Below are 72,089 nucleotides of genomic sequence, written 5' to 3'. Positions count from 1 at the left end.
ATTAGTTATGATTATATTAGTTATGATTATATTAGTTATTATTATATTAGTTATGATTATATTAGTTATGATTATATTAGTTAGCCAATAAAGGGATCACCTTTATACCACTTTTGTTATTTTTTTATTTCAAAAAGGGTTGCCCTGTAACTAAAATAGATTCAAAGAAAGGAAACCCTATAATAAGATTCCATTGGGGCTGGTCCTGCTCAATACATTTCCCATTCAGAAATAAAATACTCACGGCACCAGGAAGGAAATCTTTCCCCCAATGATCCAGTGGGTGTTTCTGACTTTCTCCCCCAGACCCAATCAGCACCACTGAGATGGAGTTCATGGTCCCAGCATAGAGTTTCTTGCCCGTCTCCACTTCTACTTTATAAGTCAGCATTTCTCTCACTTTCTTCTCTCTCAGCACCAGACAGATGGGTGACAGTGGATGGGTGACAGTGGATGGGTGACAGTGGATGGGTGCTTGCTGTTATATATATAGAGGCATACACCTGTTAAAGTCCAACCTTTTCAAAATTCTCAATAATTTCCTCCAAAATTGGCCCCATTTATGACCTTCATGTCATGATGTCACAATATACAATGAGGCTTCCTGATTTCACAAGCTTTGGAGAAATTAAAGATTCCTCAGTAACCTGCTGAGTGTGAGACAATAACACTCCCCTTACACCAACACACGTGAACAAACTTCCTTGTGTGAATGGAAATGTGAGTGTGTAACTGTCCCTAGTGCAGAGCTTAGTGCTCAGTCTCGAATTTAAGGGTCACAACTACATTTCTTTTACTTTACCCTAAAATGATATCTATGAAATGAAACATTCACTGTGTGAGGCTGCAATTTGGGGTTACTAGGTATATAGCATAGGTATCCCCTGTACTAAGCACAATTCAGCAGGAACAGTCCCCTAAGTTTGCTCATAGTCTGTACAGAGAGATCCCATAAAACTATGGCAGCATAGGTATTCCCTGTACTAAGCACAATTCAGCAGGAACAGTCCCCTAAGTTTGCTCATAGTCTGTACAGAGAGATCCCATAAAACTATGGCAGCATAGGTATTCCCTGTACTAAGCACAATTCAGCAGGAACAATCCCTAAGTTTGCTCATAGTCTGTACAGAGAGATCCCATAAAACTATGGTACATAGGTATTCCCTGTACTAAGCACAATTCAGCAGGAACAGTCCCCTAAGTTTGCTCATAGTCTGTACAGAGAGATCCCATAAAACTATGGTACATAGGTATTCCCTGTACTAAGCACAATTCAGCAGGAACAGTCCCCTAAGTTTGCTCATAGTCTGTACAGAGAGATCCCATAAACTATGGCAGTATAGGTATTCCCCTGTACTAAGCACAATTCAGCAGGAACAGTCCCCTAAGTTTGCTCATAGTCTGTACAGAGAGATCCCATAAAACTATGGTACATAGGTATTCCCTGTACTAAGCACAATTCAGCAGGAACAGTCCCCTAAGTTTGCTCATAGTCTGTACAGAGAGATCCCATAAAACTATGGCAGCATAGGTATCCCCTGTACTAAGCACAATTCAGCAGGAACAGTCCCCTAAGTTTGCTCATAGTCTGTACAGAGAGATCCCATAAAACTATGGCAGCATAGGTATTCCCTGTACTAAACACAATTCAGCAGGAACAGTCCCCTAAGTTTGCTCATAGTCTGTACAGAGAGATCCCATAAAACTATGGCAGCATAGGTATTCCCTGTACTAAGCACAATTCAGCAGGAACAGTCCCCTAAGTTTGCTCATAGTCTGTACAGAGAGATCCCATAAAACTATGGCAGCATAGGTATTCCCTGTACTAAGCACAATTCAGCAGGAACAATCCCTAAGTTTGCTCATAGTCTGTACAGAGAGATCCCATAAAACTATGGTACATAGGTATTCCCTGTACTAAGCACAATTCAGCAGGAACAGTCCCCTAAGTTTGCTCATAGTCTGTACAGAGAGATCCCATAAACTATGGCAGTATAGGTATTCCCCTGTACTAAGCACAATTCAGCAGGAACAGTCCCCTAAGTTTGCTCATAGTCTGTACAGAGAGATCCCATAAAACTATGGCAGCATAGGTATTCCCTGTACTAAGCACAATTCAGCAGGAACAGTCCCTAAGTTTGCTCATAGTCTGTACAGAGAGATCCCATAAAACTATGGTACATAGGTATTCCTCTGTACTAAACACAATTCAGCAGGAACAGTCCCCTAAGTTTGCTCATAGTCTGTACAGAGACATTCCATTAAACAATTCTGCCTTCTTCTGTACAATTGCACAATATAAGGAGAGAAAGGGTCACAGGTAAATTCCTGTCTTTTTGGTATTTGTAGAATGAACTGTTGTGTCCTGGCGTCTCACAGACTGGAGGAAATGGTGCAATAGTGAGGAGGAGGAGGAGGAGGAGGAGGAGGAGGAAGAGGCTATAGATAGTAAACACACTGAATATTCCTACGTATGAGCCCTGTCACAGTGTGATTTATCAATATTATCTACAAATTCCAGCCTTTAATATTCACATGAAACAGAGACAAAGGGAAAGAAAGGAGGGAACATACAATTGCCCCAAGGGGTTTATTGGTGTCTGACTCTAATGTTCTCTTCACTCTGGGGCAGATTTATTCATTAGATTAGATATTTTAGATATATTGGATTTTCGACAAAAATCTTGGCAAATAAACCTTAATTTGAAAATGATTAAATCAGCCCCTAATGTAGTTTCCTATCAGTCATTATATTGTTTTATTGAGATACACAACCTCCTGCCACTCCTTCTCCCCAAAACATTCACCAGCTGCAAATTAGAATCCTCTTGGAAATTTCTCTTTGCCCTCTACCCTGAACTTGGGGGGCTGCTACCACAGAAAGTGAGGGTTGAGGGGAGCCATTAAATGAGCAGATGGGGTTGAATTCTCCTCTATGAGGCCCATAGGAGCACAATGTACATTACAGAATGTATAAAATGAGCAGCAAAGGCCCAGACACAAGTCATTGGAGACCATTTTTTGTACTAGCACCTGAGGAAGGGCCACTAGGCCTGAAACATGTTGTGCCTCTTTGAATAAATGAATCACTGAACAAGCAATTGGTTCTCCAGAGTCATATCTAGGATTTGTGAAAGTTTGAAGGTCTGGCGGTGCCTTACTCTGAAGGTGAACCGCATACTACTAAATAACGAAAGGATCACATCATCTATAAGAATATATCATTGCCCAGTTGTACCCACCAGAACAGGGACAATAAATGAGAAGGTGGAATGGTTCTGAAGGTTCCCCCCATTAAAATTTAGCTTGACTGCCCCTGCCCTCAATGCTATCAGTAATTATAATGACAATAGAATGTAAATGTTCCATTGGGCTTAATTACATTCCCATTCCCAGTGCTTTAAGAAACTCTAGTGCCAACAAATATCTGAGCAGAGCTAAATGCACTATGTCAGTTATTCTACCTCTTCTAAGTAATGTGAGGGCACAGCCCTGCTCTGGGGGATATTAGTGGGACCCCTGTAGATGGATAGGAGCCATAAGGGGACACTGGGAGCAAATATAACAACAGGGATGAATCATGGTGCCCGACACTAGTCATGTAGAGGAGAGTGGCAAAAAAAGGAGCGAGTTGAGGAAAGTCTTGGGGTGGGCAAAGCATGTCATACACTGACCAGGGCCAGAGGAGGGGCACCAGGTATGTACCTCTTCTGTCACCTACCCCTAGTCCAGATCCCTGTCCCCCCACTGCTTACTCATCCTTCACCTTTCCCCCAATCCCCTATGGTTGACACATGAACACACACTTTGGGGTGCCTAGGGCATCGGCCGGCTGACAGTGACAGTGCAGGGAGTAAGTGCTGTAGGTAACTTTATGGACTTTATTGAAGACTTGTTGTCTATAAACACACCCAGGAGCAGTTTCCTTATCTTTATAATCGTTATAATGAAACAGGGAGTTTGTGCTGCCAGAGAAGTAGTGGTGACTGCATGACTGGAGATACATGGGGGTTTGGCACTACAATGTCAGTATATTTGCATATAATACACAAAAGCCATGAATATCCTGTAAATTATATCCTTATAAACGGTGAGTTCTGATGTCATCAGTTATAAACGGTGAGTTCTGATGTCATTTCTGTCACATGACTCACTGAAATTTGTGTATTATAATAAATAAAGTACCCCCAGTTGTAAAATATGAGGATATTAGAAGTTACCTCGGAGTTCCATGACCTGTATAAAAACACTCGGCCTCGTACTTTTATATGGTCATGAAACTCCTCGGTAACTTATAATATCCTTATATTTTACAAGAGGGGGTACTTTATTCACTATATATAACCCAGTCCAGTAAATGCCTGAAGGTTTCCTTCCTTCCAGTATCCGCTGAATGTATTTCATCATTTGTCTTTGTTAGTCCCACAGCATTAAACTGCCCAGCAGGTTTCCTCCATTCTCAGGTATTACAAGGAAATCTGTCCCAATGTTCTGGTGTAACGAGTAAGATTCCCCTCCCCAAAACAGAAATGTGGGGAGTAGTGTAGCCCATGTGTATGTATGTTAGTGGCACTTGGAGAGGATAATGGTGAAAATGGGCAATGCAGAGGGCAGAATTGTAATAGGAACTGTTGCCCCAATGCCCCAGGCAGAGACTAATTTTCGCGGCCGTTTCACGAATTGATTCGCTGGCGGCGAGTCACGAAAATTTGCCGCGAATTTGCGCCTGATGAATAAATTCGCCCATCACTAGTGGGCACCAGTCTGGCACATAGACTTCACAGATGTTTTCCTTCAGTATATGTCACCAGTTTAGCATTCTATTGAAAGGATACCTGTAGTACAGTTCATTTTGCAGAGGTAGTTGAGTGGAAACCTCATTATTTTATAGTCACAGCAGATGTCTCATTATTGAACCTCAGTCCCCTCTAAAGTGGAGCATTTATTCACCTTCCATCAACACCATCCCTATTTGGCACCCAAGCTCCACAACTCCTTGTACATTGAGTCTATCTGGTTCCATAAGTGTTTGAATTTAAAATCTTTATTCACTTTAATACAGTAACTTGGTTTCCAATTAGGACATATTATTGAGTGGGTACAAACTGCCCAGATGCCAGAGGATTGGGTAAAAGATCCAGTCTCCTTTATTTGTCTCCTTGGTGTATCCTGCTCCCCACATTGCTGTGACATAGTTACATAGTTACATAGTTATATTGGGTTGAAAAAAGACAAAGTCCATCAAGTTCAACCCCTCCAAATGAAAACCCAGCATCCATACACACACCCCTCCATGTAGGTGGTGTATTTTCAGATTTAAGCTATTTCCAGGGTTGAATTATAATAAATTTCAAATATTCCAGTTTTTTATTAAAAAACTTGGACAAGGGGGCGTGGCCTGGACATGGTTGTGTGAAGACATGTGTTCCTGAGCTCCGTTACAAAAGCCATCCTAAAGCTACGATTTCAGCTCGACTACCTATCATTTTGACATGGGGAAGCAAAAAAAAAGGCAAAAAAAGCCCAGAAAAGCGTGAACAACAACAGAAAACGCAACTAGCAAAGTTTTTTCAGCGCCGTTCCGTCTTGCAGCCCCCCTTCTTCTACGCAACATGTGAAAAGTCAGTCTCTTGACCGAGGAACGATCATGGAGGTGATACAACAACAAAGACACGCTCTGAAAGTGAATAAGCATTTATTCCTACAACCGGAACCCCTACAACAGGAAACTTCTCCAAGTTGGGATAGTGGCCATGACTGGCAATTGATGCCTACGTCACTCCCGCAGCCAGATCTGTACGGAGATGATGTAGATGAGGAGAACCTCCACCCAACCGTAAGGGCCCCACCTGAAGTACAATACATTCTGTCCTCCGGGCATACTACCCAGACTACCGTTACCGCACCCTTTAATGGACATGGAGTTGAGATCTCACATACTCTCACTACCTTCCAGACAGGACATTGTGGCTCTTATCTCCAATACAGAAATGACTTTAAAATCTGAAATTACGGACGTTCATACTGAGCTTCAACAAAAGGGCGAAAGGTATGGCGTGCTGGAGAAATCGGTCTCTGCAAACACAACCGGCATTAAACATATGCCAAAAAATATTGCTCATTTTGAATCAAGGCTTACTCACTTACAAAACATGCTGGATGATCAAGAAAACTGTTCCAGGAGGAATAATATTAGGATTAAAGGTTTGCCTGAAACGGTCTTGTCCCAATACCTGACCAGAACCGCCACCGTACTGTTTAACTCATTGTTGGGTGATCCTCTTGACAAACCTATTGAAATCAACAGGATACACAGAGAACTGAGACCCAAAGACACAACTTCTGAATCTCTCAGAGATGTGATTTGCAGGATCCATTTGTATAAAATAAAAGAGGCAATTATGATAAAAGCCAGAGATCACAGGGACATGGAGAACGAAGGTTCCACGATCAGATTTTACCAGGATTTTTCCAAGAATACCCTCCGTCAACGACGACTACTGAAACCTATTTTGGATTTACTTAAAGAACACTCTATACGCTATAAATGGGGATATCCTTTTGCTTTGATTGTTGTCAGAAATGGTAAATCATATTCAGTGAGATCCCCGAAAGATGTTCCTAATTTCTTGGACGGACTGGACTTACCTCACATCGATGTTATTGATTGGGAATCGTGGGACTTGATTCCATCACAGGAGCCCCTCAAAAAAACCTGAACACTTTCAAAAAGTCTACAAAAAGCAACACCCCGAGAAGCAGACAGTCCACTCCAACGAAAAAACGATTCCTAAATACCTGAAATGCCCCTGGACATTGGGTTAGAACAGCCAGTTGGTTTGTTAAGACGCTGACATAACGTGTTATTTGTTCTGCTTTTCAGTAGTCGAGTTCCAGTGAAATGATCCTCATAACTATATGGCTTAGTTTAAGGTTACGCAGTGATGGTGACTTTTTTTTCTCTCTTTTTACTTAGTATTTTTTCTATTGCTTTTTGACTTTCACACTATGTAGCCCATTTTGGTCCAGCTACAGCCCCCCCATAGGCCCCAGAGTCAGGAATGCTCAGACCATTATAGTTCTATTGCATATTTCTGCAAAGATCTCTCAATTGCTTGCAGTCGTATTCACAACCAGTTTTACTCTATTTTAGACACATTATTGTTAATGTTATCTGCTCTTTTCTCTTTCTGCTCAGTCGTTCCCATTTGGTTAAGCTTGCGCTAAGAGACAACCATGGCTGAATTGAAGATAAGCTCCTACAACGTCTGAGGTTTCAACAAAAGGTCACAAATCCTTACAGGTTCACATAAACAACATGCAATGGTGGTATTTTTGCAGGAAACACATTTGAAACTTGGTCACAGACCTAACTTTAAACATAGATATTATCACAATTGGTACTTTGGCGATAATCCAGAATCTAAAAGTAAAGGTGTTGCAATAGCTTTTTCATAAAAACTTTCAACACACTTGAATTGATACCTTTATAGATCCCCATGGTAGATATGTCCTGTTAAAAATTAACAAGTGTTTACATTGGGTAACTGCTATGCACCAAATCAAAATCAATGTACCTTTCTTGAAAAAGTTGTGACCAAGCTTGAAAGTTTCTCTCAAATTACACTTATCTTAGGAGGTGATCTAAATCTTACCCTGGAAACTAGATTCATCCTCGGGTAAAACTAACTTATCTTATAAGGTTCTGAAACGTATAAAATTGCTGCTTCATAATAATCAATTAATGGACAGTTGGAGAGTTTGCCACCCTTCTGATACAGACTACACATATTTCTCCCATGTACACCAGACATATAGCCAAATTGACTATTTATTTCTCTCTCATTTTGCTTTGCAATGGATGTCTGACTGTACTATTGGACTACAAATTCTATCAGATCATGCCCCTCTATTCTTAACACCAACCATTCCAACTGCTGAACATAAATCATGGACTTGGAGGCTTAACGAATAACTTTTACGGGATAAAGAGTCCCTGGCAGAAATCATACGGGAAACACAATTTTTTGTCAAAACACACTGTAACAGTACCTGTTGTGCAGCGGGGTCGTCCACCGCGTCGTCGGTGGGGACGGCCGCCGCATGGTCCAAGAGTCGGCGCTGGCGCCATCTTGGATCCTAGGGCGCGTGCGGTGCGCCTGCGCGCCTCTTAAAGGCGTAGGCACGCTGGCACATTTGCGCCAGCACGTTTTTGACACCCGTTTGGCGCGAAATTTGAACCTATATAAGGCCCATTCTGTCTCCCAGCCAGTGCCCGTGATAGAACTTTGTTTCTAAGTGGTTTCTGAGCCTTGTGCATCTGTTCCTGTTATTCTGTATCCTGTTTATCCGTGTTTGACCCTGCCTGTATCCTGACTATTCTGAACTCTGTAGCCTGACCCTCGCCTGCCTACGACAACTCTTCCTGCTTAACCCCTTGATTGACAACCCGGTTTGACCCTTGCCTGCCTGACGATTCTGATATCCGCCTGCCTCAACCCTGCCTGTTTGAACATCCTTCTGCCTAATCCTTTGTACCGTGACCTTCGGCCCAAAAAGACTCTGCTAACAGCCGTGCCCCTTTGCCAGCCAGAACATCTCGCCTTGCACCCCTCGTTAAGCCCAGGTGGCACCCAAGTAAGCTGAGGGCTCCTCCCGAAGCCCAACGGTGGTCACACTACTGGTGAAGCCGAGCCGAGACCAGGGTGCTTGGCATTTGTTCTGGTATTGGGTGCCGACTGTGACACACACCAATTGGATCAATCACACACGGTCATAAATGGGAAGCTTTAAAAACGGTTCTTAGAGGTATTTTTATTAAACATAGGTCTAGAATTAAAAAAGCTTTCTCTCAGCGCCTCACAGACCTTTTCCACAAAGCATCGACCTTGGAGCAAAAAACATAAAAATACACTTGGCGGTGAGACGCTGACGGAACTTACAGCAACACGAGAGTTAATAAAAGGAGAACTAAATAAAAAATCCACATCAGCATTGATGAAATGTAAAAGCCTATATTTCGAACACAGCAACAAAGCATTTACATTTTTGGCTAAATCAATTAAACAAAAACAAGGGCTCTCGTTTATCCCTGCTATAAAGACTCAAAAGGACTTCATAGTCTATAAAAGCCAAGAAATTGCTAAGGCGATGCACAAATATTATACAGGTCTATACAACATTAATTCCCAAACGCCTACCTCAGAGGGGGCTTTTGCAGAAAAGCTCAGAGCTTATATATCTCGGACAGCCCTGCCTAATCTTCCACCAGAAGACATAGATTTCTTGGAGACCCCATTAACCAATGAAGAATTACGTTTTTCGATCAGAACTACTCCATCAGGGAAAGCACCTGGCCCTGAGGGGTTCCCAGTATCCTTTTATATAACTCTACACTCGGAATTATCAGACACACTGCTACAAGCATTTAGCAATTTAGATACAAATCCCAGCTCCCCCTCAGCAATGTTGGAAGCATATATCTCCCTAATCCCTAAGCAGCGTAAAGACCCTCTATCTTGTGCAAGCTACAGACCCATATCTTTACTAAATGTTGATATTAAATTGTATGCAAAAATTCTAGCGGAAAGACTCAAAATACACTTACCATATTTAATTGATTCCGACCAGGTGGGTTTTGTCCCATGTAGGGAAGCAAAAGATAATACCCTTAAAGCTATCTCGATTATTGAATATGCCGGGTGGTCTCATATCCCCATGTTGGCCCTGTCGACAGATGCTGAAAAAGCGTTCAACAGGGTCAACTGGACCTTTCTGAGAGAGTCTCTACATCAAATAGGAATGGGACCAAAAGCTATTCATCATATTATGGCTCTCTACAACAGACCTAAGGCTAGGATCAAAGTTAATGGGCAACTCTCGGATCCTTTTTCTATAAGTAACGGGACTAGGCAGGGCTGCCCCCTATCCCCTCTCTTATATACTATAGTGATGGAACACCTAGCTATTGCCATTGGTAACAACCCGAATATAACAGGCATAAACATCAAGGGAGTCGACCATAAAATTGCACTATACGCAGGCGACCTCCTAGTATTTATCACCTTTCTTCCCTCTCTGATGCAAGAATTTCGGGAATATGGGCAATTCAGTAATTACAAAATCAATTTTGATAAATCTGAAGCACTCAATATCTCCCTCCCTGTTCACTTACAACAAGTTTTGCAAGCAAACTATCCTTTTAAGTGGGATCGCAATTCTTTATGATATTTGGGCATCCATATCCCTGCAGACTTCACTACCCTCTCCTCTATAAACTACTTGCCTTTATTGTCTCAAACTTTGATAGATCTGAAACGTTGGCAATCTCTCCCACTGTCCTGGTTCGGTCGCATTCATTTAGTTAAAATGAATGTTTTACCCAGAATTTTGTATCACTTTCAAACGATACCTGAAGCACCCCCCAAACGTTTTCTAGACACTCTCCAAGCCACATTTGGAACTTTTATTTGGAAAGGTACCAAACCTAGGATTCATAGAACCACACTAATTAAACCCAAATCATTAGGGGGTATAGCCCTCCCACATCTTGACAGTTATCTAAAAGCAGTCACGTTGAGTAGAATATTGGAATGGTTTTATTACCCTATGCATAAAAGATGGATTCAATTTGAGCAACTCATAATTGATAGACCATTGCAATTATGGTGGCTCCACCCTTCTCTCAGACATTCCTTTTCGACTCTACCCAAAGTTTGCAGAGAGACTCTAACTCAAGCCAATAGATATCTTCTTAAGACCACTTCTCTGATTTCCCATGAGGGCCCTCTCACCCCCATTATTGGTAACCCACATTTTGTTCCTGGAATGTTGAGTGCAGGCTTTCTTGGGAGACGGCATAATGAAAGCTTCATCTGTGCACAGGTTTTAGCTAAATATGTATTGTTACCATTGACACACATCTGTCCTGAAGAGCCAGACTCTTTTTTGATCAGGTTTAGATATAATCAGCTTCGTCATTGGCTAATGGCTCCTCAAATGAAGGCACTGCGACAAACATCTCTTTCTCCTTTCGATTCACTCTGTATGCTTAAATCCCCTGTTAGGCATTTGATTTCTCGATTATATCATCTTACAGATCGGAAAAGAAATACAACTCTTGCTAATTATAAGATCCGATCCAGGTGGTATAAGTGTCCTGAAATCTTGCATAAAATATATCCATCTGTAACGAATTTATGTTGGAGTTGTGGTACTGAGATTGGATCTCCATCACATATTTGGTGGTTCTGTCCAGCTCTCCAGCCTTTTTGGATGACTATTTTTCAAACTAATAATAACCTTACTGGTGCAGTCCTGTGCATCGATCCAGCAATAGGCCTTTTATCCACGCTACCCGGATCTCTTCCAAATATAAAAAGTCACTTATTGGTTTCTGTCTCAGTGCAACTAGAACAGTGATTCCCTGGCACTGACGTTCTACTTCTCCTCCCACGGTTGAAGAATGGTGGGCAGAAGTGGGGTCGGTCATGCGCATGGAGGAGTTATTAAGCTTTGCACATGGCTCACAAGATCTTTTTGTTAAGACATGGTCCCCCTGGGTACTGTTCACGGAAACTGAGGCTCATCCTCATTGATAGATGGACGAGGAGCTCTTCACTTATCCTTTGATGTTAAGTCTATAATTGTCTGTCACATGTTGGGAACGACTGAGCACTTTCACCTCTTCTCCTTTTCTTTCTCTACTACACATTTGGCATCTATGCTACTCTACTTTTTGACTTACCCTTTTTTTTCGTGACTTTCCCCTCATTTTTCTCTAGCTTAAATTTCTTTATATAAAGGTAAAGGTATTCGTACACTAGGCTACCTACTCATTGATTTGGTTATTATGCTGCAACTAGATTGTCTATTTCTCTTTTATCAGAAACACTCTTTAATACTTGAATACATACTCGTTGCGACGATCTTCTCATGGATTTGTATCTGCTAACATGTATATTCTGAATATTAACCTGTATCAGATGTAAGCTTTTATGTACCTTCATTGATGACCTTGTCTCAGTACTTAAATATCAAGCTTGACTTATATTGCCTTTCTCTTGCAATGAAAACAGATTAAACAAAAAAATTAGATTTAATATTTTTTTAACTCGAAAATGTGAGTTTTGACCAAAGAATACAACTCAAAAACTCAAATTTTCGTGGAAAAAAACAACATGAACCTTAATAAATCTGCCCCTTAGTCTATGCACTGTCTCCAGCTCATTTATATCCCTCTTAAGGACTGGAGTCCAAAACTGCCCCCATACTCCAGATGAGGCCTCACCAGGGACCTATAAAGAGACACAATTATGTTTCATCCCTTGAGTTAATGCCCTTTTTTATACAAGAACTTTATTTGCTTTAGTAGCCACAGAATGACACTGCCCAGAATTAGACAACTTGTTATCTACAAAGACCCCAAGATCCTTCTCATTTAAGGAAACTCCCAACACACTGCCATTTAGTGTAGAACTTGCATTTATATTATTGTTGCCAAAGTGCATAACCTGCATTTATTTTATAGTGATTTGCAATGAAGCCAAGTATCATACTCGTATTACCCATTTGAAATGCTTTCCTACCACTGACATCAAACCTATAGTTTTGAGGCTGAAAATCAGATCATCCCTTTTTCAAATAGTGGCACCACATCAGTAATGGGCCAGTCTCTCTGCACCATGCCAGACCTCAATAAATCCTTTGAAATGAAATAAAGAGGTTTGGCAATCACAGAGCTAAGCTGGTTTAGTACCTTTGGATGAATCCCATCCAGTCCCAGACTGTTGTTTTTCTTTACACGTTTGTAATTTGTTTTGAATTTCCTCTTTCCTGAATGATGCACCATTAGCTGTATTAGTAGCATTGGTACTATTAAGAAAGAAACCTTCATTAGCTGGTTGTGGTTAGCTCCTCCTTCATTAGTTGTTTATGTAGACAGAAAAAAAATGACAGTTCAGAATCTTTGCTGTTTCTCTGTTCTCATCAACTAACTATCCCGGCTCTGCCAAGTGTTTCCATCTTTAAGCTTCTGCACCACATTGAGAGCTCACCTGTTGTAAAATCTGCCCCTCTTGCTCCTGCAAATGGAGTTGCTTTTGAAAATGAAAAAGGTTTTTTTTTTTGGTGGGGGGGTTACTGTGTCACTGTATTGGTTACCCTGTCCCAGTATTGTGCATCTGTCCATTGCTTAGTGTATCTGTATATTGTGGATATGGCACTGTCAGGTGGCTATTTCATACTTGCCTGGGTCTGTCTGGGTATAGATACCATATTTTGAATGCCATGCACTTAGTTCAACACAGAATCATGGTCTATATCAGTGCTGTCCAACTTCTGTGGTACTGAGGTTCAGCATTTTTCTGTCCTACATGGTAGAGGGCCAATAATGGATCCCAGTATTGACCACTCCCTGTTTTTAACTTCTTTCTTGATGTCCACTTTCAGGGAGTGGACATCAAGAAGTCCACTCCCTGTTTTAAACCATACCCACCACAAACCACACCCATTTACCACAAGAACTTTTAATACCATGTCCACATTAATGGTGGTAGCACCCCAAAACCCAAATGGCTGGTGCTCACTGCAGAGATATCACGTATCACTCATATGTGAAAATTTTAAGTCATGTTACAACATACCCTTAAATCAATATGCCTCATTCTACTCCCCCCAGCACCCCCAGCACATCAACAACAAATTCCAAACGCTAAAATAAAAACAGAAATAAACAAACCAGACTCATGTCACGCAGGTAACGTAGGACAGGCAGAGTTTGGCACACACAGGGAGCATAGGACAGGCAGAGTATGACACACACAGTTAACATAGGACAGGCAGAGTATGGCACAAACAGGGATCATAGAGCAGGCAGAGTGTGACACACACAGGGAGCATAGGGCAGGCAGAGTATGGCACACAAACATGGAGCATAGGGCAGACAGCGTATGGCACACACAGGGAGCAAAGGGACGGCAGAGTATGGCACACACAGGGAGCATAGGGAAGGTACAATACAGTAGGAGACAGGGAAACCTATCAGGACTCTAAGATGAACATTTGATACTGTGCTACATAAAGTGACATAATGCTGTTGAACCTCTAGCAGTTTACATGAGGTGTGAGTAGGTGAACAATATGGGCACTTTCTGTCTGGGTCTGTACAGGGCTTTAGGGGTGTGAAAAATGCAGGGGGGTTACAGTCCAGTTAATATTTTAATTTGACCCAAAGCATCAGAATTTGGAGATTTATGGACGAGATGCAATTGGAGGAGCAATACATTTTTCTCCTAATTGAGTTTCTGTTTTCCCCATAGACATTCTATAGAGTTTTCATGCCATAAACAGTGAGTTTTTCTCATAAGTTTTAAATGTATCTGAGAAAATCTGGAATTGAAATAGGAGATCAGCTTTTCTCATTAATTTTAATTTGAATATGACCCATTACTGTATGAATCCCATTGTATCAAAGCAAATGAATTAATGTTGCACCTTTCCATGGCTTCCCAGATCCTCATCCCGTCTTCTCAGTAGAAATAATTGGGAATAGACTCAACTCCTCTTGCCTCAATATCATCCGGGAGACAGAGGGCGCTGTAGGTCAGACTCTCCGTGGCTCTTGCAAGTAGCACAGGGACTCCCCCATTCCCAGTCACCACAGCCTGGGGCACATTCACACAGGAACAGTTAGGGGCAAATTGTGCATTGATTTGTGTTGTGTTACATTGATATCACATGCTCCCAAAGGAAAACAGAAACTCCCCTAGGTCTCCTATATAATTACATTATAAATCTCTAGAGTTTAATATGAAAAGGGTATTTAGAATTTCACAGCCCGTGAATAAAGTGACATTTGCAATATGTGAGAGGCGCCCCTCTTATTCAATCAAGTTCCACGCCTTAAATCGTTTAAAGATAAAAATGTGCACTGGATTTCATAAGCATGATAAGCAAGATTTAAAGTCAGGGTCATTAATTTGAATTTTATTCTGAAAGGTAACGGAAGCCAGTGCAGGGATTGACAGAATGGTGAGGCAGAGGAGGAGCGGTTGCTGAGGTGTATGAGCCTCGCAGCAGTGTTCATTATGGACTGGAGAGCTGACAGTCTCTGGAGGGGGAGGCCAATTAAAGGACCAGTTAGTTTTGGTAAGTTATTTCTTAATAAAGACTATTATACTTTTAAAGTATAATTTGTCTTGGTGGTTTTTTTTCGTTGTATATTAACGAATTTCTAAAAAAAAATTGTTGATGTTACTGGTCCTTTAATATAGAGTTCCAGTAGTCTAGATGTGATATGATGAGAGAGCACTACATCTAATTTTTGTTGTACAACATTAAATCACATCATTTCACAATAACATGCATTCTGCTTTTCATCAAGCTAACAACATGTATAATACAGCAGTCTCCAGATTCTACACCTATCCCTCAGCTTATTGGCAAATCCACTGTCCATCTATAACCCAGTCTCCAGATTGACAAGCAGGAACATTAACATTAATTAACATTAAGGAACCTGCCATAGTTCTGGCCCTGCTTAAAATTATGATATTTCCCTATTTGTACCCTCTTAAGGCAAAGTTGATTGCATATATCAAGATCTATTTTTGTAGAAAATACTAGGGTCTATTAAAGCTCAGCAAAAAGTTCAGTAGATTACACAAAAAATAATAATTTTGTTTTAATAAATCCAAATCCTGCAAAAAGGCTGAGATTTAGCTAAATTTTAAATCCAAAATCATATGTCAGATTGGGTGCATTTTATATTTGAGGTGCAACATTGGCTCCTTCTTCTCTTACTTTGTACACAGGGTGGCTCATTGTGATAATATATTTTTTATATGAGCACATTTATATGAGAACAGCCTATTCCAATGAGGGACAAATGGTTATGTGTCAGAGTGTAAGAATAATAAAGTCTAATATCAAATGCCCCTATCATTCTGACGCTACAATAACCAAATGCCCAAGGCAGGAAAGGTGAAGGGAGGGGTGATGTTCCCCCATTTATTATTTCTCTTATTAATGACACCCAGTGATGAGAGGCCACTTTGTAAGTTACTGACAGAATTCAGAGTGTCAGCAGATAATAGATGAGGCCCCTTTGTACAGAAGTGTTTTCTTCATTTGCTGATTCCTCCCTGTGTCTGATTTTAACTGATAAAGAACTGCAAGGCTGAGGGACAGTTGTAAGCGGGAAACTATTTTCAGTGCAAGGAGGGTTCAAGTTACATAACGTATGTATGTGACTCCCATTTTAATCTATAAAAGCTTGTGAAAAGGGAGTGTCTTTGGCAAAATGCTCGTGGGACACTTCGGTGTAACATGATTATTTTCCCAAGGCAAAACCAGTAAAAATTCTTTGTTAAACTCAATGAACCTCATTCCATTTGAAATAGCCTTATCTCGATGTTTTGCCTTCCATATAACCAGGTCATAGCAATAAAATTATCAACAATTGGGAGGTGCCGGGTGGTAGCGAAGATCTCAGCAGCAAGGTGAGTGTAGAGTAAATGAGAGACAACCTCATGGATCTGAAACACAGAGCTGCGCACCCAGAACTTGGCCAAAGTCCAGTCCCACTAGGGGTCAGTGGGCAGGAAGATTGGGTTCTCCTCCCCGAGGGTTTGATTTAGCTGTATGGGAAAAAAATGGAACTGAACTTGGAGAAAAGGTTTTTTTTCTCCTCAAATTGAATCTCATTCATGTGATAAACCATGAGAAAACTTTTCGGCCAGATTAAATTCAGTGAGAAAAAGTTATCTCATGGTTTATCACATGAAAACTCATGAATGAGATTCAATTCTAGGAGAAAAAAAAACTTTTCTCCAAGTTCAGTTCCACTTTTTCCCATAGACGTTTTCACGTAATAAACAGTGAGATATGTTTTTCTGAATTGAATTGCATCCCAAATTGAATCTCATCCATAACGTTTCACACATTGGGGCCAGATTCAAATCAGTGAGAAAAAGTTATCTCATGGTTCATCACGTGAAAAGTCATGGACGAGATTCAATTTATGGAGAAAAGTATTTTCTACTAATTCAGTTTCTGTTTCTTTCCCAGAGACTTCAATGGCATTTCCATGTGATAAACTGCTTTTGCTGAATCGAATTGCATCTCAAATTGAATCTCATACATGAATTTTCACGTGATAATTCTTTTTCTCACTGAATTGAATCTAACCCAATGGATGAGATATTGGGTTTCTCCATTAATAACATTTGTAGGGATTTCCTCAAGGATCTTGTAATCTGCCAGGAAGATGCTTCAGTTCTGTTGATGTAAAAAGAGAAGAAATGAAGGTGGTGCCACCCAGTATGGTCTTCTTAAAGGGTCTTTCTAGGAAAAAGATATGACTCCAGGAGCCTCTGATACTTCAAGCTTGAGAAAGGTCCATGGTAGCCTTTTATCAGGATTTCAGATGATTTGTACCTTATGCTTCAGAGCAGATGGAGACAACCCATTTTTTAGCAGGGCTCAGCCTCTGATTTTCAAACATTTTTACATTTTAACTAACAGTAACAACGTAGGCCTTAACTTTACACATTATGAATGTATTAATTTTCTAGATCTTAGTCTGTATCAAAATGGTGGCAGAAATGTCTCCAGCATTTACAGAAAACCAAATTCTGGTAATTCTCTGCTACAAGCCACTTCCGTCCATCCAAAACACGTCATCGAAGCAATACCCATAGGACAGTTGCATAGACTATGCACAGATACAACAAGAATTTATTACCCACAGTTTAAAAAACATCAAGAAATCATGGAGAAGAACCTTAAGCTACTAAGAAGTGACCCCATCATAAGCACATTATATATTAAACCAAATTGTAGTAGAAATGCAGGACAAGTTCCCAGCAGTAATCTTTGAATGCAAATGTGTTTTATTGAGGAAGTCAATATCTCACCTGTGTGGTTAGTCACTTACTCATTAAAATTAATTTGCATTTCTTCTACAATCTGACTCATTTGGGATTTCGACACAGGAGACCTGTCCTGGGACAAGCAACAAAGGAGCATAATTGGTGAGCGACATCATACTTAAATAAAAAATCCTCTGAACTGACCAATGTGTCTACTTGAGATTATTCTGGGGGAGCAACAGAGGGTGCGGCTGACTCGTTTCTTTGGAAAAAATATCCCTATCTGGTGACTCCGGTGATGTCATAATGAGATTTTGCATTGAAAATCTGATGAGATTTCAGATGGGAGGGTTTAAGAGCTGATCTGTGGGCAAAGCAAAGTTAGGGAATATTGTGATTGAATTTTAACCAGGATGTGTGTCTGCTGGAGATCAGGGCCAAGAGACAAAGCAGGAATTGTTCAGTATAAAAATTGAGTAAATAATAAAAATGGATCTAATATAGTTAGATAACCAAAAATGTAACGTATAAAGGCTGGAGTGAATAAATAACTATATTAGATACATTTTTTTATCTTGTGCAAACTGTCTATTTATCCAGTTTTTATTTTTACAGTGAACTATTCCTTTAAGAGGTTAAAGGACAAGGAAAGTCTAAAATAGAATAAGGCTAGAAATGCTGTATTTTGTCTAGTTCTGTACAGGGGAGCCCATCCCCCCCTTTTTTCTATACAATCTTTTTCTTCCTTATCCCTTTTCCTACTTTCAATCTCTATCTAATCTATAATGATTGTAAAAATTCAATAAAGAAAATCTTGCAAAAAAAAAAACCATAAACATGAACTTACTGCACCACAAGCCTAATCAAACAAATGATTTATGCTTTCAAAGTTGGCCACAGGGGGTCACCATCTTGTAACTTTGTTATACATCTTTGTAAGACTAAGACTGTGCACATGCTCAGTGTGATCTGGGCTGCTTAGGGATCATCATAAACAAAGCTGTTAGAGTTCTGCATGGCTCTATAGTAAGGCGAGGGCTCCCCCTGCTGTTCATAACTATGATTATCTCCCTGCAGAGCAGTTAGGGACCGTCTGACAATTCCTATCCACAGCAGTAAATGAAGGGAGAATTTCACTGCATACAGTCAGATTTCTTATAAAAAGGTACACATTTTTTAATTAAAGTATATTGGAGATTCTTTTTTATTAAAGGAAGTAAAAATGGGATTTTATTTTTTTGCATTTACATGCCCTTTAAATGCCTTGTATCCTTAGCTACCTAACAAATAAATATGCCGTTCCTTCTTCATTTGTATCACAGCTTAGACTGCAGTATATATATGTCTTTAATGTATTTCCTGATACCCCTCTGCCCCACTCACTGCTGGAGTCTATACAGGAGATACAACTGATACCCCTCTGTCCCACTCACTGCTGGAGTCTATACAGGAGATACAACTGATACCCCTCTGTCCTACTCACTGCTGGAGTCTATACAGGAGATACAACTGATACCCCTCTGTCCTACTCACTGCTGGAGTCTATACAGGAGATACAACTGATACCCCTCTGTCCTACTCACTGCTGGAGTCTATACAGGAGATACAACTGATACCCCTCTGTCCTACTCACTGCTGGAGTCTATACAGGAGATACAACTGATACCCCTCTGTCCTACTCACTGCTGGAGTCTATACAGGAGATACAACTGATACCCCTCTGTCCTACTCACTGCTGGAGTCTATACAGGAGATACAACTGATACCCCTCTGTCCTACTCACTGCTGGAGTCTATACAGGAGATACAACTGATACCCCTCTGTCCTACTCACTGCTGGAGTCTATACAGGAGATACAACTGATACCCCTCTGTCCTACTCACTGCTGGAGTCTATACAGGAGATACAACTGATACCCCTCTTTCCTACTCACTGCTGGAGTCTATACAGGAGATACAACTGATACCCCTCTGTCCTACTCACTGCTATACAGAATAAATCCATGAATAAGACTCAATTCAAGCCTGGTTGTCATACCTAATAAATGAAATGTTTCACTTTTTCAACTAAGAGGTGCAGCAGGTGGTTCCTCAATTCAATGAGAATTACTTAGTGGGGATAATTTATTAAGTTTGTGCAGCGCATATTTATTTGCAAATAGTTGTATTGCCCATGTTTTTTCCTAAACGCTAATATATTACACTGGCTCTTCCCGTCTTTCCGGTTTTTGCGAATTTGCATTGTGAATAAATTCGCAAATTGCTAAACTGTTTTGCAAATATTTTCTCATAGCCAAAACTGACTGTTTTCAAGAAAAAGAATCGATCATTTGGGGGCAGTTCTTCAACTTCGTTGGTGATGATACAGTGAGGGGCCTTTCCAGCGGATGTTTTCCACCTAAATCAAAACAAAAATACTCTTCCTATAAAATGAATATAATTATTTTTTCAAACTTCACTTTCTTGCTCTCAACTAACTGTCAGCTCTTTTTCTGCCCTAAGATTGCCCTAAGATTGCATGTGATCTCTCCCTAGAATGGAGAATTCAAACACCTCATCTCTTTCTAAGATAGATTTGCACATTAATAGACATTAAATTCAATTAGAAAATGTTATTTTATCACTTATCACATGAAAACTGAAGGGCTGGAAGGGCTGGATCATTACTGCTTTATGGCTGCTGAACCTCTGGGCTGGTAAAGTAAGTTCAGTTCAGGATTTCTATCCATATTGGTATTTAGGGTTTAGGCTCATAAATTTGCACATTGGATTCTGGGTATTTTATTTTGTTCTTTTTAGCCCTTTGAAGCCAGTGTTTGCTCCAAGACTCTTTAATATCTTTGTTTAAGGTGGAACTTACCTTTTCCCTGCTGAATTTCAAAAGTTCCGTAGCCTGAAATCTGCAAATAAAATGGGAATTCAGATGTTTCTCCATTGGGGCAGGTCACTTTAATGGAGTTACAGAACCAGGCGTCTTCCGGGAAACAACTAAAAGGTTCTTTGTAGAGTCGCACCACCAGGATCTCCCCAAGATCTTTATCACATCTCACCTCATATAAATCTCTCTGTAACGTGAACACAAACCCCCCAAATTAAACACAGTGATTATTGTTCCACCCCTGGATCCCTATCAGTAACTGTATTTGGCAAACTCTATGTAAAAAGATAATAATGCAATGTTTTCCCTCCTTAGTGACACTGCTGGGGCTGTTAAACCCAATAGTCTTCTGCGGTCATAATAAAACAATCAATAGAAATGAGCAGAGAAGCCTCTGGAGCTGCTTTTTGCATCAATAAATTATATTTAGTCTGTTTGTCCAGCTCCCACCACATAGCACAGCGGGGGTGATTCTTTTACATATTCAATATATAAGCAATAGAAATTCTGCTAATATCATGCCATCCTAAAAAAAATAAAGTTGTTATGCTGTATTGCTGAGCATTTTTACATTAAAATAAACAGGTGGGTATAAGCCCCCTTTAAAGCAGAACTAAGTTCCCCACCCTATCATTTTAACTCTTGGCACCCCTATAATGCCCCATTCTGTACATGCAGATTTTAAGGGGTCTGTGGCTGTCACCTTTGGCCATCACATGCAGGTTTAGGTTCTCTGGTGGTGATTGGGGGATTATTGCCAGAGACCCTAAAAGATTTGTGTTGGGTTAAAGACGGTGCCAGAGAACGACCAAAGACTGGACTGCTTATATTCCTAGCTGGAAGATAGTTTAAGAAATAGATTCAGCATAGGGCTGATTTCTAAGAACTCATGTACAGCAGCCATGTGACACCAAACCTGGAGCCCAGAAACAAAGCTGCACTGTAGGTTCCGGCTGCTGCCATTAGTAGCACATGTACAGTACAGAGCAATTCCTTGCACCTCAGCACTATTTTATTATATAAACCCAGCAATAATGGTTACTCTAAGGCAGATAATAGTGATGGACGAATTTGTTCCGTTTCGCTTCGCCGAAAAATTTGCGAATTTCGCGCGAAATTCGCGATTGACGCTGGCGCCCGTTTTTGACGCCAGCGTCCGTTTTTTAGGAAAAAAAATTTGACGCCGGCGAATTTTTGCGAATTTATTCCCTGGCGGCGAATTGCGCAAATTTGCCGCGAATTCGCGCCTGGCGAATTAATTCGCCCATCACTAGCAGATAACAAGAAAATCAGCAATGGGGTTTCTAACTGATGCATAAACATCTTCCCCAAAATTTGGGGTACCCTGGAATGTGTTCTATATAGGAGCCAGTAAGTTCTAGTTACATTACATGCGACTATTTGCTATTTAAGGAAACACTGCATTTCCCATTCATCAGTTGAAGGAAATCTTTCCCCCAGTGATCCATTGTGTGCGTCTGGCTTTATCCCCCAGACCCAATCAGCACCACTGAGATGGAGTTCATGGTCCCAGCACAGATTTTCTTGCCCGTCTCCACTTCTAATTTATTCAGCATTTCTCCAACTTTCTTCTCTCTCAGGCAAATAAATCAGGGTGACGGCGGGTGGGTGTTTGCCATTAAATACTGTATATATATAGTCCAGGGAATGCCTCAACAATCAGAGAGTCTGCTGCTCTCTTTCCTTCCAATGACACATTTCCTTCCCTTTTATCATCGTCTACTCTCCACCCACTAGGGACTTTCCCTAGCAACAGCTCCCCCTAGTGGTTCACCTGGAAATACCTGTATTAACTATTATATACACATTTGTACTGAAACAATGATCAATTTTACACTACTACTAAGTGAGCTCTCTAGAGCCGTCTGCAATTACACAAATGTTGTCTCTGAAATGATTGCTGCCAAAATTAGTCTTCTAAGCTGTTGTTTACAGCCCAAACTATTACCAAAAGTCCTGCTAATTGCTGCCTCTAAGTCCTCTCTCTAGAGATGTCTGCAAGTACACTAATGAGGTCTCTGAAACAAGTGTTGCCAAAAGTCCTGCTGCCTAATCATCATACAAATAATCTCTTCAAAGTCTTCAACTAATGCTAGCGTTGTGTTGGCTTATACTTGTATTGAAGGCATAAAAGCAGAAATTATTTGAGGACCACTCAATTCAATGGCAGATTCATCAAATTAGGTGTGAAATATGCACATCAAAATTGGGCATCACCAGTATAAATCCCCAATGCCCTGCCCTTACACCAGTAGTAGTGGAAACATTTTCCAGCAACAAGATGGCAGGTCCTGACTTGTTTAATGAGAAGCAGTGAAGCTATTACATTGTGGATCACTTGGTTAGCACCGTCATGCTATTACTTTATTAAAAAAGTTGTTCTAGGTTCTATCTTCTATATTTTGATGGTTTTTTTTAACTACTACTCAGATGGTACTTGAAGTTGTTTAGATAAAAATGACACAACTATGACTATTCTCAATCTCATTCATGTCTCATTAAATGACATAGTATTTCAGATTCTTTACATTTACACATAAATATATGGTTTGTTCAGTTCAATGTGGGATACCAAGCACCCAGATATTATGTGATCAGATTTATTATTCATTGTGTTAGTGATTAGTAAACTATTAGTAATATATAAACTATATTGTTGTGATTGAGATTCACCTGCAGTACCTACTATAATTGATTAACATAGAGGTCTGACTATCGTCAGCATCAATAGAGTTTTCAGAGTTTGCGAAGAGAAAGAATCCCTTGTTAATCAATTTATGTGAGGTTCTCTAATCAATTGATCCAATTAATTCCTGTGATAGTGTGATTTTCTATTAATAAATAAATTTACCAACTCAAATTCATAGACCCATTAATAAACGTAATTCGTTTAATTACCAAAACATTTTGTATATATTTAATCAGATGTTCAATCAATTTTTACTTTTTTAAGGGTGTTAAGCTGAAAAAGATCATACATTTTTGGGGGGTACCCTCCTACCCCCCTACATTTCCTAACATATGGCACCTAAACTATACAGTGGGCACATGTATAGGGCAATATAACAACTCTATTTTATGAAGCTTTCCCAGCTTGTGTAGTGTAATGTATTTGCTGCTACATATACATCCATTGTACTTAAACTTGGCGCTCTATGCAAATTAGGCTTCGCTAGCATAAATTCAAACTGCTGATCATAACATCGCTAGCGCAACTTGCAAATGATCGGTAACTTGTGTGCAACTTCGGATCTTCGTGAATTTGCACAGCCCTGGCGAATCTACGCCTGGTGTAGTGCGGTGAAGTGCACCTTTCAGCTCCTTGACTTGTCGGCGATACTGTGGCAAAATAAAGTTGAAAACTTTGAAATATTGGCAAAGGTAGAAAAAGCCTATGACACCTGGTATTCCCAGGCAGTCTCCCATCCAGGTACAAGCCTGTATCACTTCTGAGATCAGACGACTTCAGGCACTTTTAGGGTGGGGCAGCCGTAGGCGAGGAATGGCCGCACCTTTCACCTTCTTGACTTTTCGGCGGCGCTGTGGAAAAATAAATTTGAAAAATTTGAAAAATTAAACTTTGAAAAGTCTGAAAAAATGGTACTTTGCAGGACTTCTTGACTCGTACGCGCTGTCGAAAAATAAAGTTGAAAACTGTGAAAAATTGAAACTGTGAAAACTGAAAAAAATTATTTTGGAAGACTTTGAAAAAATGAAACTTTGAAAACTTGAAAAAAATTTAATTTTAAAAACTTTGTAAAAATGAAACTTTGAAAACTGAAAAAATGTAACTTTGAAAACGCTGAAAAAATGAAACTTTGAAAACTTTGAAAAAATGAAACTTTGAAAACTTTGAAACTTTGAAAACTTTGAAATAAGTAAAATTTTAAAAACTTTGAAAAAATGTAACTTTGGAAACGTTATAAAAATGTCACTTTGAGTCTTCTTGATTCCTCCGCTCTGTGGAAAAAAGAGACTTAAAACTTGGAAAACTTTTAAAAAATGGCAAAAGTTGAAAAGCCTACGACACCTGGAATTCCCATGAGGTCTCTCATCCAGTTACTAACCAGGCCCGACCCTGTATCGCTTCTGAGATCAGACATTTTCAGGGTGGTGTGGCTATAGGCGATGAATGTTGGCACCTTTCGGCTCCTTGACTTGTCGGTGATGCTGTGGCAAAATAAAGTTGAAAACTTTGAAATACTTTTGATGCCGGCGGCCGTTTTTTTCAACGCCGTCGGCCGTTTTTGAATTTTTCCTGGCGAATTCGCGCGTGGCGAATAAATTCGCCCATCACTACTTCTGAGATCAGACAAGATCAGCCACTTTTAGGGTGCTGTGGCCATAGGCAATGAATATGGCGATGCTGTGGCAAAATAAAGTTGAAATAGTTGGGGGAAAATACAAATTATTATTTATTACTATTTAGTAATTATAACAGCAGCAGCCTATACTGTGTCCATAATCAGAGTCAGGGTTCCAGACAGTGTGGCACACTGTAGGCTGCTGTAATGATTAGTAAATAGTAATAATTTATATTTACCTTTGTCCGTTATATCATTATAGGTGTGCCAGGGTATTGCTGCTGCTGTAAAGCTTTGTGGCACATATAATGGTTTCTTGTGGGAGATATTTCCATTCCATATGTGACTTAGACAACCCACGAGTGAAATGAAGAATTCAGCCGCTCATTGACCAAACACCTTACACAAAACATGTGCCCTCAGCTACTGTAGATTTAACATTAATACAACCAGGCTGATTGCTGTATTCCAATAGGTGTGTGGTTTATGGGCCACCCCTATAGACAAATCCACCGACCTGTTAGGGAACATGTTTCTTATAATTAGTATAATTTATATGTAAGACAAAAAGCATTGGCACATGCAGAATATACACACAGTTCAGAGGTCGATGTTAATAAATATCACTAGATGTGTAATGTGATCCAGTAACCAATCCAGTTCCATCCAGGGTGGCTGATTACGTATTCATTATATGTACTTGAATAAAGAATTCACGCTCTTATTAATTCCATTAAACATTATATTATACACTTCACTCATTTAAAACAATAAATATTTGTATTTTATGTATTAAAAATGATTACAATTGATCAAGGAGGAATTGATGAGTAAAAAAATCTCAATTAAAAGTATTGCGCACACTCCGCAAAGTACAGAAATGGAGGATTGGATTGTTTAACCACAATCTTTTAGTTGTAATTAGGGATGCACGGAATCCAGGATTCGGTTCGGGATTCGGCCAGGATTCGGCCTTTTTCAGCAGGATTCGGATTCGAATCCGAACCCTAATTTGCATATGCATATGCGGGAGGGAAATCACGTGACTATTTGTCAGAAAACGAGGAAGTAAAAAATGTTTTCCCCTTCCCACCCCTAATTTGCATATGCAAATATGGGTTCGGATTCGGTTTGTTATTCGGCCGAATCTTTCACAAAGGATACGGGGGTTCGGCCGAATCCAAAATAGTGGATTCGGTGCATCCCTAGTTGTAATTAGTGGGATAAAATCACTTCTATGTCCAACAGCACCAGCGACCCACATGGGGCATCCCCCTGTCGCTATATTATACCTCCCAACATTTTGGAAATAAAAAGAGGGGGAAAAAATTTGGCGCTTAACGGGGCAATTTTTTTTGACCACATCCATTTTTGTGGCAGATTATGAAAGTTTGAACAGGTTTCTGTGGGTTTTTTTCCAGATATTACAGTTTTGCAAATGAAGGTGAATTTTCCCTTAATCTGTGAGTCTAACTTTTCCCAAGGGACCTGTTATCTTATATTGTTACAATTAATAATTTGCTTATCTTGATATTGTTACAAAAGTATCTTATCTGCAGCTGTGGCTGTTCTGGGCTCTCGGCCAAAAGCCAATTAAGTCAGAAATGTTGTTTCTTTTTCTGGCTGTTCAGTGCAGAGAAAAACTGGACTTTCCGGTACAAATGAGGGACTGCGGGTTGAGCTGTCAAAAGAGGGACTGTCCCTCTAAAAACAGGACAGTTGAGAGGTATGTTATATCTATGCAGAATCAATCTCTTGGCTATTCTGATGGAGAATTTCTCTAATTTTCAGCCACTCCCCACTTAGTTCCACCTTCCACTTTGAAGTGCATATGAGCTTACACTCTATAATTAATAAATGTGTGCTTTGTGTTTCCCTCAGTTATGAGCTCCCTCTGGTACTTTTATTCAAGCAATAACTTGCAAAGACATGTACCTTGCAGCTTACCAAACATTTAAAATAAAGAATATCCCTTCATTGGTTGAACAATCAGGGGACATGGTTCTAAAACTGGTCCCGACTCTATTAACCCTAATAACACATCACCCCGTTTTTAAGAAGGGGGCTAATTCAAATCTTTCATTTAAGATGGTCTGCCATTCAAATACAAATATATACTCACCTTCTCATAAAAAGAAATGAAGTGAGTCTGGCAAGATCTATTTACGCATAAAACCATCCTGGCACACACTCATAGGGGCTGATTCATTAAGGGTCGAATATCGAGGGTTAATTAACCCTCGATATTCGACTAGGAATTGAAATCCTTCGACTTCGGATATCGAAGTCGAAGGATTTAGCGCAAATACTGCGATCGTACGATCGAAGGATTATTCCTTCGATCGAATGATTAAATCCTTCGAATCGAACAATTCGAAGGATTTAACCATTCGATCGAAGGAATATCCTTCAAAAAAGTTAGCCAAGCCTATGGGGACCTTCCCCATAGACTAACATTGACTTCGGTAGGTTTTTAGATGCCGAACTAGGGGGTCGAAGTTTTTTTTAAAGAGACAGCACTATCGAATGGTCGAATAGTCGAACGATTTGTACTTCGAATCCTACGATTCGAAGTCGTAGTCGAAGGATGAAGTAGCCCATTTGATGGTCGAAGTAGCCCAAAAAATACTTCGAAATTCAATGTTTTTTTACTTCGAATCCTTCTCTCGAATTTAGTGAATGAGTATTGTCAGAGGCCAGTAGTACTATAAGTTAGTTTTACTAGAGGTTAGTGTATTAGTGTATTAGTGGCTAGAGCATAATAATGTTACTAGAGGTGAGTATTGTTAGAGTTAAGTAATGTTTAGAATATTAATGTTACTATAGGTTAGTAGTGTTGTCTGTTAGAGATAAGTAGTTCTTCTAGAGGCTAGTAGTGCTAGAGATTAGTCGTTTTTGTGGTAAGTCATTTTTCTTTTCATCTGAATCTGAAACCTCCCCAATTTTGTCATTCCTGTGCCCAGGGCTCACAGTGACATTTGGGAACATGTCAATAAGGATTTGGCTAGATGGGAATGCAGTGGAAGTGTTGGGATTGAGATGATTCCCAAACCAGATCCTGGATCCTTACTACACAGAGTTGGAGGTAGGGCTGGAGTCAACACTCTGATGTTCCCCTGGAGCAGTAGTTCAGGTTGTGCAAGGATTGTGTGAATGTGTGAATGTGTAGTGTGTACATAAGGACAGTGCCACAAGCGTGACCGGCTGCTGTTTGTTACTCGTGTTTGTACAGCGACACCTGAACATCCTATTGGAGAAGGAACAACATCTCCGGCAACTACTGGTCACACTGACATGTCTGGCCAATGGCACGACTTACTCCTTGGCTCTAAGGGCAGGGGACGGCTCAGCCTATAACTCAGCACCGGCAACTCCACGTACTCTCATACAGGCCACCTGCTGCTGTTTACTAGCCACAGCTACTGGGCAAGGCTGGCACTAGAATCAATCCACTGGCACACATTCCTGGCAAGGCACTGGAAGATACTGGGCAAATCAAGCATTGCCATTTATTGGTCTGGCTGGATACCAGGGAAAAGGCATTGGCACAGAATGCACTGAAGGCTGATGGGCAGAGACTGGTGCATATTGACATTGGCACTAAGGATCTTCGACCCCCTATTGCATCTGGGACACAAAATGCACAGCAATTAATAGGGGCACCTACTTCACTTCATCACCCTGGATGGGCACCACGATGCCTGGCACATCTGCAGCTGCACTCTTCTTGCTTTGCCAGGTAGGACTGAGAATGGAGGGGTTAGATTTGCAAGGGTGGGTTTAGGGAAGGTTCTACATGTAGGAGACAATCCCCCGATAAGGAGTGAGGAGACCACATGGCACTGTTAACCAGCAGATGACTCCACTATTTGCTACACTTAATAGGTCAGTTTTTGTGTAGAATGTTCCATGGTGTGTTCTATGTAAATCAGATTAATGTGACCCCCGTACCTTTCTGGGGAGCTGATACTGTCACTACTTCTGCTTTCAGAGGAGACAGGGGCTGGTCATGTAAGTACCAACTGTGTGTGTATCTTCTCTTTGTGTTTCATCCATGTGTTTTGTTTCAGTGTATTTCATCTCTCCTCTCTATATCTGCTCTGTGTGTATTTTCTGTGTATTCTCTCTCTTTATATTTATAACTCAAATACCGGATTAGTATGGTAGATGGAAAAGGCTTCTCAAACCTCATCCTGGTGACCCCAGGCTTGGGCAGCCTCCATAAAGCTAATGGCTAGCCTCCTATATTCCTACCATAAATCTCCCCATAAAGTTGCACACTTGTGTAGTTTGTGTCTCACTCTTTATAATAAACAGGAGATGTTGAATACAATGTATCACCAATCTGACTGGCCAAATCGATGAGGGAGAGTGTATTATTGAGAAGGAAATGAAGAAGGTTTTAATGAGTAATTACTTTGTTGCCCTGCAGCTTGTGGCGGCCCAACCTGGAATTCCCCTCGGATCTTCTCTTCAGTTTCTCAACCCACCAGACAAGGTTTCTGAGGGACATGTTGTGCAGGTTCGGTATCACTGTCAGGAGAGGCAGCTGGTACATGTAGATATAATTGCCTCATCCCTCACTGCTTCATCTGTGTCTGTGTTTAAGAAAAGATGGTCATGTGGTCCCGAAGAAGAACAGACTGTTAAAAAAATCCGCTTGGACTTCCCAGACCAGATGGTCTACAGAGAAGACTACTTTCTAAGGAATTCCATATTTGTCCATGATGTGTTTCTGAGAGCTTGGATATCTGATTATTCTCGTGATTATACCAGTACATCGGATTGGCTCTCCTACAACAGGGGGCTGGTACAGAAAATCCACTATGTTCAAGCTGTGCCCCCCTATAGCCGCCCCTACAAACCGCCCAGCAGATCGCTACGTTGGGACCAGCAGCTCATTTGGGACCTGAGAAAAGACAAATTGCCCCAGTGTCAGGCTGAGCCAGGTGGGTATTAGTGCCAGATGCAAAGTGAACAAAGCTCTGCTGTGGGGTATATTATAAAGTCTATTGCCCCATGTTATTTTCAGTTTATTAGGGTGGGGGGAGATTATATTAACAAACCCTGTTTTGTCTCCATAGTAAGTTCAGCAAAGAGCGGATCCTCAGATACTGGTGAACGTTCTGTTAAGTACCACCGAGGTTCTTTAGCTCTGTGATGTAAAACATGTGGCCACTGACTACTCAGGAAGACGTCACATTACATTTTCATGTTTACAATTTACAATTCATTAAAAATAAAATACAGGAAACCACAAACTTTATGTTGTGTAATAGTTTGTAACGAGTGTCAGTAAATAAGACATTGTTGGGTCTGGGTTTCATAGCATGGGGTCCACACCTGAGCATAGCGGGACCACATGGGACCATACTGGGTATCACTGCTAGTCCTTCTCTTATTTCCAGACTCAGGGAGGGAGGAAAACATTGGCTATTGTTCTCCAACTAATACTGATACCCACCTAAGATGACCAGATCATGTGAAATATTGGGGACCCTGATTCCAAATCAGCCAATCACAAATAGCTACTATCTGCATTCTACTCCATTCTCCTGAGCCTTGATTTATGTCTCTGCAGAGGTTGCTCATCTCCTGGAGTTTGTTTATGCATCAACTGGGGAGGACTTTGGGGTGCTGAGGACCCTGGAGCCATACAAGAATCTGGTTCTAGAGAGACAGAGGAAAGCCTCCATCAGCTCTCCACGGTAAGGGGCTTTTCTGCTGAGTACAGCCTCTTCTGGGTCACTTTATTTCCCTTCCAAGTGGGACAATCTGATTTACTTGGTTGGTTCAGTCTTTTTACAAAAATGTTTATAATTATGTATAAAAATAAGACAACTATCAAAAGTAATGGGGGTTGGGCTGTTCCTGTCAATGCTCTGATCACGAGCGAATATGTTTCTTGGGTTTTACGTACATGGAAAGATAAATGTGATACAACGTAATGTGTTTGTTCCACTGGAAAGTCTCAGTCGCAGAACCAAAAAGCAAACTCATCAAAAGACTATTACAATAAGGATTTTGAAATTCCAACAGACTATAAAATGTGTTAATATGGACTGTTCTTGGCTAGGGGATCTATCACCCCAATCTGACACCCTGTTTGCAGTGCAGGAGTAGTGATGGGCGAATTTATTCGCCAGGCGAAAATTTGCGGCAAAAATTCGCCGGCGTCAAAATTTTTTTTTCGAAAAAACGGACGCCGGCGCCAAAAACGGGCGCCGGTGTCGAAAAAACGGGCGCCGGCGTCAAAAACGAGACGCCGACGCCGTTTCGCGAATTTTTCGCCATTTCGCGAATTTTTCGCCATTTCGCGAATTTCGCGCGAAATTCGCGAATTTTCCAGCGAAGCTAAACGGCGCAAATTCGCCCATCACTATGCAGGAGTTTTCCCATGCAATGTTCATTGTGGAACCCAATCTCTTTTCTTTTCTATCAAGATGCACCTTCTCCACTTGGCTGTACCTACTGGAGGGCTGTTCTAGAGGGACCTGTGGCTTGTTGTACCATGTTGGTGATGATGGTGACTATTCTTCTCCATCTGTGCTTCTAAACAGTGAAGGTAACATGCGTTCTCCTGCCTTCTGTATCAGCCAATCACTTGTGTTTCTGTCCGGTGTCTCGGTTTTTTCTCATTTAAAGTCATTTGATTTTACAGAGGGATAGTAATGTTTTCATTCTAACCTCCTCAGAACCTTCACCCTTAGAAGCCTACTGGAAAAGTTCTAAAATGCTGTCTTACCGTCTTGCTGGTCGTGCTGTACTGACCTGCTTGCTGACCCTCTCTCTCTGCTCTGCTTTCTGGTTCTGCATTAGGAACCTACCCCCATCTCAGTCTCCCTACCCTGCTTCCTGGTCCTGCATAAGTCACTTACCTTCATCTCTGCTTCCTGGCCCATATCATGTCCATGACATCCATACTTCTTGTCTATGTCTCCCTTGTCCATGACATACTTCTTTTCCATGTCTCCCTTGTCCATGACATACATACTTCTTGTCCATGTCTCCCTTGTCTATGACATCCATACTTCTTGTCCATGTCTCCCTGTTCTTCATTAGTTAATGATACCAGTACAGATTTGTGGCTGAACTAATAAAGAATTTGATACAATAAATGTTTTCCCATGGATATATATATGTTTATGTCTATTTCCCATTAACCCCTTTTTCCTCTGCTCAGGTCAGTTGCATGTTCAGGTTAATCTGATGTATGGGCAAAACTATGCCTTTCAAAGTTTTGTGTCCCTACCCCTGAACCAGTGGTGCCAGATCCACCTCACTTTGGACAACTTTGTGGTAAGAAGATCAAGCTTGAGTCAACTGTCCTCTTCTCCACCTGCCCTTATCATTTTGCTACATGTATATACTTGGTATGATATATTTAGGAGGTGTTATCAGATAGGGAGTCTGATTATAGCGAAGCAGTGCCCTCCTCTGGGGTTGTACAGTCAGGTATTAGCCCTAGAGGTTCCCACTAGGTATCAAGCCAAGCAAGTTTAAGAAGATCATCACAAGCAGTTGGGTGAGTATCTAGAGATAAGTTCAGAGATATAGGGTGGGGCAGAGTAATGAACTGCTCTGAATATCATTTGTTAATTCTATTCTGAATGGTAGCAGAAGCCAGTTCAGGCATTGGCATGGCATAGAGATTGGCAGGGTGGCAGAAAGACTGGCAGGGTGGCATGGCAGAGTAAGAGCGGTTGCTGAGGTATATGAACCTAGAGCCAGTATTCATTATGGACTGGAGAGTTGCCACTGTGCCATTCTCTGGAGGGGAAGGTATATTCACCTCACACTAATTATGGAGCAATTAGAGAAAGATTTAATCACTCTAACGAGTACATTCCTTCCCTAGGCCAACCTCACAGTGATATGTGGTGACGACCCCCCCAGCATGATGTCCTACAGGTACCGTTATGGATTCTCTCCATCTCTCCAACACCCTTATCCAATGGTGACACTGGACTGGGGGCAGTCCCACCTACCAATAAGCTGCACTTCTGTTTGTATTTGTACTCCAGCCTGTTGGTCTCCATTAGATGCAGTTTTTTATATAGGAAACATCATTTTAAATTAAAAGTCAGTTGGATTTCTTCCATAGGATTTATGGCAACATTGTTTCCCTTTATTCTAAGAGACAGAACTAAATGAACCATTATCAATATTTCTTTTGACCGACTGCCTCAGGGGGCACTTGATACATTTGCAGTTTTATTTTTTTGAGTTGAAATGTCCCTCTCACCCTCCCACCACACCCCTATAGAATAGTCGGACTGTACCATTGTGTCACTATTTGCCTTTGGCAGCAAAAAGTTGTGATCCTGCAGAGCCACAGAGCAGAGCCACAGAGCAGGGCCACAGAGCAGAGCCACAGAGCAGGCAGTAGAGATTCTGGAGCTTCTCTGCAGTTTCAGGGGTCTAGTACCTCCCGGCTCCCTGGTGACATTACCCAGACTGGACACGTGTGCCATCAGCCTGCAGTCCTGGGCAATGTTAGATGAGGATGTGGAGAGATGTGTGTGGTATTAGAGTAATGTATATGAGAGAGGTGCCTGTCCCAAAGAGCTTACACTCTGATGATGAGAATTCATCTTATTGGGATACATAACAGTTTGTTTCTTCTTGTCCATCTGTAGATTCCCGAACAGCGTGTATCTGGATGAAACCGCGGGATACTTTAGTCTGACTGGATCCCAGTTTGTTTCTGGGATAATTGGGTTCCTGGGGCCCACTGTGTATTATAGGAACAAGATAACTTTCATTAGAAAGGTGAGTCCTGGACACCTCCAGCTACCACTGAGCTAAAAATCCCAGAAGTTCTGTTTTTAAGGACACAATGGGAGTTTTAGTAGTAGGACAGGTGGACCTGAAGAACCATAGACCTTATATTTTTGCCCTTAAAGCAGTCCATAGTCATTCATCCTGCTGTTTGATGGGGGATCTATTAAGCTTTGTCTCTTTTTATTTCTCAAGGCAAGTCTCCCCAAGCTTCTTCAAAGCCTCCATCTGTCCCACTGGCACAACATGTGCCGAGACTTCCGGCAACATTGTGAAGGCCGATACCTGTCCTTTCTGTCTGCATCAAGATTGCAGCCACCTCCAGGTATGGCAGGGTTATGGTAACTATGGGTGAGAGTACCAGGATCTCAAGGATTGGGCACCTTGTAGTGTTGAACTGACCACCTATAAGTCTCCCAGTTAAGCCCAGGCTTCAGTGGCACCTCTAAACTTTGCAGTCAGACAGCCTATATCCCCTCTCAGCACATGGGAGCTCCTCCCTACAGAAATTTCACATACAGCATCATTGTCCAATCAGAGAATGTGTGCTTCTGTGTTCTTGGGTGGAGCCCCCATCAGAAATCCAATTAGAACTATGGGACCCTGTACAAGTTATGTGATGATGAACTGGACAGGTCTAGATGTAAGAATGGCTGTTCTGTTTTCCTGGGGCAAATAACAGATGCAGAAGGGAGAGATAAAGTGGGAAAAAGAAGAATAAAGTGGTTTCAAGACAAACACACAAATCCCATGAGGATCATCTCCCTGGTAAAGCGGAACATCAAACCCAAATGCTGTGTGGTACCTAAAGCTGAACTGTGTTGTGCTGTTCTTGTACCCCCTGATCTTTGTCTCTCCAGGGACCTGCAGGGATGTGTTCCAGGAGCTTGTTTCCCACTCTAGCACAATATCTTCTGGACCAACGTGCACAGCCATGGAGGCACCCGCAATGCCAAAAAGAGCCACTGTCACAAGGCTTCTGAGACGAAGAGCAGAACTGGAGGGTGAGTGCACTCATGGTGTGTCTACTTGTGGGTGGCCTTTCCCTGATGGATGACCAGTAGGTTGTGTTTATTTTGGCAGGAGGGGCACAACTGAACATGGAGCGGATTGGAAGAGCCCTGTATCATATCTACATGAGGAAAGTTCTCTCCACCAATGGTCTGTCTCGTATGAAGGGTCTCATAAGCTTCTTGTTACAGGCCGGCTGTCTGGGATATCATCCTGCCCTGTATCTTGCCTCGGTTCTCTTCCAGACTGGTTTTGGGATTAAAATGGACCCATCCAAGGTAAATGTATTGTTATGGCCCGACTCTGTATCACTTGCCTTTATTTCTGTCATTGTAATGTCCACATGGAGGTTAAAGGGAAAGTTCACCTTCTGGGAACATCTCCCTGTGCTGTGAGCAAGAATCCAGTATAAGAGTTAAACTAGAAGGCATAGAAGTCAATAGCACGAGACAGAATGGACTTGTAGTTAGTGATAAGAAAGTCGGGATCAGGGGTTTAAATGGAGAGAATTGCCCAGGACAGATAAGCCCATTCCTAAATGGTTTCTCCCACCCATATTCCTAATACACACATACAGAGAAGGAATGTTCTATGCACACTATGGGGCAAATTCACTAACCTGCGCAAATTCGCCAGCGACGGCTTCGCTCACATCGCAACAGTTTGCCAGGCATTGATTCGCCAGGAAAACGCTAATTGACTGGAATCCAAAGTTGCGTCCTTGGTGCCGAACTCTGGCGATGTTGCGCTAGTGTTGGCTAATTTGCATACGGTGGGAAGTTAAAGCACAATGGACGTATATGTTGCAGTAAATACATTACATTACACAAGTCCAGGGAATCTTAATAAAACAAAATAGAGTTTTTATATTGCCCTACACATGAGCCCACTGTATAATTTAGGAAATGTATGGGGGATCCCGGGGTACCCAAAATAAAATTTATGGACTTTTGCAGCCTATCACCCTGAAAAAGTAAAAGACGCCAGCGTCTAAAAATTGAAGAAGCCCTATACATTCCATTGCACTTCGCCTGGTCTGAGCTGGCGAATGCAAGTTTGGCGGAACAGGTAACGTTCAGTAAAATCCCCATCTTATTGAATTTGCGAAGTAATGCTCTTTCGCCAGAGTGAAACTTCGCCTGGCGTAAGAGTGCGAAGTAGCATTAGAGTCTATCTCCTTCGCTAGCGAAGTTATGCCTGTGCCCGTTAGTAAATCGGCGAAGTGCCGAAATGACGTCAGGCTGGCAAATTTTGGCTAATGTTAGTCACTTTGCCCTTTATTGAATTTCCCCCTATGAGACAGGTGCACTATAGTATATGACTCAGGGATGGGCAAATTTTTGCATTGTTTCGCCGAAAAAATGACGCCCATAGACTTATATGGCGTTGTTCATCGAAATAAAAAGACACCCATAGACTTTAATGGGCGTCGGCGTCATTTCGCTGGTGGCGAATTTTTGGGGAAACGAAACGGGTCAAATTCGCCCATCCCTGCTCAGTACATAGAGTACCAGCAGGGGTTCATGTGAAATCATTACTATTCCCCTTGGATGTGGTTGTTTATTATGTGGATTTGCCCCCCGCAGGCTCTAATGCTCAAGCTCATTGCCGCACAGAAGGACGATCGTCTCTCGCTCATGTCTCTTGGCCACAAGCACCACATGGGTGGAGATGGTTACCCAGTAGACTACGAACTCTCTTACGCCTATTATGCCAATATCGCCTTCCAGTCAACAGAAGATCGGCTGCAGCCAAACAGAGACCAGGTACAGTAATTCCCATGTGGTCAGGGACTTAGGCAGCAGAAATTCTACTCAGAACATGGGCCCAATACTGACCCTATATCTGCACAGTCCTATGTAGAGAACATCCGCCTGATTGATGATGAAGTTCTAAAACTGCAGACAAAGGAGGATGATGATCTCTTCATGTGGCTACGATACCAGGCCAAGAAAGGTGTTATCTCTGCACAGGTATCGTTAGACTGGGGTACGGACTGTGACACTGACTGGTGTGGGCACTGAGATTGGCACAGGGACTGTGAGACTAAATAACATGAATACGGTGAGACTGGCACTCCCTGGAGCTCATCCCATTTCCCTGATACTTTCCCTGGTGTTTGCCTTTCCAGCAAAGTGTGAGCCGAATGTTGTACTGGGGACAACAGGGGATCTCCTCCAACCTCCAGGCTGCTGCTAAGTTCTATGAGAAGGGGGCCATGCAGCAGAAGGACCCAGTAATGATGTATGATTATGGGGTGGTGCTGCTCAGGGTAAGTATCTCTATCTCCCTGTCTGTTCTCCATTCAGTGATCAGGGTGGATTATGGGGACTGGGAACATGTTTCCATGAAGTGAGAAGTTTGAAAGATGATATTATACCCTGTCCTGCAAACACTTGTAGCTCCTCTTCCTCCCACTCCCACTATCACACTCACTACAGCCAATCAGAACTGACATATATTATATATAGATATTTATGTATATATATATATATCACCTATGAATTACAGGTCCTCTTGTTCAGTGACAGTTACTCTTTCTGTCAGTTCTTAAGAATAAACATCTCAGGCATTGGGCACATGTTTGAGAGGAAATAGCTAAAAAGTACCATAAGTATCTTGTACCCCAAACTTTCCTGCTTTCCTATTAGATTCAGGGGGACAGTGTCAATGTAAGATTTTCTCATGCAGGGCCAAGGGGTGAAGCAGGATATACCAAAGGCTTTAGAATATCTGAAGAAAGCGGCCGATATGGTGAGATCTCTGCTCTCTTACATATAAAGAATAATACCATCTGCAGTACTTACCTGCTTTCTATCCCTGACTACGAGCTCTACTTCATACTTCTGTGCGGAACTAGACTCGAAGTGAGGACACACAACCACTTGGCTAGATTATCATTACAGAACCCCACTGTATCTGAACTTTATTTGACCTATGACCTTACTGTATCTCAACTTTAATTGACCTTACTGTATCTGAATTCTGCCTGACCCATAGTCTTACTGTATCTGAACTCTGTCTGACCTGTGACCTTCCTGTATCTGAGCTCTGTCTGACCTTTGGCCTTACTGTATCTGAACTCTGCCTGACCCATAGTCTTACTGTATCTGAACTCTGCCTGACCGATGGCCTTACTGTATCTGAACTCTGTCTGACCCATGGTCTTACTGTATCTGAACTCTGCCTGACCCATGGTCTTACTGTATCTGAACTCTGCCTGACCCATGGTCTTACTGTATCTGAACTCTGCCTGACTTGTGTCCTTACTGTATCTGAACTCTGCCTGACCCATGGTCTTACTGTATCTGAATCTGGCTGAGCTGTGTCCTTACTGTGTCTGAACTCTGTCTGACCTGTGTCCTTACTGTATCTGAACTCTGTCTGACCTATGTCCTTACTGTATCTGAACTCTGTCTGACCTGTGTCCTTACTGTATCTGAACTCTGTCTGACCTGTGTCCTTACTGTATCTGAACTCCGTCTGACCTTTGACCTTACTATATCTGAGCTCTGTCTGACCTTTGACCTTACTATATCTAAGCTCTGTCTGACCTTTGATCTTACTGTATCTGAACTCTGCCTGACCTGTGTCCTTACTGTTTTTTATGACCTTTGATCATATTCTAGAGCTTTGTTCCAGCCATTAACAGCCTGGGCTGGTATTATGAGAGGTATGAGGGAGATTATGGGAAAGCCATAGAATACTGGGAAAGAGCAGACGAACTCTGGAATGCGGAAGCTGCCTTCAACCTCGGCATTATGTACTTTAATGGGTTTTATCCTGGCCAAGGCAGAAATTATGTAAGTCTCTATGTTTCCTTTGAGAATTCTGTAAAAAAGCATCTGTTGCTGAGCCAAGAGAAGTGACCCATAGCAAAAAATAACACATCTTCCCCATGGTCCCTGTGATAGATTTGGGAATTTTCCCCTAGGTCTCTGGGGCAAACCTGGGTTGCATCCCCTGTTTCTCTGGGATAGAGTTGGTTATTGCCCCTGAGTCTCTGGGACTAACCTGGGTATCATGTCCTAGGTCTCTGGGATAGAGCTGGTTATTGTCCTTGGGCCTCTGAGACAGACCAGGGTATCATCCCATGGATCTCTGGGACAAACCTGGGTATCATGCCCTGGGTCTCTGGTATAGAGCTGGTTATAGTCCCCTGGGTCTCTGGGGTACAGCTGGCTATGGTCCCCTAGGTCTCTGGTATAGAGCTGGTTATAGTCCCCTGGGTCTGTGGGACAATACAGGGAGAGCTTGACACAATGCTTCTGTTCAGACTGCAGCGTATCACTACTACCTGAAATCCGCAACCCGTGGTCACATCGATGCAGCTGTTCATGTCTCATTTTTCTGGATCAAAGGGATCCCTGGGCTGGTACCACGAAATCCTCGTGATGCAGTTGTGTAAGTGTCCTGCCATTTATTACTTGTTAAAGCTGTCATCCCATGGGCTGCGGCTGCTCATTTTGGAGAGTATGACCTCTGGCTCTATTTGCAGCTGATGGAGCTACATGGCTGGTATCATTCCCCCCAACCTTTGTTCTTCATTTCCCAGGTGGACAAAATGGGCTGCAGAGCAGAACGGGTATTTGGGGATGCAGTTACGGAAGGGTCTAGATGGGTATCTCAAGCTTTCCTGGTAAGTGGCAGTACTAATCACAGTGAAGGATCATGGGAAATAACACAGTTACATATCAAACCTGTCTGAAGGAGTTGTCCTTAAATGAACACAATAAATAGGACTTGTGTTATAATTACATTCTGTCTATTGTTTTATTTCTAAAAAATCCACGTGTTCCTATTTTTTTTGCCATTATAAAGCACTAATTGAAAATCTGGGCTATTTTCACTGAACTTATCACACCCCTTCCTTTATAAACAGGTACATTTGTTGCCGAGCTCCCTATCTGCTTTTAAACAAAAAAACCCTCACTTATCTAAGTAGCAGCCTTTGAGCAACTCATTATCAGGGGCATCTCGGCGGACTGGTCATTACTTTTAGCAAGTTCTGTGGGACAAGAAGTGGCAGACGTGAAACTGACTTCATATTCTTGTTTAGTGACAGAATGAACAGAAACAATAGACATTTCTTAATTAAAACAATTGCCACCAATTATGTTCAGCAGAAGCCCTATTTGTTCAGCTCCTGTTGAGAAGCAGTGTGTACTGTCCCTTTAAAGCTAAAGCCCCAGGAGACTATGTGAGACAGTTGCACCCAGCACTAACAATGACCAGTCAGTCACATAGAACTACAGCATTGAAGTAACAGTACTAAGGTACTTGTGCATTAATATGTGCCCAGCTTCATGCCCTAAATGCTGCCCTTTCCTGCCAGGCTGGAGTCCCTTCTCCATTACATACAAGCAGCAGAGGCCGGCTTTGAGATTGCCCAGTTCAATGCAGCGTATATCTGTCAGCATGACCCGGTGAGTCCCTCATTGTCTGTCACTTCACCCAGTGCCACCATCGATGGTGGAGAATATGGTGGAAGGGATATTGCAGCCGTGGCCATTAGAGGGCGCTAATTGTATGTTGTTTATTAACAGGACGGCCTCGTGAGTCGCTATATCCATACAGACTGTATGTGGAAATATTACAACCTGTCAGTGTCAAGTGCCTCCCCATCGTCCTATGGTAAGTCTGTCTGTCCTGTCATTGGCTCCTCCCACTGCTCTGATGGGTCACTTGTAGGGCATTGGTTGACGCTCTTCCCTTTTGTCTCAGCCCAGATCAAGATGGGGGACCTGTTGTACACGTCTCACATCAGGAGAAAGCGCAATGTTCAGGCTGCAGTGCAGATGTATAAAGCTGCCGCTCTACTGAAAGACCCCCAGGTACCAGACCCTCTTGCTCAGGATTCTTCTCTCTGTGATCCATGTGGCATAAATGTGGCAAACTTTAAAGCCACGTCACCTTGATAACAGTTATTCATAGTAACAGGAGAACATGCACAGGCACAGTAATGGTCCCTCATGCAAGGGCACAAAGCCAAGGGGGTTCCAAGGGGCTGTATGAGGGTCATAAATCCACATGGGCACCCACTGTTTTATTTAATTGTTCTGCAACAGAAATGTGGGTCCCCCTGACAGGAGCTAATGGGAATTTTGTGTGTGACATGGGGCCTATATATCATGAAGACTCACCTCAGCTCAATCTGATCTTATGGGTCCTGTTTTGCTGTTGCAGGGTCTCTATAACCTGGGTATCCTGGTAGAAGATGGGGTCCCAGTGCCATGGTCCACCCTTCATGAGCTGGGCTTCAATAGATCCACGTGCACCAATAACTACACCATCGCTATGGAGCTGTACAGAAGGTACGAGATGGAGCCCAAGCATACATCAATTATCATACAAGGATTATTTATATAAAATGGGAATAGTGATGGGCGAATTTATTCGCCAGGCGCGAATTCGCGGCGAATTTGCGCGATTCGCGAAACGCCCGCGAAAATTCGCGGTAAAAATTCGCCGGCGTCCAAAAAAAAATTTTTTCCGAAAAAAGTCGCCGGCGTCAAAAACGGGCGCCGGCGCCAAAAACGGGCGCCGGCGTCGGAAAAACGGGCGCCGGCGTCGGAAAAACGGGCGCCGTTTCGCGGATTTTTCGGCGAAGCGAAACGGCGCAAATTCGCCCATCACTAAATGGGAACCAACCACAGACAAGATCATGAGCTGTTTCTCTGGGGAACCATCCACCAACTCATTATCATTTCATCTGTGCGTCATTATATAAGATGGGTCTGGTCCTACACCAACCCAAATGTGGTTCCTGTTGGTATTATTACGTAGACAGGGAACCAAAACTTTCATCAGCTCATTAGTAGTTCCTCTTGGGTTTATTCTGTATATTGGGACCCCATTTTACAGCAACTTCTTAGGGGTTCCTCTGGTGATTATTATAGCAGTCAGGGCCCAAACCATTATTACATTTCTGAGGTTTTTCTGAGGATTATTCTACATAATTGGTCTACACCAAGTCAAATGTGACTCCTCTGGGTATACAACGTAGACAGGGAACCAAAACATTCATCAGCTCATTAGTGGTTCCTCTTGGGTTTATTCTGTAAATTGGACCAAAACCTACAGCAAATTTATAGGGTTCATCTGTTGATTATTACATTGTTCAGGGCCAAACCATTTGTCAATTTCTTAGGGGTTTCTCTGAGGATTATTCTATAAAATGGGTCTCCACCATCAAGTTCACCGCAATCCATTCGCAGTTCATCTGGGGATTATTATAAAGGAGAAAGATATTATTGCACTCGAAAGTGGTTTCTCTGGGCATTACTGTGTAGACATGGACCTAAAACTTTTATCAGCTCAAAAGTTGTTGCTCTTGGGTTGATTCTGTAGATTGGGGCCCAAACCAACAGCAAATTCTTAAGGGTTCCTCTGGTGATTATTACATTGTTCAGGGCCCAACCCATTTGTAAATTTCTTAGGGGTTTCTCTGAGGATAATTCTATAATATGGGTTTACACCAAGTCATTGGTGGTTGCTCTGGGTATTTTTCCATAGAATTGACCCTGATCCTTCATCATTTACATCTCCATTCAGGATGGGACTAGCAGTTCCTCTGGGGATTATTATAAAAGATATGGTGTGTAAGGGGGGAGGAAGATATTCTTGGGTAGTTTGAGTTACAGGAAGCCTTATAGAATATAAGTGTGATGTCAATAAAAATAATAACATGGCTGTTGTGCTGTTCAGATGCCGAGACCACGAGAGTGACGAATCGTACGTTCCCTGCAGCCTGGCTCTCATCAATGCTCAGATACAATATATATGGGCTTTCCACGGCATCCTGCTCAAGGTAATGGGGTTCTTCTCCAACCCCCATGTTCTCCCCTTCTAGTTGCACAGTTTTACATTTCTCACATTTGGCTTGTGATATAGATATTGGGTGTTAACTTGCCCATTAGTTAGAGACTATTTTTTAATTCACAAGGCCCTGGGGTTGAGCACCCACTAAATTTAGGAACATTTTGGGGGTCCCTTCCCAGGAGAAACACAGCTGAAGTCCAGTGCTGATTGGGGGTCTTTTTGTGTTTCAGTGTTCGAGTGCAGCGGCCATTGCCATTGTTACGGTGCTCAGTCTTGTGACTATTTTGGGGAGATTACGTCAGGGAGCCCTAATCCAGCAGCAATCTGTATGAGACTCCACCGCCTGGGAATGATGTGGAGGAAGTACCACGATCTGCAGTTCCAGAATGTTCTATAATATTGAAGCCCCTCATTGTTCTGCCGCTCTACACTGTTCCCTAATGGGGAGGGCCCCTAATAAAAGGCTGTTCCACATGTTCCCATAATACGAATTATTGGCATTATAGGTTCTGTGCAGGGAAACCAATAAAAACAATACAGGGATGGGATCTGTTATCTGGGGGTACCAAAAAAGACAATATAGGGATAGGATCTTTTATCCAGAATGCCTGGGATTAGGGGGTAAAAATAAAAACAGTACAGGTATGAGATCTCGTATCGGTAATACTTGGGCCTGGGGGGAGATTACTAATAAATACAGTATAGGTATAGGATCTGTTATCTGGAATACTTGGGACCTAGAGGGGTGCCAATAAATAATGGTGTGTAAGGGTTTTCCATCATTTGGATCACGTCACCATACTTTAGGTTTAATAAAAAAAAAAACACATAACATGAAATAAACCCAAGGTACTGCCTTATTATTACAAAGAAACTGGAAACTATTTTTAAAAACGAGGACTATGTGCTATGGGAGATGTAATTCAGAGCATTCTGGATATTTTATGCCTGTATGTATGGCCTGGGGTCACTCAGTCGGACACAGTATGGGAACTTAACCCCCAGAAGGGCCCCCATAGTTGGACAGATGCTCAGTAAATATACAAATCCCATATAACTGGGTAAGTGACACCAGTGGAATGCTGGGAGTCTGTAATCCAACACTGGCTGGAGGATCGCAGGTGGGAACCCCCCCCCCCGTCTTCCTTTTACTTCCAGTTCCTCTGTTTGGCAAAGCAAATCAGCAGTGACTGGGCCACAGAGCTCACACTTGTCCCTTTGGGTTTCCCTGGGGTCTGGATTGGCAATTGGGGCCAAAAAGTGTAAGATGCAACATATAAAAATGCCAGTGATGGCTCATTAATGAAGCTGTTTAATTGACATAATGTCATGAACCTTATAGAGCTCAGCCGTGGATACAGCACAAGAGATGGAGACAGAGTTAGACCCATCCCAAACTTGTGAGACCTGAAACCCGAAGCTTCAGATGTGGAGACAGTTACCTCACAGTTGTGTTTCAGGGAATGTCCTGTAGGTGTGAGAGCAGCCCAGAGGCTTTCCTAGGGGCAATAAGGGCGATAACCCCAATTCCTTGTGCCGTTTCAGTGGCTGCACCTGCAGTTACACCAACCGCTCCCCTATTATTTGCCCAATAGACACAACTGCTTTAAGGGAGTTTATTGATGACACTTAACTGGTGGCTCTGGCAAAGACCAGTAGGGCAGTTCCCACTCATTGGGTCCTACTTGTAAATATTGTCATCACTGCAGGCCTGTAGGACCGGGCCATGTATATTGCCCTCTAATTTGTATTTATATGTAACACTGTAAACAACAAATGCAATAATTTTGTAAAAATGGTCTTATGTGACCAAGCTCAGCTCCCACACAGCAAACCATACTGAATATAAATGGAAATTCACAAATGTTCTGAGCTCACTGTACCCCCCAATTCTGTTCCCCTGAGAGCCAGAATCACCTTCCACCCATGTCGTCACTGATCAGTTTGAGCCCCTGTGTATGATTTATCCTCTTCATCCGTGTGGTGCAATAATTACAGATGTATATTGGGGTGCCCCCACCTCTGTATATCATTTCTCATGGGATGGGTATTGAGTTTCCCTTTTTTTGAGACATTCACCAGAATTCAGGGCTTGTAGGTTGTGGAGCAGATATTGATTCCAACTGAGATGTTGCAGGAGACACTGATGGGGCAAAGTCACTAGGCCACTTGGGGGAATGGCTCCAGCCAATAGGAATCAGGGGATCAGGGTAAGAGCAGAGCCCCCAGAGGGTCCCATAGGAATATCAGCCAACAGATCGGAATAATCTTCAGAATTTCCACCCTGGGGCCTGTGGCTGGAAGAAACAAAATACAAATATTATAGTTAGACTATATGAGGAATAAAGGGAAAGTGCATTTTATTTACAGACCAACTGCAACATCACCAAAGGGTATGAGCTGCCGGTACAACAGACATGAGGTCTGCAGAGAGAGAAGATAATTTAGCAGTCATTATTTCCTGGGGTTCAGGTGCTAGAGCCCAAGAGTGCACCCCTTATATTTAATCTAAGGAGAGTTTGTGCCACGGAGCACCAAGTGCCAACCAATAGGACCCCCCACGTCTGGATGATGCACAAGTTAGGTGATGGGTGGGGGGGGGGTTGAGAGGAGTAAGTTCTTCCTCCCCTCTGACACTTATTTCAAGTTGGGAAAAGCATTAAAAACTGTATTTTTTTTTTTTTGCTCTATTGGGAACACTGTGTTGCCATTACCTGAACTGAAAGGGCACCACGAGGCTTTGCATCTTCTCTCTGAAAAAACAAGCACAAATATTAACCACTTCCATTCCAGCCGGGCAGTTACTGGCCTCACCAATACCCAAGTATTTTAATAGTTAAACAGTACCATTTTATTATGAATAAAGATGTATTGTCACCCTATAGAACCCCCCCCCCCGCACTGTTTTCAATGAGATTGGGTTGGTTCAATGGGTTGCCTGGAATCCCAGCTCAACCACAATATATCTGCATATATCTGCATATATCTGCATATATCTGCATGCTCACTGGTATCCAGCTTGGGGAGTGGATGCTTTCATAGGGAACATTAACTTGGTGGAATCCAGCACAAGTTAAATGAAGAGATGGGGAAAAGGTCTACTTCTTGCATCTTCTCTATCTGGTTCAGTGACCACAATGCACAAGGAATTTGCCCCACACCAATGTTCTTAATAACAATATAAACCCTGGCACTACCCAACAGCCAATGTGAGGTCAATAAAGTAATTCCTTGTCATGTCTTCCAAGTGACAATGTGTAAGCATTAAACCTAACATCTAACTCACCATGGGAACCAGCATTGGTGCCCATGGAATTCAGTAGGTTGATGAACGGGTTTCTCTAAAGGTGGAGCAAAGGTCCAGACAGACATGTGCAACACTGACTCATTGACTTTGAATAGAAAGTTAAACCTCACCTTTCACAAACTCACAATTGTACACACTGGACTTTTCCACAGACTGGAGAGTGATGATGTTTTTTCTGCTCACTGTATTGAAATCGGTGACTTTGAATTTCTCAAAGGGTGGGATAAGGACTTCTTCCTCACCGGGGAAGAAAGAGAAGTTCCTGATGTTGACCCCGTAGCAGGTATGGATGCTAAAGAAGGTGTCTTCTCCAAAGGACAAAGCGCTCTGATCATCCTTTGATGAAGATGTGAATTGGCCAAAACGGACTGGTTTCCTGGGCTCTGACTTTGATCCGGACCCCCTTATTACCTACTAGAGAGCTTTAGAGAGTTTTTTGATTTTTTTTTTTTTAATTTCTATTTTTTATTCTTTTTAGCTGTTTAATTTTTTTTTTATTTTTTCTGGCAAGTGGTTGATATTCCACGAACAATTTCCAACATCTGAAGCTGCCGCTCGGTCACGATAAGTAATGTCAGGACCTTTAAATTGCAAGTGTTTCTTAAATAATACTCTCTGGAGCTGCCCGTCTCGGCCGCACAGCTCTCACTTCTGGAAAGATTCTTGGAAGGGCCCACTTGCTGCGTCGTAGGCAAATAGATTTCGCCAGCTATAGCATACCTGGTCCTTAAATCCCACGAAGAGACCAACCATCAATTTCCCTTGTCTCTCTTCCCATTGGTGAAGGTGGCCAGAATCCCAGGCTTCAGGCAAAGTCCTAATGTTTGAGGAATACTCGTTAATGTAGATAAGGTAGATTAGTAGAAGTTCGGCCTCGCGATGGCCTCAGTGCACTTTTGTACTGATCACATAAAAGAGGGTGCCATGTATCCAACAGCAGACGGTCGCATACGTTTATGATAGTGAAAGGCGGTCTCTCCGCTGTACATGTCCGAGCTCCTCGACTCACTGCGTGATACAGTACGAGAAACTATGACAAAGCATCTGGTCTGTTGTCCTGTTACCCAGGTAACAGACTACCAAATTAAAGAAATTTCTAGTACTTCACTCGGCATGCACTGTAGGTGATCTCCATATTAGCACGCTTAGGATGCTAAACACCGTAAACTGGAATGCGTGTGTATGCTCTGTTCTTCACTTATAGTGTCCCATCCCTTACCATTCTAGGTTCTGCTGTGTCCAACTTCTCATATTACCCTCGCTTGTCGATTAGGCCACCCTACATATCGCTAGTCCTGTGTGCGCCATCCTACGTTCCTCAATTGCCCGTACTGCTCAAGTTAGTATCGATATGTGTATCCACGTTCTTCTTCTCGACTCGGTCTAGTTCTCCACCCTTAATATCAATTTCATGTCTTGGTATGTACTCACTCGTCTTCCCTCATCGCCATATCCCACTCTTTAATTGTGATGTCCTGTGTGTGCTCTCAGCTTTAGCGTTTACCTCATCCTCTCTATCATCCATTTACTGTGTGAATATTCACTGTTTCGTTGTCTTACCACTTGCTCATATCCTTATACATGATTCCCAGTAGATTAGTAGTTCAGTTCTGTGGATTGCTTCCTACTCTATTCTCCACTCTCATTCCCATCTCCTGACATTTTAGTGCTGTGGCTTGACTTCCTCACTCTCATACCCTCATTCTCAATCGTAGTTTGTATATTTAATGGTCTGCACTATATAGTTGACTACTCGTCGTTCCGATATTCTATTCCGCAGACTCTACATCATGCTCTGTGTTGCTCCAGCTCTCGTTAACCTTTCATCTGCCCACCTATTCTATCTGTGAGCTTGTGCCACTCTATTCACATCGACTTAGTATGTAGAGAGCACTGAATGCATCGGAATCACATCTATAGCTGATTATTACTTAGTTCTGCTAATGTGTTGTCACAACGTATCTACTGGCTCCCTCCATTCCCACATCATTTAGTCATTTCAAATGTTCTCGTCTGTAGGCTCCAGCTCTCTGCTATCCCTGCATCTCCCATCGCCTACTATTCTATGTCTCGATGATCGCTCATCATGTGCGCTCGTTCTTAACCTCATCCTCTACGCATCCCAGACATTATGATGGTTATGTGTGCTCGACTACTACTCTTCTCCTCCATTCACCTACACCTACTATCATGTCTGTGTGCTCCATTCTCTTCCCTACATTTCTCACTCTATTATTCGATGTTCGGTTGCTTGTCCATTCTCTCGACTTCCCTCATGTCCCACCCACATTTCTTAGGTGTATGATTTTTCAGTATACGTGCTTGTGTGCTCGCACTCATGTCTTCGTGGAGGTTGTTCCCACTGTATTACTTTGATATTTATGCTTGCATGTTGCCACACTTCATTCACCTCATATTTTCCTCACTTCTCATTTAAGTTCTGTATACTGTGCTCCCACTCTATACTGACCCTATACATCCTTCTCCAATTACGTATTATATGATAATTTAGTTCTGTAGTGCTCCACTCTTCTTCCCTTCCATCCCACTCTCTCATTTAGTTCTGTTTGTGCTCCACTCTCTTCCCTCATTCCCACTCTCCATTTAGTCTGTGTGCTCCACTCTCTTCCCTCATTCCCACTCTCCATTTAGTCTGTGTGCTCCACTCTCTTCCCTCATTCCCACTATATATTTAGTCTGTGTGCTCCACTCTCTTCCCTCATTCCCACCCTACATTCATATTTCTGAACTAAACTCTCATCTCTCAATTCCACCCTGCATTGTAGTCTTTGTGCTCCATTTTCTTACCTCATTCCCACCCTTCATTCTAGTCTGTGTAATCCACTCTCTTCCCTCATTCCCACCCTTCATTCTAGTCTGTGTAATCCACTCTCTTCCCTCATTCTCACCCTACATTCTAGTCTGTTTACTCCAATCTCTTCCCTCATTCCCATTCTACATTCTAGTCTGTGTGATCCATTCTGCTCCCTCATTGCTTTCCAGTACCCTCTGACCCAATATCATATGGTTTCGGGATGCACCAAAACCTGGATTAGTTTGGGATTCAGCTGAATCCAAGTCTTTTTCAGCAGGAATCAGATTTTGCTTAATCCAAGTGCCTGGTTGAACCCAAATCTAAACCTTCATTATCAAATGGCTTTTGTTCACCTGAACAAAGGGATTACAATTTTTTCTTTTCCTTTTAACATTTCCTTGTCTTAATTTGTATTTGTAAATTAGGGGTTGGATTTAATTCTGGATTTGGTGGAATCCAAACATAATGGATTTTGTGCATCTCTAGTATGTTTTGTTCTCAACTGTCTTCTCTATCACTTGTTTTGTTATCCACTCCTTTCTCTTCCAACGTAATGGGCCTTCTATGCTTTGTCCATCATACTGTATGTCCCATGCCATGCGTTCTACTCGAGCTGTCTCCTATACTCTACTCACTCCCACATTGCTTCTCACATAATGTGCCCTTTATACCCTACAATCCCATTCTATTTGCCCACTTGTCTTCCCTTGGAAGGAATTATTTTAATAACTGCATTAACATTTTGCCAAAAACCAATAATCAGTAAGTGACTGTACCTCGCTGGGGTGGATGAGTGACAGGGTGGAGATCAGAGCGAGTGCCCAGAAGATGTTGGTACCAGGGCTTCCAGCCCCCATCCTGGTGGTACAATTCTATAATCACAAGACAGTCGCCAGTCAGATTTCCAGTTGTTTGATTACAGATATAGCCCCAAACCAAACACAAACCCAACAAACACACACAGACTGATACAAGGCAAACCCTATAGAAACCACAGGAGACTTTCCTTCTAATAGATCTGGTACCTCTTCTGCTCTTTGCACATCCCCTATGTACTGACCCAGCCTCTCCCATACTCACACTGTACTACTATATGTGTAATCATCACAATCACGTGGCTACTGGTCATGTCCCCTCAGCTAAATATTAGTATTGGACACAGTGAGGTCACACTTGTGATATTATTCAAGTCATGAAATGGAATGATAAAGTGGCAGTTGTGGGATCATGTAATATACAGTATATACTCTTTGCTATTTCATATAATGTTATAAACATTTTAAACACAAGATAAACTTCCAGTCACAGTGAATAAATGAATTATCCCAAGACAAGTTGTATGTCATATAGTAAGAGGTCGATGCAGTTACAGATGATTATATGGGGTGCACATTGCATATTTATTGAGGGGCATCATGGTCTCCAGTCCTGGGATACACACTTACTGGGATACACACTCACTGGGACACACACTCACTGGGATATACACACTCACTGGGATACACACTCACTGGGATATCCACACTCACTGGGATACACACTCACTGGGATATACACACTCACTGGGATACACACTCACTGGGATATACAATCACTGGGATACACACTCACTGGGATACACACACTCACTGGAATATACACACTCACTGGGATACACACACTCACTGGGATACACACACTCACTGGAATATACACACTCACTGGGATATACACACTCACTGGGATACACACTCACTGGGATACACACTCACTGGAATATACACACTCACTGGGATACACACTCACTGGGATACACACTCACTGGAATATACACACTCACTGGGATACACACTCACTGGGATATACACACTCACTGGGATATACACTCACTGGGATACACACTCACTGGGATATACACACTCACTGGGATATACACACTCACTGGAATATACACACTCACTGGGATATACACTCACTGGGATACACACTCACTGGAATATACACACTCACTGGGATACACACTCACTGGGATACACACTCACTGGGATATACACACTCACTGGGATATACACTCACTGGGATATACACACTCACTGGGATACACACTCAGTGGGATACACACTCACTGAGATATACACACTCACTGGGATACACACACTCACTGGGATACACACACTCACTGGGATACACACACTCACTGGGATATACACACTGACTGGGATACACACACTCACTGGGATATACACACTCACTGGGATATACACTCACTGGGATACACACTCACTGGGATACACACACTCACTGGAATATACACACTCACTGGGATACACACTTACTGGGATACTCACTCACTGGGATACACACACTCACTGGAATATACACACTCACTGGGATATACACTCACTGGGATATACACACTCACTGGGATACACAATCACTGGGATATACACACTCCGTGGGATACACACTCACTGGGATACACACACTCACTGGAATATACACTCACTGGGATACACACACTCACTGGGATACACACACTCACTGGGATATACACACTCACTGGGATACACACACTCACTGGGATATACACACTGACTGGGATACACACACTCACTGGGATATACACACTCACTGGGATATACACTCACTGGAATATACACACTCGCTGGGATATACACTCACTGGGATACACACACTCACTGGAATATACACACTCACTGGGATACACACTCACTGGGATATACACACTCACTGGGATACACACTCACTGGGATATACACACTCCGTGGGATACACACACTCACTGGGATACACACACTCACTGGGATATACACACTCACTGGGATACACACACTCACTGGGATACACACACTCACTGGGATATACACACTCACTGGGATACACACTCACTGGAATATACACACTCACTGGGATATACACCTCACATGGATACACTGGAAGATACACACCTCATGTCACTGGGATACACACTCACTGGGATATCACACTCACCTGGGATATACAACACTCCGTGGGATACACACACTCACTGGGATACACACACTCACTTGGAATATACACTACTGGGATAACACACACTCACTGGGGATACCACACACTCACTGGATATACACACTCACTGGACTATACCACACTCACTGGGATACACACACTCACTGGGATACACACACTCACTGGGATACACACACTCACTGGACTATACAACACTCACTGGGATATACTACACTCCACTGGGATATACACACTCACTGCGGATTACACACACTCACTGGGATACACACACTCAGCCTGGAATACACACACTTCACTGGGATACACACACTCACCTGGGATATACACACTCACTGGGATAATTACACACTCACTGGGTACACACACTCACTGGATATACACACTCACTGGATTACACACACTCACTGGGATTCTACACACACTCACTGGCAGAATACACCTCACGGGGATACCACACTCACTGGGGATACCACACACTCAACTGGAATAACACACTCACTGGGAGACACACTTAACTGGGGATACTACTCACTGGGATACACACACCTCACTGGAAATATACCACACTCACTGGGATAACACTCACTGGGATATTACACATCTCACTGGGATACCACACTCACTGGGATATACACACTCCTGATACACACACTCACTGGGATACACACACTCACTGGAAACTATACACTCACTGGGATACACACACTCAACTGGGATACACACCACTCACTGGGGATATACACACTGCACTGGGATTTACACACACTCACGGAATATACACACTGACTGGGATACAACACTACTCACTGGGAATACACACTACACTGGACTATACACTCACGGCAATATACACACTCACTGGATAATACACTCACTTGGATACACACACTCACTGGAACTATACACACCTCACTGGGATACACACCTCACTGGACCCACACTGCACTGGGAATACACACTCACTGGATATACACCACTCCGTGGCGATACACACACTCACTGGGATACACACGAGACTCGACTAGGTAGAGGTACACTACACTGGATGGGATACACACACTCACTGGGATACACACACTCACTGGGATATACACACTCACTGGGATATACACTCACTGGAATATACACACTCACTGGGATATACACTCACTGGGATACACACACTCACTGGAATATACACACTCACTGGGATACACACTCACTGGGATATACACACTCACTGGGATACACACTCACTGGGATATACACACTCCGTGGGATACACACACTCACTGGGATACACACACTCACTGGAATATACACTCACTGGGATACACACACTCACTGGGATACACACACTCACTGGGATATACACACTCACTGGGATATACACACTCACTGGGATACACACACTCACTGGGATACACACACTCACTGGGATACACACACTCACTGGGATATACACACTCACTGGGATACACACACTCACTGGGATACACACACTCACTGGGATACACACACTCACTGGGATACACACACTCACTGGGATACACACACTCACTGGGATATACACACTCACTGGGATATACACACTCACTGGGATACACACACTCACTGGGATATACACACTCACTGGGATACACACACTCACTGGGATACACACACTCACTGGGATATATTTAGGTTGTGTCCTTGGAGGATTCCCCAATCCTGTGCTGTTTTATATCAGAGCAGCCTCTCCCTATATATAAACTGCAGGATTTGTAGAAAATAAAGTGAATAACTCGGCCATTACCTCTTCTCCTGTCTGTGTGTCCTTCTCCTTCTCCTCCTCCTCCTCCTCCTGTGCCAGGGACAGACCAGGGATTGCTCGGCCGGGGGGATATTTTAGGAGACATGAGGTTTGTTCTTTTTATAGACAGACACATGATCATATTATGGGATATAGTGACAGGGACATACAAGACCCTACTCAGCTACAAAAAGCTGCCGGGGGGCTGAAGGGACAAAACGATGAACCCTGGGCCCTTCTTTCTCAGACCGGGGCCCTTGTGTTCCTGTATGGGGCCCCCTCCTCTCTGTCAATCCCAGTGGATCATTACACAGAAATAATAAGGGTGAAGGGGGTTATAGACAACTGACTGGGGGAACTGGCAGGGGGGTAGTGTTGTTACTCCGACGTTTTGAGATCAGAATGTAGAATATTATAACTGATCCCCCAGTTCAGTGCAGTTTATATGTGTGACATCACAGCAGGGAATAGTCAGGACCAAGGAGGAACCTTAAGGTGGCCATAGACTAAGCAATAGCTACGCAATATGTTGGCACGATATAAATACATGTTAATTATAATAGACGCACAGATAATATCGTACAAAACAAATTTTCGTCCGATATTCGTTGCGATCGGGCTGGACGGAAAATTTTGATCGGTTGCCTTTGAAGGGACCCAAACATCAGCCATTGTTAGTGCTGAATTGTCAGATACAGGTAGAATTCTATTGTTTCTTCCCGTATATCTACCTGTATATCTACCTGTATATCTACCTGTGTATCGGACGATTCAGCGCTACACGTGTGTATTGAAACGAACGATCTTTCTTGGAAACATCTTTTCCAAGAAAGATCGTAATTGTTACGTCTATGGCCACCTTTACGGTTAAAGTCCAAGTCTGCGGCACCAATAGGGATCAGGAGTAAACGTCGTCAATTTCCAGGCAGAGGTTCAAAGAACACCCAGAAATGTAGAAACAAAATCCTATTATCGGCCATTGAACCCATGACCTCGGCGTCTCTTTATTTCAAATGTTCTCTCAGGATGGGTGATGTCATTGTCGATGCCGGCGCCACTACCCTTACGCACAGGGCCGCCATCAGAAATCACAGGGCCCCATACGACAAAATTTCCTGGGCCCGCTGGTCTGCGCCCACCGCAAGCCCCACCTACAGGTCCGCCCACCTCACAGGTCCGCCCCCGACCACACAGTAAACAAACAAAAAAAAAATATTGGTGGCTAGGGTTCCCACATGTTAATAAAAAATAAAAAAAGATATTGGTGGTCAGGGCCCCCCATAAAAAAACATTTGTGGCCAGGGCCCCCCATTAAAAAATATTGGTGGCTAGGCCCCCACATGAGAAAAAAAAATTGGTGGCCAAAATTGGTGGCCAGGGCCCCCACCCCCACATTATAAGAAAATTGGTGACCAGGGCCACTTAAACGTCCATGCCTTCCCGAAGTCAGCAGCTCTCAGAAAGATGGGGGCCCAGCTAATCAAGTAAGTGTGGCGTGGCAGGGCCCCCTTTACCCTCGGGCCCCCTACAACTCTCCCCTCTGTCCCCCCCTGATGCCTGCCCTGCTTACGCATTTCAGGCACTTTGGCTTTAATTGTAGGCTCACAAAGGTCACATTCCCTTAATTAACCCATATAAAAGTTTAGGCTCAGGTTGTCCTTTTTAGAGTTGTACCTGGGCCTGTGTGGCTTTAATGTGGCCTCCTGCCTGATTCTTATGTTGCCAATATCATTAGTCAGTAGTGATGGGTGAATCTGTGGCATGTGACTATAGATAAGTGCCAAAGTGACCCCTCTGCTCCCCCCCTTGGTGGAGGAAAGAACTACATGGAGCACATTGTCTCAACTAATGGAATTTAAATGAGATCCCCATTCACTAGGCAGGTCCATTCATTAGACCAGGGAGGGAATTAAAATAACGACTAACCTGTGTTGGTGGTCATGGGAGTCACTAGAGGTAGATAAGAGTTTACTGTATATAAAGTTGAGACACTGACCTTTCTCATACTCACAGTTGTAGATACTCTGTTCTCCTGTAGAATTAAGGGTAATGTCATTTTTATTATTCTCTGTACTGAAATCGGGGCCAATGAATGTCTTCAAGGGCAGGATGAGCACTTCTTCCTCACCAGGGAAATAATACATGATAATGTGTCGACTATAATAGCTAGACCCCTGAGGCAGAAGAGTGATAAAGAGCCCACCAAAGAGGGAGAAGTCAAGTGAGGGCGTTCCTGCGGACTTGCTCCTCGAATCATACAAAACATATTAACCTATCCTAGTCGTAGCCTGCTCTGGCTATTTAGATAGTGCCAAGTATATGATAAAACCTATTCTTCGTAGGGCCTCAAACACCACGGAACACTCCTCCCAGAGCACTCTGGATGAGTGAGAGAGGACGACCGTCCTGATAACAGAGCTAACAGATTCAACGAATCTAGGTCTCTTTAGTGCAGAGACCTAAAGAGGAGAAGCACCCCTAGGAGCAACAATTTCGCCTTTCCAAAAAAGTGGTCTGTATCTCAAAACTGAAAGACACCATCATAAAGGTTAGGGCGACTACATCTGAGAGAGCCTATGTTACATATGAATACACATATGGTGTATAAAGCACATAAAAAATAAAGAGCCAGAGATTCAGATAGAAAATCGCTCCTGGACAGTCTTTCCCGAGCCCTCTGAAAGTGGCGCTATCTCAAAGACTGCGCTTGAACATTCGGAATATAGAGTAGGAGAGTAAAAGTACTCTTGTGAGTATCCTCCCATAGCAATGCCTATAGGCAACTAGTACTATTTGACAAAGTCTACAGCCACTTAACTAATTCCTCTGCGGGATACTCTTCTTAATCGACTCTACTCCATTGTTCCCTCCTCTCAATTCTCCCTCTCTCACACACTATTTGCACTGGAGTGGCTCTGAATCTCCCTTCACAGAATGATCAGGCCATAAGAAGTATCACTCAAGCTATTGTAACTTCTTCTTCTCCTTACATCAAAATGTAGCCTATGAGAGATGAGTTTGCGATCCATGCCCCACACTCGAGATGCGACCCCATACTGTTCTCCCACCGTCACACAAGATTCATGAAGGAGAGAGTAAAATGCCTAGGACGCAACTGTGCTCGTAAGCTCCTATATCTTGCCCTCTGTATGATCCATTTGCGATACATACCGTTGCCCCCTTGATGTATAACATTACTAACCTAAATAATATTAGCCACTACTACCCAGTAGTTTCTGCGCGCGCCTCAAAGAGCACAGACTGGGAGACTACTATTTTTTGAGTGCAAATACAGGGCTATAATTGGGCCCCTCCATGAGGGAGCCGGCCGACCAATTATAGATATTTCGAACCCCAGGGATTGAGAAGCTAATCCAAAGAGCATGATGCTTCTGTCATATTGAGCAGAACCTAGTGCTGTCTAATGAAGCTACTTTATGAGTCGAGAGTGGGAGCGTGCGCTATTATTAGAAATGACACCCAACTTAAGGCATTTAAAGTATGCCGGCGATAGTTATTAGTGTACGCTCAAGTGTAATAGTACTCCAACGAGCTGTCAGGTGAAGAATGCTTCCTCACCTACTAATATACGGGGCTAATACGAAAGTGCTAAATCCCCAATTATATTACCACAAAACCTCATCTAGACAAGTTTTATCCTAGATGTCTCCAGTGAAACCCATTAATACCAAACACAATTTAGATAAATCAGTCCATCCCTGTCTCTCCCACCACTCTATGCTCTTATATAGCCATCACCCTACGTAAATATTAGTCTGGCTCATGCCTACTCGTACGATCAAGGTGGCTAAGTCGCGGTTATAGTACCTGCTGCCAGCTCATACACTACATGTAAATTAGCCCTTAGTAGTATTTACCATAACTATATACCCTCCTAAAGCAGTATACTGGAACTTAAGTAGATTCGAAATACAAGGCGCGACTGTAACTATCCAGATACACAAGAGTGAGACGCAATACTGAGTAACCATCTATTCCACGGTAATAAGATCAACAGTTATGCCTAATAGTAATACATGAAGTGTCTGATATATGAGCAGCAGCGTGTTACAGACGAGTGGACATACGCACATTGATACGTCACTACTACACTATTCACTTAAGTTCGCGAAGCTCCTACCCTAGGACTTACAATGCTTCCTCTGAGAGATTGGAAGAATCCTGTTATATTAACAATGTCAATATACAAGGTGTTATACTCCCAAGTTCTACATACATCCACAAACGCTAGCCTGTAGTGTGACCCTATGTGCTAAGTGTGCAAATCTCCTCACGAGTCTCTATTCCCGAACACTCAACAGCCCTAAAACAACCCAACTTATATACTTAATATCCGCGAAAGTATCTCTCTTAGTGATACTGATCTATATAAATGTATAAGCCGGTGCTACACCGATACTAATAAGGTGTATCATATTGAGTGGAAGCATACATCGTGACATTATCATGAATAACATCTTAAAGAGTACACTACTGGATGAACATCACTCAATATTCTGACGTCAATCTCTCTGCAACATTGTTTACTGTCAAAGTGAGCAATAAATAAGCCAATTATCTCTTGAAGTTCAGAATACAAGTCATCGTTATACCTCACGCTTGTGACGATAGCTAAGAGCCTGCCTGTTAGGCAGAAATAAGTGAACCCGCAGACAATCCTATCACTAATGTTCCGCTCACTGTGTCCAAATTACACACACACTGCACAGAGGATACACAAGTTCTACACTAGTTGTGTCATTAGTAGGAGGGGTTTAGGTTGTGTCCTTGGAGGATTCCCCAATCCTGGGCTGTTTTATATCAGAGCAGCCTCTCCCTATATATAAACTGCAGGGTGTGGAGAATATAAAGTAAATACAAGTGCCAGTGAGCAGGGATAGTTTAATTGGGGGGACATTCTAAAGGCCTGAGGGTTGTTGCTTTTATTGACATCTGATCATATTATGGGATACAGTATTAGGGATATGGTGTAAGGAAAGAGCAGCAATTTCCACTCAAGTACTAAAAGCTGCCGGGGGCTGAGGGGCCAAAACTATAAGACCTGGGGCATCCAGTCTCATCCAGGGGCCCTTGTGTTCCTTATGGGGCCCCCTCCTGTCTGTTCATCCCAGTGGCACAGATCTGTATGATGCCCAGATTTCCCTTCACATTACAGTATGTGTATAGAAAACGGATCCGCACACACACTGGTTAAAGGAGAAGGAAAGGTTAAAAGTAAGTGAGGTTTATCAGAAAGGTCTATATAAATACACCAGTAACCCCTCAAAGTAATGCTGCTCTGAGTCCTCTGTCAAACAGCACATTTCTTTCCTTCTATTGTGGCTCTGGCTTCTGTATCAGACTAACTGTTTTCAGCTTAAACCTCCAGGGCTAGGGCTTGAGCATGCTCAGTTTGTTCCTCTCCCCTCCCTGCTGTAATCTGAGCCCAGAGCTATGAGTCAGCAGGGAGAGACTCAGGCAGGAAGTGATGTCACACCAAGCTAATATGGCAGCTGCTATCCTAAACAAACAGAGAGCTTCTAGAGCTTATTACTCAGGTATGGTAAAACATTCTACAGAATAAATATAGCATTCTAGCTTGTACTATTGCAGCTAATCTATTGGCAATAAAATGCCTCCGTAGCTTTCCTTCTCCTTTAATACAGTCGGGGAGTATCCCCTTTTATTTAGCCACCAAACATTCAACGTTTCGGGGGGGAACACCCACCCTTCACATTACAGTGGCACCAACTCTCACAGAACTTTCCTTATTTTATTATTATTATTATTATTTGTATTATTGTTGTTGTTGTTATAATTATATTATTATATTTATATATGCACTGTACAGTGCATAAATGGGGGAGACAAATCACATAATAAATATATACAGAATCATAGAACAAAGAGCTCAGGTGCTTTGTGTAAGAGACATAGTGGGAAGGAGGTCCCTGTCCTGTAGAGCTTACAGTCTAAGTGGATGGGAGGATAACATACAGGCACAAATTGGAGATGAAAAAGTGCACAAGGTAAGTCATAGTCAGTAGGGACAGGACTGGGTTAATGTTCTAGTGATCCAAAAGGAAGGCTCTGAGTTTTTTTTTGACGAGATTAAGAGAGGATTCCTTACAGAGGAATTCAGGGATGGGATATCAGAGGGAAGGAGCAGCAAGATAGAAGGGTTTGAGACGAGAGGTGGCAGTTAGTGATGGGCCAATTTGCGCCATTTCGCTTCGCGGGAAAATTCGCAAATTTCGTGCGAAATTCGCGAAACTGGGAAAAATTTGCGAAACGGCGCCCGTTTTTTTGATGCCGGCGCCTGTTTGTGACGCCGGCGCCCGTTTTTGACGCGAATTTTAGCGGGCGTTTTGCGAATTTATTTGCTGGCGGCAAATCACGCAAATTCGCCGCAAATTTGCGCCTGGCGAATAAATTCGCCCATCACTAGTGGCAGTGGATGTGGATAGTGTGAAGACAAGGGACTCCGAGAAGAGCGGAGAAGACAACTAGGAACGTATAGTGAGACAAGAGAAGAAATGTAGTGAGGAGCAGAGCAGTGAGGGACATGAATGTCAGTAGAAGGAGTTTATATGTTATCCTTTGCTTAACAGGCAGCTACACTAAGGATTTTAGTTGGGGTTGAGCAGGTTCCCTTTTAGGAGAGAGCAGAAGGGTCCTGGTAGCAGAGTTTAAGATTGATTGGAGGGGAGAGAGATGGGAGTCAGGAAGACCAGTTAGGAGGAGATTGCAATAGTCTAAACAGGAAAAGATAAGGGCATGGATTAGTGTTTTGGTTGTTGTTTGTGAAAGAAACGGGCGCATCTTGGCTATATTGCGGGGGAACTACAGTTTTTTGCAGTATTATTAATATGATTAGCAATATGAATAAGTAGCGTGCTGAATTAACCGGGTTAATAGTTAACACAAAAACAAAACTGTTTGTCCATAATGATCATTGCTTTGCAAGGAGGAAGAAGGAGGAAGAAGAGTAAAAACAGTGAGCCATGGGGTTGGCAGCAACGAGCTGTGGGGGTGTTTCGCTGGAAAAGGAATGGGGGCACTTCAGGAAATAGATGATATCATGAGGAATGAGGGTTATGTAGAAATTCTGAAGCAACACCTCAAAACATCAGCCCAAAACATACAATGTTTGGCAATGACCCAAAGCAAAGCTCCAAAGTTATAAGATGACTGAACGACAACAAAGTGACTGGAGTACTGGAGGGTTCATCACAAAGGCCACATCTGAATCCCATTGTCATAGCAAAGAAGCCCCCAACCAACCCCAGTTCTGTCAGGAGGAACAGGCAACAATGGCAGCAGAATATTGTGAGAAGATGCTTTGCTCTCAGTGTTGGTCAAGTTACAGGACAAGGAAAGGCAAAAAAATAAAATCCCATTTTTACTTTCTTTAATGAAAAATATACCTATCTCCAATATACTTTAATTAAAAAATGTGTACCGTTTTTATAAGAAACCTGAAATTCTCCCTTCATTTACTGCTGTGGATAGGAATTGTCAGACGGTCCCTAACTGCTCTGCAGGGAAACAATCAGACTTATGTACAGCAGGGGGAGCCCCCGCCTTACTTCCCAGCCATGCAGAACTCAAGCAGCTTTGTTTATGACGATCCCTAAGCAGCCCAGATCACACTGAGCATGTGCACAGTCTTAGTCTTGCAAAGATGTATAACAAAGTTACAAGATGGGGACCCCCTGTGGCCAACTTTGAAAGCATAAATCATTTGTTTGATTAGGCTTGTGGTGCAGTAAGTTCATGTTTATGTTTAGTATACAAAATACAGCATTTCTAGCCTTATTCTAGTTTACACTTTACTTGTCCTTTAAACCTTCAAAGACAATGACAAGCTTTGGAATGTGTGACTTGGGACAGGACATCAGATACTGGAAATAAAAGCTGAAATAAATGGCTCTCGTGTTGTTACTTTGCCATGACCTGATATCAAATTAAAGTAGATCCCCTATTGGACATAACTCAGGTCACATGATCAGAGTGAGGTTGTACAACATTGGGATATAATTAGCATTGGTGTAAGGGGAACTCTTATTTCTGAGAAATGATGTTGTTTTGTACAACACTGGAGACTTTCCATGGAACAGTTCTGCAGCTTTTTTAGCCATTTCTGCTTATCGTCACAAAAAGGATCAACAAAATGTTGTAGGCAGTTATGATTAATATGTGGAGCGGTGTCACATTGTGTTAAAAATGAATGTTATCTTTAAAAATAGCCCCTTTTTTGGAGCTCCATGTTAAGATGGTCCCTGTTCGGGTTACAAATGAGGAGTGGGTGTGTCCTAATGTTCCCTGCCAGAAGCACAGCCAATCACAGCCTTGCAGTCACACAAGCACAGACAGGCTTCAGTTCCCTATCAGGTCCTGCAAGCTGCTGATTGGTTCCTGTCCTACAGTGCATTAAGCTGAGTGCTGACAGCTCCCCTGCACAGCCTGGGAAAGGAGGCGGCTACAAGTGGAACAGATGGGCGGGACTAGTGAGGGTTTTGCAGAAATTTACAATAAATTAACCAAAAAACACTACTTTTTCAAGCACATTCCTTCTAAATCTAAATGAGTAAAATGCACTGGTACATTCTTATTTTTTACATAATACGTCTCCTTTAAGATTAAAGAGCTAGTTCATCTGTAAATCCCATTTTAGAATGTTGAAGATGTTCTGATACAGTTATTCTAAGACAGTTTCCAATTAGTCTTCATATTTTATGCTTTAAAATTATTTTGTTTTCGGCAGTTTTCCAGTCTGGAATTTCAAAAGCTGTTTATTCAAAAATAATCAGCCATTTTATGACTGAAAAAAGATAAAGGTGAGCTTCCCCTTTAAATTTTAGTGTTATGGCCCTATATGTGTGTCCCACGTAGGCTCTTACCTAATGCTCATTTTTATTTAACATATATATATATATATTTGTTTGTTTTTTTTTTATTACTGAAATGCAAAGTATTACACAATAATCAGAACACGTTTTGCAATAGAAACTGCACGTTTGTTAAAATTCCCGATAGAGGAAATGAGTTGTTTTGAAGAAATTTTTGTTTTTTCGGAATAGTCACCATTGATGATGTAGTATTATTATTATTATCCTGTTTATGGCAACAAACATTTGATGCTGAGTCTGATGAAATCCACGAGGAACTTAAAATACGTTGGTTTCTCAGCTTCAATCAGTCGGAAGCAAAGGAGAAGCTCTCCAGTGTCAGGATCAACATTATCTTTTATTTGGGAAATATCTTTCTTTTAAGAAGGAATGACATTTTTTGTTCATTTTGGATTTCAAAAATCAAATGAAATGAAGTGATGACAAAATGTAATTAAAACCATTTAGATTTTAAGAAATTCCATGTAGCATTTGCTTTATAGAACAATTTATTGAATTCTCCATTTCTATGGAAGGAAAAACTCTCTACAGTCTCCTGAATCTGGAATCATTTCTATCTCTAACTTAGTATATTTTTCCCTTTCAGAAAAAAACTCCAAACTGAGGCAGAATTCTGTTTCCTGAATTTGGGACAGGGAAGGCCACACAATAGCTTTTGATTTCTTAATCTCAATAAGGACAGTTTTGTTTTGTAGTACAAATTTTGTTAAATTTTGTTCCAATTTTTTTTAACATATTGATGTTTTAAGACAGGACATTTAAAACAGGATATGAATTTTTTGGAAATATCAGCATTTTAAAAAAAAAATTGTCAATTTCTTACAAAAGGATTCTGGTAAAATGTAAAGAATATAATGTAGATGAATCAGAAGGGATTATAATGCCCAAATATTTTAAAGTTCTTAAAGAAGTATTTATCTTAAAGTATAATAAGATATTTTTGGGAATGGAATCATAAATGTCTAACGCTTATGTTTTGTTTAAATTGACAATACAGCCTTTGGGGCCTTTTGCCTAGAATATGTATTAGAGCATACTCTTTTAAAATCCCCAGAAATCCTGTCTCTCTACATGCAGTCTGGAAAAATCATCAGAAATCCTGTCTCTCTACATGCAGTCTGGTAAAATCATCAAAAATCCTGTCTCTCTACATGCAGTCTAGTAAAATCATCAGAAATCATGTCTCTCTACATGCAATCTAGTAAAATCATCAGAAATCATGTCTCTCTACATGCAGTCTGGAAAAATCATCAGAAATCCTGTATCTCTACATGCAGTCTAGTAAAATCATCAGAAATCATGTCTCTCTACATGCAGTCTGGTAAAATCATCAGAAATCCTGTCTCTCTACATGCAATCTAGTAAAATCATCAGAAATCATGTCTCTCTACATGCAGAATATGTGCCAAAGTCAGTTATAGATTTTGTTGTGTTGGAATCAGTTATTTGAGTGAACTCTGATACATCTGCTAGGAAAGGGAGCCCCCTAAAAGATATACTCGATCTGTCAATCAAAATCAGGCTCCGAATGAAGAGAGACAGATACTAAGAGGGAAAAAGTGAAGAGCAACTTGATTATTTCAGAAATGAATGAGAATTTTTTATTGATTATATTTAGGAAGCTTATTATTTCAGTTTGATGAAGCTTATGTTGAATGTTCATGTCTGTAATATTTCACCAACAGAACTGCATCATTTTTCCTCACAGTTCCTGAGTTCAGTTCCTCTTATGGCTTTTACTTTAAGGTTTGTGGAATCAGAAGTGGGAGCAATGTCTCCTCTCTCCAGACGACACTGTCCTGAATGTCTCAGGAATAAATCCGCTGACAGTAAAAAAAGTTTCCTGAGTAAAATGAGGTGATTAATGGAGCTTCACTCTTGCTTCTTCTTCTCATTCTGCAGCATAAGTGGAAGTAGCCCACTCACACTCACACTCACACTCACACTCACACTGGCTCAACTTCCTTTCCCAGGGTAACATGGCCCCCGCAGGGACCACCTGACAGAACCCAGAATGGGAGGGACTACAACAGGGAGCCGCCCACTGCTTCTATATAAACTAACAGTGACTGGGCCCAATGGGATCAGATGTTTTGGTTTAATATCATTTTAAAAGAACAGTTACAGGATCAGTTTTAAATCTGGTGTAAAAAAAATAACAGAAATGATCCCATTGGGTAAAGAAACCTCAATAAGGTCCAACATGTAAATGTACTGAGCTGGGAAACTGCTATTCTGCTCCTCTGTATCTGCCCCAATTGTACACGTTCCACCAATAAGAGAGAGAGAATAAAGTAACAAAACCAAAGTGTTCTTTATTAATGAACTTGCAAGAACTGAGCCCAGTGATGATGGAGAGGCTGGAACTGATGTGCAGGAAGGTCTGACTGTCTGGAACAGTCTCTATGAGGAAAAGACAGGGCAACGATAGAAATCTCAGTACCTGACACTCAGTCCTTGTGTCGTTTTCAGGTCCTTGGATGAGAGTCATTCTGAGAAGCAGAGACAGAAGCACAGAGTGACAGTTACTGGTGATATACAGAAATGACAGTTACTGGTAAGGGTCAGACACAGAAGCAGAGGGTGAGGGTTACTGGTGAGAGTGACAGTTTTAGGTGAGAGTGAGAGCTACTGCTGAGAGTAACAGAATGTATTGTGTGATAATTACTGGTGATATTCAGAAATAGAAATGACAGTTACTGGTAAGGGTCAGACACAGAAGCAGAGGGTGAGAGTTACTGGTGAGAGTTAATGTAAAAGTGAGAGTTACTAGTGAGCGTGACAGTTAATGGCGAGAGTGACAGTTACTGTGACAGTTACTGGTGAGAGTGACAGTTACTGTGAGAGTGACAGTTACTGTGAGAGTTACTGTGAGAGTTAGAGTTACTGGTGAGAGTGACAGTTACTGGTGAGAGTGACAGTTACTGGTGAGAGTGACAGTTACTGTAAAAGTGAGAGTTACTACTGAGAGTGACAGTTACTGGTGAGAGTGACAGTTACTGTGAGAGTTACTGTGAGAGTGAGAGTTACTGGTGAGAGTAACAGAATGTATTGTGTGATAATTACTGGTGATATTCAGAAATAGAAATGACAGTTACTGGTAAGGGTCAGAGACAGAAGCAGACAGTGAGAGTTACTGGTGAGAGTGACAGTTACTGGTGAGAGTAACAGTTACTGTGACAGTTACTGTGAGAGTTACTGGTGAGAGTGACAGTTTTGGGTGAGAGTTACTGGTGAGAGTAACTGGTGAGAGTGACAGTTACCGTGAGGGTTACTGCTGAGAGTGACAGTTCTGGTGATATTCAGAAATAGAAATGACAGTTTCTGGTAAGGGTCAGAGACAGAAGCAGAGAGTGAGAGTTACTGTGACAGTTACTGGTGAGAGTGAGAGTTAGTGGAAAGGCTACAGTGACTGATGATAAAGAATAATATAATATTATACACAAGTTCCGCTCTGACTGGACCCAGTGGTTCCGCACTCACTGCCCGTGTGACTTATGGGGCAACACAGTCACATGATCATTAGTCACATCACCTGACTCTCTCCTCACTGTCACATGTTCCCTGGGGGGGGCAGAGTTATCAAAGGTCAAAAACAAATTCCCCTTTTTCATAAACAATGAAAGAAATAGATTTTCTCATTTGGAGCAGAAATGTACATTTTTGGCCCTTAGGAGCGGGTGGGTGTGGCCTGCTTAGAGGTGTAGGGGGGGAGTGGGGTAATTAATAATAATAATAATAATAATAAGTGTCCCACTGTAGCCTCCCCTGTACTACAGAATACTCCTATTATCACTGTACAGATGAACAGAATGAAGTGCGAGTGTTTATACGGCATTTATTGGTGAGTTTTACAGCCGTCCCTGTGTCTGGCACTACATTCAGTCTAACTGAGCCCTTATATATCATTAAAATTATTAGGGATTTATAGAAATAAGCGCAATGTCCCCGGAATGTCCCCGGCACCAGTCGACTAATAGTCAAGGGGGGAGCGAGACACTCTCTGAATCACAAGAGCGTTGGCATCAGGTGGGGCAGAGGGGTTCTCACCTTCAGCAAATGTCTCCTCACTTTCAGAGATCCTAGAGGTGACTTCAGCTTTTTCTTCTAGGGATTCCGAGGCCACGCCCACTGCCTCCGTTTCACTCACTAACGGTAATGGAAGCTCCGCCTCCTGGTCTGTGAGCAGAGCGCCACCTTCTGTGGGTAAATCCTCGGAACTTGCTGCTTCAGCCTCACTGGGATCTCCAACCACTAAAAACATGGGAAAAACATACTAATAGTGTTCGGCAAACGATGAACTGCCCCTTTAAAGGGGTTGTTCACTTTTGAGATAACTGTTAGTAGGATGTAGAGAGTAATATTCTGAGACAATTTGCAATTGGTTTTCCTTTTTTATTATTTGTGGTTTTTGACTTATGATTTGAATAACTGAGTGGAATATGAATAGGAGAGGCCTGAATAGAAAAATGAGGAATAAAACACAGCAATAACATTATCTTTATAGCCTTATGGGGCATTTGTTTTTTAGATGGGGTCGGTGACCCCCATTTGAAAGGTGGGAAAAGGCAGAAGAAGAAGGAAAATGTACATACCTGGGGCAGGGGGTGTGGCCTCAGCAGTTGGTGACAAGTGGGTCAGGCCAGTGATATTGTCAGGGTTCCACTTAGTTACTGGCACTGCCAGGGGCTCCTCTTCTTCATCTTCATCTTTCTCCTTCCAAAAGAAACGACAGTTAGTGAATGAATCCCCCCAATGCCCATTAGTCTGATTGGGTAAAGTTCATACTGGGACCAGCGTTGTGTGTGTGAGACTATTACGTGCAGGGGAGTACAGGCCGGTATCCCTGACACAATACATTGGCTTCAGTTATGCCATGATCTGTGCAGTATACACGGGGGTAATTGGGGGTCCTTCCTATCGAGCTGTAACTGTGATTTCTTCCTGCTCATTCCACTGACAGTGAGTGACACCCGGTAATAATACGACAACCTTGTCCCCACTACTGCACACACCACATACCAACTACATACAACTCTATTTTCAACTATACTGCCATATTCCTGCTCTACAGTCACTCCATGTCACACTCCATGCCACACTCCATACCACACTCCATGTCACACTCCATGCCACACTCCATGTCACACTCCATGCCACACTCCATGCCACACTCCATGTCACACTCCATGCCACACTCCATGTCACACTCCATACCACACTCCATACCACACTCCATACCACACTCCATGTCACACTCCATGCCACACTCCATACCACACTCCATGTCACACTCCATGCCACACTCCATGCCACACTCCATGCCACACTCCATGCCACACTCCATGTCACACTCCATGCCACACTCCATACCACACTCCATGTCACACTCCATGCCACACTCCATACCACACTCCATGTCACACTCCATGCCACACTCCATGTCACACTCCATGTCACACTCCATGCCACACTCCATGTCACACTCCATGCCACACTCCATGTCACACTCCATACCACACTCCATGCCACACTCCATGTCACACTCCATGTCACACTCCATACCACACTCCATGCCACACTCCATGCCACACTCCATGCCACACTCCATGTCACACTCCATGTCACACTCCATACCACACTCCATGCCACACTCCATGTCACACTCCATGCCACACTCCATGCCACACTCCATGTCACACTCCATGTCACACTCCATGCCACACTCCATGCCACACTCCATGCCACACTCCATGTCACACTCCATGTCACACTCCATACCACACTCCATGCCACACTCCATGTCACACTCCATGTCACAATCCATGCCACACTCCATGCCACACTCCATGCCAGCCACAACCTGGGACAGGCCAGTCAGTACAAAGCCTTCAAAAGCAGGGGGGTCCTTGTACCCAGGGTGGGTCCGGCCTCTAGCTTGTCCCTGGATGCTCCTCCGGGGAGGGGGTAACTGTGCAAATCAGTTAAAGGAGATGATCAATCAGCATCAGGTAAGTGGAGAATATCTGCAATTTACTGCTTCTGCCTTGAACCCCCACTCCCATTGCTACTGGACAGAAGGTGTTAGGGAATGTCCTGTCTACTCGATTTGTTCATAGAAAGTGCCATACTATCTGCAATCTACTGCTTTTGCCTGGTAAGATCAGCTAGGTATCAGCCAAAGTCGGCTACAAAACCAGCCAAGAGTCATTTCAACAGTAGCCCAAATATAGCACAATATGTGTAATGAAAAAAAAGTCAGAAAAAAATAAATGATAAATGAATATATGTAAAAATACACCTTTTTCAAATTTTCACTAATTTTTCCATAAAGTAAAATGGGACTAATTCCCCCATCACAGAGGGGTCCAGGAGGTATAGGGGCCCAATAAAGCCCTAATTCATATACAAGATCAATACATATTGAGAAAACAGCTCAATCTCTAGACATTTTGGTGGCCAGTAGATTTTTGCCCCAAAATTGTCGAATTGGAAAGTCAGTGGAAAATGTGAGAATGATTAATTGGGACGGGAGACTGGGGTACAGAGGCCAAAATCTGGGAACTACACAAGTCAGTCCATTAAACTTACAAATTATGCAAAAACGACATTCCCCAACATGCACTGGGAGACACAGGCTCAGCACATTAGAGCTGGTTTCCAAAGTACGAACAAGGTAAAGCCCAAAAAGTAGCCCAAACCCGTACCTTGGCTACTTTGTACCTTCAAACCCGCCTGGGCTTTAAATTACCCACTAACCTGGCAACCCTGCCTGGCACAGACTCCTCCCATTGCTACTGGCCGGGGGAGGTACTTACCTGCTCTGTCTGTTCATAGGTCCCGTGCTGCTCACATCCAATGTCAAATATGTATTTGCCGGGGCCGAGGAGCTGGAGGAACATACGGACAATGAACCCTTTGTAAATCAGTGCATTAACCATTTGTGTGGCACCCGGTGGCTGCTCAACACTATATGAAATTGCCTTGTATAGGAAGGGAATGTATATGTAGAACTCCCAACATTTGAAAAATGAACAAAAAGTTGTGTTGTGTCATTTTATGGCCACACCCCCTAATTACCATGTCCATGTTACAAAATTTGGCAGGTTGTTAAAGTCTGAAGACATTTCTGGGAGTTTTAGTGCCATGTTTTATGTGTTATTACACTTTTGCTAATGGAGGTGAATTGCCCTTTAAACTGTGAGTCTCGGTTCTCCCAAGGGACCTGCTTATCTTAAATTGTTACAAATGCATCTAAGTGCAGCAGCTGAGTATTCTGGGCTCTCTGCCCATTTTGTGGTTGTTCAGAGCAGGAGATCAAAGAGAAAACCAGGACATTTCAGTAACAAGCCAGGACTGGGGGCGGAGCTGTCAAAATCAGGACTGTCCGACAGAAATCTGGACAGTTGGAAGAGATGTTGTGCTGCTCCCAATGCACCAATAATCCGCCATACTGGTGCTTAATGGTCATACTGGAGCTTATTGGTCATACTGGTGCTTAATGGTCAGACTGTTGCTGAATGGGCGATATTGGTGCTTAATGGTCATACTGGTGCTTAATGGTCATACTGGTGCTTAATTGGCGATACTGGTGCTTAATGGTCATACTGGTGCTTAATGGTCATTCTGGTGCTTAATGGGCGATACTGGAGCTTAATAGGCGCTACTGGTGCTTAATGGGCGATACTGGTGCTTAATGGGCGATTCTGGTGCTTAATGGTCATACTGGTGCTTATTGGTCATTCTGGTGCTTAATGGGCGATACTGGAGCTTAATCGGCGATACTGGTGCTTAATGGGCGATACTGGTGCTTAATGGTCATACTGGTGCTTAATGGTCATGCTGGTGCTTAATGGGCGATACTGGTGCTTAATGGGCGATACTGGTGCTTAATGGGCGATACTGGTGCTTAATGGTCATACTGGTGCTTAATGGTCATACTGGTGCTTAATTGTCATACTGGAGCTTAATGGGCGATACTGGTGCTTAATGGGCGATACTGGTGCTTAATGGTCATACTGGTGCTTAATGGTCATTCTGGTGCTTAATGGGCGATACTGGTGCTTAATGGGCGATACTGGTGCTTAATGGTCAGACTGGTGCTTAATGGACGATACTGGTGCCTAATGGTCATACTGGTGCTTATTGGTCATACTGGTGCTTAATGGTCAGACTGGTGCTGAATGTGCGATATTGGTGCTTAATGGTCATACTGGTGCTTAATGGTCATACTGGTGCTTAATTGGCGATACTGGTGCTTAATGGTCATACTGGTGCTTAATGGGCGATACTGGAGCTTAATAGGCGCTACTGGTGCTTAATGGGCGATACTGGTGCTTAATGGGCGATACTGGTGCTTAATGGTCATACTGGTGCTTATTGGTCATTCTGGTGCTTAATGGGCGATACTGGAGCTTAATAGGCGATACTGGTGCTTAATGGGCGATACTGGTGCTTAATGGTCATACTGGTGCTTAATGGTCATGCTGGTGCTTAATGGGCGATACTGGTGCTTAATGGGCGATACTGGTGCTTAATGGGCGATACTGGTGCTTAATGGTCAAACTGGTGCTTAATGGTCATACTGGTGCTTAATGGTCATACTGGTGCTTAATTGTCATACTGGTGCTTAATGGTCATACTGGAGCTTAATGGGCGATACTGGTGCTTAATGGGTGATACTGGTGCTTAATGGTCATACTGGTGCTTAATGGTCATTCTGGTGCTTAATGGGCGATACTGGTGCTTAATGGGCGATACTGGTGCTTAATGGTCAGACTGGTGCTTAATGGACGATACTGGTGCCTAATGGTCATACTGGTGCTTATTGGTCATACTGGTGCTTAATGGTCAGACTGGTGCTGAATGGGCGATATTGGTGCTTAATGGTCATACTGGTGCTTAATGGTCATACTGGTGCTTAATTGGCGATACTGGTGCTTAATGGTCATACTGGTGCTTAATGGTCATTCTGGTGCTTAATGGGCGATACTGGAGCTTAATAGGCGCTACTGGTGCTTAATGGGCGATACTGGTGCTTAATGGGCGATACTGGTGCTTAATGGTCATACTGGTGCTTATTGGTCATTCTGGTGCTTAATGGGCGATACTGGAGCTTAATAGGCGATACTGGTGCTTAATGGGCGATACTGGTGCTTAATGGTCATACTGGTGCTTAATGGTCATGCTGGTGCTTAATGGGCGATACTGGTGCTTAATGGGCAATACTGGTGCTTAATGGGCGATACTGGTGCTTAATGGTCAAACTGGTGCTTAATGGTCATACTGGTGCTTAATGGTCATACTGGTGCTTAATTGTCATACTGGTGCTTAATGGTCATACTGGAGCTTAATGGGCGATACTGGTGCTTAATGGGCGATACTGGTGCTTAATGGTCATACTGGTGCTTAATGGTCATTCTGGTGCTTAATGGGCGATACTGGTGCTTAATGGGCGATACTGGTGCTTAATGGTCAGACTGGTGCTTAATGGACGATACTGGTGCCTAATGGTCATACTGGTGCTTGATGGGCGATACTGGTGCTTAATGGGCGATACTGGTGCTTAATGGTCATACTGGTGCTTA

The 72,089-nt window shown here is 42.5% G+C and overlaps 4 protein-coding genes across 4 annotated transcripts in view; 1 reads left to right on the top strand and 3 right to left on the bottom strand.

The window, feature by feature from the left end:
• Nucleotides 1–454, bottom strand: part of LOC108708798 (hydroperoxide isomerase ALOXE3) — a 17,548-nt gene extending 17,094 nt beyond the window's left edge. Inside the window, exon 1 of the mRNA XM_018247834.2 lies at nt 245–454. Within this exon, the coding sequence (XP_018103323.1) occupies nt 245–391 (147 nt within the window). The 5' untranslated portion in view covers nt 392–454. The remainder of the gene's footprint in view (nt 1–244) is intronic.
• Nucleotides 455–27,851: 27,397 nt separating this feature from the next.
• On the top strand, nt 27,852–43,968 carry LOC108708799 (protein sel-1 homolog 3). Its single transcript, XM_018247835.2, has 23 exons — nt 27,852–28,811; nt 29,505–30,021; nt 30,654–30,780; nt 31,516–31,637; nt 32,256–32,371; nt 32,931–32,983; nt 33,712–33,844; nt 34,049–34,178; nt 34,714–34,857; nt 34,937–35,142; nt 36,451–36,630; nt 36,718–36,837; nt 36,996–37,136; nt 37,556–37,618; nt 38,494–38,667; nt 39,141–39,268; nt 39,420–39,503; nt 40,200–40,290; nt 40,411–40,498; nt 40,589–40,698; nt 41,051–41,178; nt 42,572–42,674; nt 42,916–43,968. The coding sequence occupies exons 1-23, from the start codon at nt 28,758–28,760 to the stop codon at nt 43,015–43,017; spliced, it is 3,114 nt and encodes a 1,037-aa protein (XP_018103324.2). The 5' UTR covers nt 27,852–28,757; the 3' UTR covers nt 43,018–43,968.
• A 12-nt stretch (nt 43,969–43,980) lies between these two features.
• art1.L (ADP-ribosyltransferase 1 L homeolog) lies at nt 43,981–53,646 on the bottom strand (the record flags this gene model as incomplete). Its single annotated transcript, NM_001110739.1, is given in 8 exon segments — nt 43,981–44,982; nt 45,400–45,438; nt 46,103–46,379; nt 46,381–46,405; nt 46,407–46,411; nt 49,580–49,581; nt 49,583–49,679; nt 53,594–53,646. Coding segments are annotated over 7 exon segments (522 nt in total), but the record flags the coding sequence as incomplete, so codon positions are not given.
• An 11,151-nt stretch (nt 53,647–64,797) lies between these two features.
• The window catches only part of rsph1.L (radial spoke head component 1 L homeolog), a 15,677-nt gene continuing 8,385 nt past the window's right edge, over nt 64,798–72,089 (bottom strand). Inside the window, 4 exon segments of the mRNA NM_001095320.1 lie at nt 64,798–64,994; nt 66,553–66,756; nt 67,098–67,218; nt 69,321–69,392. Coding sequence (NP_001088789.1) covers nt 64,990–64,994; nt 66,553–66,756; nt 67,098–67,218; nt 69,321–69,392 — 402 coding nt within the window. The 3' untranslated portion in view covers nt 64,798–64,989.

The sequence above is a fragment of the Xenopus laevis genome, chromosome 2L (assembly GCF_017654675.1).
Source record: "Xenopus laevis strain J_2021 chromosome 2L, Xenopus_laevis_v10.1, whole genome shotgun sequence".
Taxonomy (NCBI): Eukaryota; Metazoa; Chordata; class Amphibia; order Anura; family Pipidae; genus Xenopus; species Xenopus laevis.
This window is presented reverse-complemented; position numbering and strand designations above follow the sequence as displayed.

Coding starts and splice junctions, on each gene's coding strand:
- LOC108708799 (XM_018247835.2), top strand. CDS start 28,758: ATGGGCACCACGATGCCTGGCACATCTGCAGCTGCACTCTTCTTGCTT. Junction 34,179..34,713: donor AAGATTGCAGCCACCTCCAG/GTATGGCAGGGT, acceptor TTGTCTCTCCAG/GGACCTGCAGGGATGTGTTC. Junction 38,668..39,140: donor CTGGCCAAGGCAGAAATTAT/GTAAGTCTCTAT, acceptor GCTTCTGTTCAG/ACTGCAGCGTATCACTACTA.